The 72089-nt window shown below is 47.6% G+C and overlaps 1 protein-coding gene across 1 annotated transcript; it reads right to left on the reverse strand.

The window, feature by feature from the left end:
• Positions 1-13333: 13333 nt before the first annotated feature.
• Positions 13334-59845, reverse strand: SHBG (sex hormone binding globulin). The gene is made up of 8 exons (XM_063915622.1): positions 59691-59845; positions 53760-53869; positions 48083-48272; positions 39146-39313; positions 38573-38738; positions 35113-35255; positions 34780-35005; positions 13334-14348 (listed from the first exon to the last, which is right to left on the reverse strand). The coding sequence occupies exons 1-8, from the start codon at positions 59799-59801 to the stop codon at positions 14218-14220; spliced, it is 1245 nt and encodes a 414-aa protein (XP_063771692.1). The 5' UTR covers positions 59802-59845; the 3' UTR covers positions 13334-14217.
• Positions 59846-72089: the final 12244 nt, after the last annotated feature.

The following is a 72089-nucleotide window of genomic DNA, read 5'->3' on the forward strand; positions in this document are numbered from 1 at the left end:
ACACTACTGAGCCTCATTTTGACTTGTTTTAAGGACATTACATCAAAGTTGGATCAGCCTGTAGTGTGTTTTTCCACTTTCATTTTGAGTGTGACTCCAAATCCAGACCTCCATGGGTTAATAAATGTGATTTCTCTAACGTCCTAAGTGGATGCTGGGGACTCCGTAAGGACCATGGGGAATAGCGGCTCCGCAGGAGACTGGGCACATCTAAAGAAAGCTTTAGGACTAACTGGTGTGCACTGGCTCCTCCCCCTATGACCCTCCTCCAAGCCTCAGTTAGATTTCTGTGCCCGACGAGAAGGGTGCACACTAGGGGCTCTCCTGAGCTTCTTAGTGAAAGTTTTAGTTTAGGTTTGTTATTTTCAGTGAGACCTGCTGGCAACAGGCTCACTGCATCGAGGGACTAAGGGGAGAAGAAGCGAACTCACCTGCGTGCAGAGTGGATTGGGCTTCTTGGCTACTGGACATTAGCTCCAGAGGGACGATCACAGGCCCAGCCTGGATGGGTCCCGGAGCCGCGCCGCCGGCCCCCTTACAGAGCCAGAAGAGCGAAGAGGTCCGGAAAAATCGGCGGCAGAAGACGTTCCTGTCTTCAATAAGGTAGCGCACAGCACTGCCGCTGTGCGCCATTGCTCTCAGCACACTTCATACTCCGGTCACTGAGGGTGCAGGGCGCTGGGGGGGGCGCCCTGAGACGCAATAAAACATGATAAAAATACCTTACATGGCAAAAAATACATCACATATAGCTCCTGGGCTATATGGATGCATTTAACCCCTGCCAGAATATACAGAAAAACGGGAGATAAGGCCGCCGAAAAGGGGGCGGAGCCTATCTCCTCAGCACACTGGCGCCATTTTCCTTCACAGCTCAGTTGGAGGGAAGCTCCCTGGCTCTTCCCTGCAGTCACTACACTACAGAAAGGGTTAAAAAAAGAGAGGGGGGCACTAATTAGGCGCAGTATTAAAACATACAGCAGCTATAAGGGGAAAAACACTTATATAAGGTTATCCCTGTATATATATATATATAGCGCTCTGGTGTGTGCTGGCATACTCTCCCTCTGTCTCCCCAAAGGGCTAGTGGGGTCCTGTCCTCTATCAGAGCATTCCCTGTGTGTGTGCTGTGTGTCGGTACGTTTGTGTCGACATGTATGAGGAGAAAAATGATGTGGAGACGGAGCAGAGTGTCTGTAACAGTGATGTCACCACCTAGGGGGTCGACACCTGAGTGGATGTACTGTTGAAAATTACGTGACAGTGTCAGCTCTGTATAAAAAAACAGTGGTTGACATGAGACAGCCGGCTACTCAGCTTGTGCCTGTCCAGACGTCTCATAGGCCGTCATGGGCTCTAAAGCGCCCGTTACCTCAGATGGCAGATACAGACGCCGACACGGATACTGACTCCTGTGTCGACGGTGAAGAGACAACCGTGATTTCCAGTAGGGCCACACGTTACATGATTGAGACAATGGAAAATGTTTTATACATTTCTGAGAATACGAGTACCACCAAAAAGGGGTATTATGTTCGGTGAGGGAAAAACTACCTGTAGTTTTCCTGAATCTGAGAAATAAAATGAGGTGTGTGATGATGCGTGGGTTTCCCCCCGATAACAATTGATAATTTCTTAAAAAGTATTGGTGTATACCCTTTCCCGCCAGAGGTTAGGGTGCGTTGGGAAACACCCCCTAGGGGGGATAAGGCGCTCACACGCTTGTAAGAACAAGGGCTCTACCCTCTCATGAGATGGCCGCCCTTAAGGATCCTGCTGATAGAAAGCAGGAGGGTATCCAAAAATGTATTCACACACATACTGGTGTTATACTGCGACCAGCAATCGCCTCAGCCTGGAGGTGCAGTGCTGGGTTGGCATGGTCGGATTCCCTGACTGGAAATATTGATATCCTAGATAAGGATAGTATATTATTGCCTATAGAGCATTTAAAAGATGCATTTCTATATATGCATGATGCACAGCGGAATATTTGCCGACTGGCATCAAGTATAAGTGCGTTGTCCAATTCTACCAGTAAAATGGTCAGGTGATGCGGATTCCAAACGGCATTTGGAAGTATTGCCTTTAAAAAGGGACATTTGGGGTCGGTCTTTTAGACCTGGTGGCCACGGCAACAACTGGGAAATCCACGTTTGTACCCCAGGTCACCTCTCAAAATAAGACGCCGTATTATCAGGCGCAGTCCTTTGTTGGCAAGCGGACAAAAGGTTCCTCTTTTCTGCTCGTGACAGAGGGAGAGGAAAAAGGCTGAAGAGATTAGCCAGTTCCCAGGAACAGAAACCCTTTCCCGCCTCTGCCAAGCCCTCAGTATGACGCTAGGGCCTTACAAGCTCAGGCACGGTGGGGGCCCGTTCTCAATGAATTTCAGTGCGCAGTGGGCTCACTCGCAAGTAGACCCCTGGATCCTTCAGGTAATATCTCAAGGGTACATATTGGAATTCGAGACGTCTCCCCCTCGCCGTTTCCAAAAGTCGGCTTTACCGACGTCTCCCTCTGACAGGGAGGCAGTTTTGGAAGCCATTCACAAGCTGTATTCCCAGCAGGTGATAATCAAGGTACCCCTCCTGCAACAGGGAACGGGGTATTATTCCACACTATTGTGGTACCGAAGCCAGACGGCTCGGTGAGACCGATTCTAAATCTAAATCTAAAATCTAAAATCTTTGAACACTTACATACAGAGGTTCAAATTCAAGATTGAGTCACTCAGAGCAGTGATTGCGAACCTGGAAGAAGGGGACTACATGATGTCTCGGGACATCAAGGATGCTTACCTTCATGTCAAAATTTACCCTTCTCACCAAGGGTACCTCAGGTTATGGTACAAAACTGTCACTATCAGTTCAGACGCTGCCGTAGGGATGGTCCACGGCACCCCGGGTCTTTACCAAGGTAATGGCCGAAATGATATCCCTTCGAAGGAAGGGAATTTTAGTTATCCCTTACTTGGACGATTCCCTGATAAGGGTAAGATCCAGGGAACAGTTGGAAGTCGGTGTAGCACTATCTCAGGTAGTGTTGCGGCAGCACGATTGGATTCTCAATATTCCAAAATCGCAGCTGGTTCCGACGACTTGTCTTCTGTTTCCTAGGGATGTTCCTGGACACAGTCCAGAAAAAAGGTGTTTCTCCCGGAAGAGAAAGCCAGGGAGTTATCCGAGCTAGTCAGGAACCTCCTAAAACCGAACCAAGTCTCAGTGCATCAATGCACAAGGGTTCTGGGTAAAAATGGTGGCTTCCTACGAAGCAATCCCATTCGTTAGATTCCACGCAAGAACTTTCCAGTGGAACCTACTGGACAAATGGTCCGGGTCGCATTTTCAGATGCATCAGCGGATAACCCTGTCACCAAGGACAAGGGTATCCATCCTGTGGTGGTTGCAGAGTGCTCATCTTCTAGAGTGCCGCAGATTCGGCATTCAGGACTGGGTCCTGGTGACCACGGATGCCAGCCTGCGAGGCTGGGGAGCAGTCACACAGGGAAGGAATATCCAGGGCTTAGGGTCAAGCCTGGATACATCACTTCACATAAATATCCTGAAGCTAAGGGCCATTTACAATGCTCTAAGCTTAGCAAGACCTCTGCTTCAAGGTCAGCCGGTGTTGATCCAGTCGGACAACATCATGGCAGTCACCCACGTAAACAGACAGGGTGGCACAAGAAGCAGGAGGGCAATGGCAGAAGCTGCAGGGATTCTTCGCTGGGCGGAAAATCATGTGATAGCACTGTCAACAGTATTCATTCCGGGAGTGGACAACTGGGAAGCAGACTTCCTCAGCACGACCTCCACCCGGGAGAGTGGGGACTTCACCCAGAAGTCGTCCACATGATTAAAAAACTCGACAGGTATTGCGCCAGGTCAAGAGACCCTCAGGCAATAGTTGTAGACGCTCTGGTAACACCGTGGGTGTACCAGTCAGTGTATGTGTTCCCTCCTCTGCCTCTCATACCCAAGGTACTGAGATTGATAAGATGGAGAGGAGAAAGCACTATATTCGTGGCTCCGGATTGGCCAAGAAGGACTTGGTAACCGGAACTTCAAGAGATGCTCACGGAGGATCCGTGGCCTCTACCTCTAAGAAGGGACCTGCTCCAGCAAGGACCCTGTCTGTTCCAAGACTTACCGCGGCTGCGTTTGACGGCATGCCGGTTGAACACCGGATCCTGAAGGAAAAAAGGCATTCCGGATGAAGTCATCCATATCCTGATCTAAAGCCAGGAAGGATGTAACCGCAAAAACATTATCACCGCAATTGGCGAAAATATGTTGCGTAGTGCGAGGCCAGTAAGACCCGACGGAGGAAATTCAACTGGGTCGATTCCTACATTTCCTGCAAACAGGAGTGTCTATGGGCCTGAAATTGGGGTCCATTAAGGTTCAGATTTCGGCCCTGTCAATTTTCTTCCAAAAAAGAACTAGCTTCAGTCCCTGAAGTTTAGACGTTTGTAAAAGGGGTACTGCATATACAGCCTCCTTTTGTGCCTCCAGTGGCAATTTGGGATCTCAATGTAGTTTGGGTTCCAAAAGTCACATTGGTTTGAACCACTTAAATCTGTGGAGTTAAAATATCTCACATGGAAAGTGGTCATGCTGTTGGCCCTGGCCTGGGCCAGGCGCGTGTCAGAATTGGCGGCTTTATCCTGTAAAAGCCCTTATCTGATTTTCCATTCGGACAGGGCGGAATTGAGGACTCGTCCTCAGTTTCTCCCTAAGGTGGTTCCAGCGTTTTCACCTGAACCAACCTATTGTGGTGCCTGCGGCTACTAGGGACTTGGAGGAATCCAAGTTGCTGGATGTTGTCAGGGCCCTGAAAATATTTCCAGGACGGCTGGAGTCAGGAAAATTGACTCGCTGTTTATCCTGTATGCACCCAACAAGCTGGGTGCTCCTGCTTCTAAGCAGACTATTGCTCGTTGGATTTGTAGTACAATTCAGCTTGCACATTCTGTGGCAGGCCTGCCACAGCTAAAATCTGTAAAAGCCCGTTCCACAAGGAAAGTGGGCTCATCTTGGGCGGCTGCCCGAGGGGTCTCGGCTTTACAACTTTGCCGAGCAGCTACTTGGTCAGGGGCAAACACGTTTGCTAAAATTCTACAAATTTGATACCCTGGCTGAGGAGGACCCGGAGTTCTCTCATTCGGTGCTGCAGAGTCATCCGCACTCTCCCGCCCGTTTGGGAGCTTTGGTATAATCCCCATGGTCCTTACGGAGTCCCCAGCATCCACTTAGGACGTTAGAGAAAATAAGAATTTACTTACCGATAATTCTATTTCTCATAGTCCGTAGTGGATGCTGTGCGCCCATCCCAAGTGCGGATTGTCTGCAATACTTGTACATAGTTATTGTTACAAAAATCGGGTTATTATTGTTGGGAGCCATCTTTTCAGAGGCTCCTCTGTTATCATACTGTTAACTGGGTTCAGATCACAAGTTATACGGTGTGATTGGTGTGGCTGGTATGAGTCTTACCCGGGATTCAAAATCCTTCCTTATTGTGTACGCTCGTCCGGGCACAGTATCCTAACTGAGGCTTGGAGGAGGGTCATAGGGGGAGGAGCCAGTGCACACCAGTTAGTCCTAAAGCTTTCTTTAGATGTGCCCAGTCTCCTGCGGAGCCGCTATTCCCCATGGTCCTTACGGAGTCCCCAGCATCCACTACGGACTATGAGAAATAGAATTATCGGTAAGTAAATTCTTATTTTCCATTGATAAATTTTGTGTGATTTTTTTGTCAGCACATTCAACTATGTAAAGAACAAAGTATTTCATAAGAATATTTCATTCATTCAGATCTAGGATGTGTTATTTTAGTGTTCCCTTTATTTTTTTGAGCAGTGTAGTTACTAATAGGCGCCAGGTCATCTCTTTGCTATTATTTATACATTATGCTAAAAGCCCACAGCCAAAAGGACGGGGGTGTCATGACCACCCACTTTTCACTGGCAGGTATCATCTTGGTGTCGATTTTATAGAACTGAACCTGTGAATGAACCATCCATGCTTATCTGGGGCACTGCCCCTCTAATAGAGTAACAATGTATAATTTAAGTACACAGTCTGGAACCTGACCTCTAGAGGAGGGTATGTCCCTCAGGCAATGTTGCCTACTGCAGATTTCCCCTGTACTTCTGAATGCCAGCCCGACTCTGCCTTTCTCTAAATCCAATGTCCTTATGAACCATATTGGAGGATGCCATTCTCCTTGGCAGCAACTGAGATCATTCAACAAAACACTTATGGCCTAATTCAGAGTCACATACTATGACAATATTCACACGAACGCCCAATGTGTTTTCTACGGCACATGTGTTTGAGTCACACAGCACATCCGTCCCGATTGTTAGCGCATGGGAACGCAGAACAGATTTGGACGTAGGATCTGTGGATTTCAGGAGGCGTTCCTGTGAGGTAACAGAGGGTGGATAAGGAGAAGTGGGCGTGTCACGAGTGTGTTGTTATTAGCAACTGCAACACATTGCCAATGACACAGGAGGCCATACTCAAAGAAACTGCACCTGCTATAGGGCTGGTGCAAGTTTTTATGGTGCGACTGATGGTGTGTGTTATGGTGGATTTATAGTGCAACCAATGTGTCTAAAAAGACACAGAGACAGAAATGCAGAGTTGTAAGATTCTACAAGGAGCAGTAAGAGAATCAGTCGATGATACGCAGTCACAGGTGCGGCAAAAGGCACCATCACCTCTGCGTGCAACTCTAAATCAGTCCCTTCATGTTGTACTGGTCACTTTGTTGACAGTGACAACATTGGTAGCAAAACACAGTATCAGGATTCCGACAAGCGGGCATTATAACACTAAATACGCCTTGAAAACAGCATGTTTACAGTTACAGGGCCTGATTCAGAGATGTATGGTAACCCGGTGGTTAGCGCACATCCCCGATGGTGGGAGGACTGTGCATGCACATGATGTGTTCTGTGCAAGTGCTGCCCTCCATCTGTGAGTCCACTCGCAGTGTCTCCCAGCCGCAGCATGATTGACAAGCAGCAGCATTTGGGAGGCAGAGAGGGAGCGTTTCTGGCCAGTGTTTCCAAGAGGGACGACACCAGGGTCTGCATGGCTGCACACGCTAGCCTTGCAAGCTGCCAGGAACCCGCCAGACTAGCGTGGCCAAACCTGCAACCATCTCGATCGATGGTCGCGATGGTGATCCGAAGAAGCATCTATGGATGCTGCACTTGGATCGCACATGCAATGCAGGAGGTGACTATTTCATAGAGACACCTCCTGCTGCATTTGCATTTTGATGGACGTAATTGCAAAGCAGCTTGTGTGCGGCTCAGCAATTCCGTCCATCTCTGAATCAGGCCCATAATCCCCACATGGTAAAAATAAGATTTTACTTACCGATAAATCTATTTCTCATAGTCCGTAGTGGATGCTGGGGACTCCGTCAGGACCATGGGGATTAGCGGCTCCGCAGGAGACAGGGCACAAAAAGTAAGCTTTTAGGATCACATGGTGTGTACTGGCTCCTCCCCCTATGACCCTCCTCCAAGCCTCAGTTAGGTACTGTGCCCGGACGAGCGTACACAATAAGGAAGGATCTTGAATCCCGGGTAAGACTCATACCAGCCACACCAATCACACCGTACAACCTGTGATTTGAACCCAGTTAACAGTATGATAACAACGAAGGAGCCTCTGAAAAGATGGCTCACAACAATAATAACCCGATTTTTGTAACAATAATTATGTACAAGTAATGCAGACAATCCGCACTTGGGATGGGCGCCCAGCATCCACTACGGACTATGAGAAATAGATTTATCGGTAAGTAAAATCTTATTTTCTCTAACGTCCTAGTGGATGCTGGGGACTCCGTCAGGACCATGGGGATTATACCAAAGCTCCCAAACGGGCGGGAGAGTGCGGATGACTCTGCAGCACCGAATGAGAGAACTCCAGGTCCTCCTCAGCCAGGGTATCAAATTTGTAGAATTTTACAAACGTGTTCCCGCCTGACCACGTAGCTGCTCGGCAAAGTTGTAAAGCCGAGACCCCTCGGGCAGCCGCCCAAGATGAGCCCACCTTCCTTGTGGAATGGGCATTTACAGATTTTGGCTGTGGCAGGCCTGCCACAGAATGTGCAAGTTGAATTGTACTACAAATCCAACGAGCAATAGTCTGCTTAGAAGCAGGAGCACCCAGCTTTTTGGGTGCATACAATATAAACAGCAAGTCAGACTTTCTGACTCCAGCCGTCCTGGAATTATATATATATATATATATAATATATATATATATATTTTCAGGGCCCTGACAACGTCTAGCAACTTGGAATCCTCCAAGTCCCTAGTAGCCGCAGGCCCACAATAGGTTGTTTCAGGTGAAACGCTGACACCACCTTAGGAAGAAACTGGGGACGAGTCCCAGTTCTGCCCCGTCCGAATGGAAAATCAAATATGGGCTTTTGTAAGACAAAGCCGCCAATTCTGACAATCGCCTGGCCGAGGCCAGGGCCAACAGCATGGTCACTTTCCATGTGAGATATTTCAAATCCACAGATTTGAGCGGTTCAAACCAATATGATTTGAGGAATCCCAACACTACTTTGAGATCCCACGGTGCCACTGGAGGCACAAAAGGGGCTGTATATGCAATACTCCCTTGACAAATGTCTGGACTTCAGGAACTGAAGCCAATTCTTTCTGGAAGAAAATCTACAGGGCCGAAACTTGAACCTTAATGGACCCCAATTTGAGGCTCATAGACACTCCTGTTTTCAGGAAGTGCAGAAATCGACCTAGTTGAAATTTCTTCGTGGGGCCTTCCTGGCCTCACCCACGCAACATATTTTCACCACATGTGGTGATAACGTTGTGCGGTCACCTCCTTCCTGGCTTTGACCAGGGTAGGTATGACCTCTTCCGGAATGCCTTTTCCCTTAGAATCCGGCGTTCTACCGCCATGCCGTCAAACGCAGCCACGGTAAGTCTTGGAACAGACATGGTACTTGCTGAAGCAAGTCCCTTCTTAGCTCCTGAGGCCATTAGTCCTCTGTGAGCATCTCTTGAAGTTCCGGGTACCAAGTCCCTCTTGGCCAATCCGGAGCCACGAGTATAGTTCTTACTCCTCTACGTCTTATAATTCTCAATACCTTGGTTATGAGAAGCAGAGGAGGGAACACATACACCGACTGTTACACCCACGGTGTTACCAGGACATCCACAGCTATCGCCTGAAGGTCTCGTGACCTGGCGCAATACTTGTCCCGTTTTTTGTTCGGGCGGGACGCCATCATGTCCACCTTTGGTCTTTCCCAACGGTTCACAATCATGCGGAAAACTTCCCTATGAAGTTCCCACTCTCCCGGGTGGAGGTCGTGCCTGCTGAGGAAGTCTGCTTCCCAGTCGTCCACTCCCGGAATGAACACTGCTGACAGTGTTATCACATGATTTTCCGCCTAGCGAAAAATCCTTGCAGTTTTGCCACTGCCCTCCTGCTTCTTGTGCCGCCCTTTCTGTTTACGTGGGCGACTGCCGTGATGTTATCCCACTGGATCAATACCGGCTGACCTTGAAGCAGAGGTCTTGCTAAGTTTAGAGCATTATAAATTTGCTCTTAGCTCCAGTATATTTATGTGGAGAGAATTCTCCAGACTTGATCACACTCCCTGGAAATTTTTTCCCTGTGTGACTGCTCCCCAGCCTCTCAGGCTGGCCTCCGTGGTCACCAGCATCCAATCCTGAATGCCGAATCTACGGCCCTCTAGAAGATGAGCACTCTGTAATCACCACAGGAGAGACACCCTTGTCCTTGGATATAGGGTTATCCGCTGATGCATCTGAAGATGCGATCCGGACCATTTGTCCAGCAGATCCCACTGAAGAGTTCTTGCGTGAAATCTGCCGAATGGAATCGCTTCGTAATAAGCCACCATTTTTACCAGGACTCTTGTGCAATGATGCACTGACACTTTTCCTGGTTTTAGGAGGATCCCGATTAGCTCGGATAACTCCCTGGCTTTCTCCTCTGGGAGAAACACCTTTTTCTGGACTGTGTCCAGAATCATCCCTAGGACCAGCAGACGTGTCGTCGGAACAACTGCGGTTTTGGAATATTTAGAATCCACCCATGTTGTCGTAGAACTACTTGAGATAGTGCTACTCCGACCTCCAACTGTTCTCTGGACCTTGTTCTTATCAGGAGGTCGTCCATTTTCTTTGAAGACGAATCCTCATTTCGGTCATTACCTTGGTAAGGACCCGGGGTGCCTTGGACAATCCAACGGCATCGTCTGAAACTGATAGTGACAGTTCTGTACCACGAACCTGAGATACCCTTGGTGAGAAAGGCAAATTTTGGGACATGGAGGTAAGCATCCCTGATGTCCCGGGACACCATATAGTCCCCTTCTTCCCGGTTCGCTATCACTGCTCTGAGTGACTCCATCTGGATTTGAACCTTTGTAAGTGTTCAAATATTTCAGATTTAGAATAGGTCTCACCTAGCCTTCTGGCTTCAGTACCACAATATAGTGTGGAATAATACCCCTTTCCCTGTTGTAGGAGGGGTAATTTTATTATCACCTGCTGGGAATACAGCTTGTGAATTGTTTTCAATACTGCCTCCCTGTCGGAGGGAGACATTGGTACAGCAGACTACAGGAACCTGCGAGGGGGAAACGTCTCGACATTCCAATCTGTACCCCTTGGATACTACTTGTAGGATCCAGGGGTCCTGTACGGTCCTAGCGTCATGCTGAGAACTTGGTAGAAGCGGTGGAGGGCTTCTGTTCCTGGGAATGGGCTGCCTGCTGCAGTCTTCTTCCCTTTCCTCTATCCCTGGGCAGATATGACTCTTATAGGGACGAAAGGACTGAGGCTGAAAAGACGGTGTCTTTTTCTGCAGATATGTGACTTAGGGTAAAAAACGGTGGATTTTCCAGCAGTTGCCGTGGCCACCAGGTCCCATGGACCGACCCCAAATAACTCCTCCCCTTTATACGGCAATACATCTTTGTGCCGTTTGGAATCTGCATCACCTGACCACTGTCGTGTCCATAAACATCTTCTTGCAGATATGGACATCGCATTTACTCTTGATGCCAGAGTGCAAATATCCCTCTGCGCATCTCGCATATATAGAAATGCATCCTTTAAATGCTCTATAGTCAATAAAATACTGTCCCTGTCAAGGGTATCAATATTTTTAGTCAGGGAATCCGACCAAGCCACCTCAGCTCTGCACATCCAGGCTGAGGCGATCGCTGGTCGCAGTATAACACCAGCATGTGTGTGTATACTTTTTAGGATATTTTCCAGCCTCCTATCAGCTGGCTCCTTAAGTACGGCCCTATCTGTAGATGGTACCGCCACTTGTTCTGATAAGCATGTGAGCGCCTTATCCACCCTAAGGGGTGTTTCCCAACGCGCCCTAACTTCTGGCGGGAAAGGGTATACCGCCAATAATTTTCTATCGGGGGAAACCCACGCATCATCACACACTTCATTTAATTTATCTGATTCAGGAAAAACTACAGGTAGTTTTTTCACATCCCACATAATACCCTTTTTTGTGGTACTTGTAGTATCAGAAATATGTAACACCTCCTTCATTGCCCTTAACGTGTGGCCCTAAAGGAAAATACATTTGTTTCTTCACCGTCGACACTGAAATCAGTGTCCGTGTCTGGGTCTGTGTCGACCGACTGAGGTAAATGGGCGTTTTACAGCCCCTGACGGTGTTTGAGACGCCTGGACAGGTACTAATTTGATCGCCGGCCGTCTCATGTCGTCAACCGGCTTGCAGCGTGTTGACATTATCACGTAATTCCATAAATAAGCCATCCATTCCGGTGTCGACTCCCTAGAGAGTGACATCACCATTACAGGAAATTTGCTCCGCCTCCTCACCAACATTTTCCTCATACATGTCGACACACACGTACCGACATACAGCACACACATAGGGAATGCTCTGATAGAGGACAGGACCCACTAGCCCTTTGGGGAGACAGAGGGAGAGTTTGCCAGCACACACCAAAACGCTATAATTATACAGGGACAACCTTTATATAAGTGTTCCTCCCTTATAGCATTTAATATATATTCATATCGCCAAATCAGTGCCCCCCCTCTCTGTTTTAACCCTGTTTCTGTAGTGCAGTGCAGGGGAGAGCATGGGAGCCTTCCCACCAGCATTTCTGTGAGGGAAAATGGCGCTGTGTGCTGAGGAGAATAGGCCCCGCCCCCTTTTCGGCGGGCTTCTTCTCCGGAGTTTGTGATATCTGGCAGGGGTTAAATACATCCATATAGCCTCAAGGGCTATATGTGATGTATTTTTCGCCATACAGGTATTATACATTGCTGCCCAGGGCGCCCCCCCCCCCCGCGCCCTGCACCCTCCGTGACCGCTGTGTGAAGTGTGCTGACAACAATGGCGCACAGCTGCAGTGCTGTGCGCTACCTGATGAAGACTGAAAGTCTTCTGCCGCCTGGTTCCGGACCTCTTCAATCTTCAGCATCTGCAAGGGGGGTCGGCGGCGCGGCTCCGGGACGAACCCCAGGGCGAGACCTGTGTTCCGACTCCCTCTGGAGCTAATGGTGTCCAGTAGCCTAAGAAGCCAATCCATCCTGCACGCAGGTGAGTTCACTTCTCTCCCCTAAGTCCCTCGTAGCAGTGAGCCTGTTGCCAGCAGGACTCACTGAAAATAAAGAACCTAAAAACTTTTTCTAAGCAACTCTTTAAGAGAGCCACCTAGATTGCACCCTGCTCGGACGGGCACAAAAACCTAACTGAGGCTTGGAGGAGGGTCATAGGGGGAGGAGCCAGTACACACCATGTGATCCTAAAAGCTTACTTTTTGTGCCCTGTCTCCTGCGGAGCCGCTAATCCCCATGGTCCTGACGGAGTCCCCAGCATCCACTAGGACGTTAGAGAAATTGCTGTAACACAAAGTGACCTTCGATCTCATGTATGCATTCCAGCAAGGCTACAGTAATGTGGCTTATACATCTAAGGGCTGATACCTAATGCGGATCCAATCGGCAATCTGATCAGCGATCCGATTTGCCGAACGCGGACTACAATGTTCGCCGATTTGATGGGATCTGTAAAATACAGCATGTTAAATGTTAAAAATCCAATTTCCAGTTTTTCTTGTCAGAATCATCAAATCGATGATTTCCAATATGTTGGATTTTGCGGATCCCTGACCCAGACATTTGGAGAACAGCGAATAGGCCGAATACAAGCCTGATGTATGGACCCCTTTGTGAGTAGGGGACTGTGCCCAGGAAGCAGCTGCAGAGAATTATCAGTAAAATAAACACATTACTCTGTTGGAAACAAAATGTACAGTATTTATTATTCCTCTATAATGCCACATTAATGGAAAACACCAATATTCTGCTTTAATGTCTCATGGGGTAAATATATTAGAGTGCCAGAAGCCAGAGGTGTGGGAGGTTGTCCAGGAATGTCTGTATTTTTAAAGCTTTAATCATTTACAATACAAAGCCAGGGTGGTTTTGCCCTCTAAATGATAGTCGCTTTAAAAATACGGCCCTTCTAGGACAAACTCCCACATCTCCGGCTTCTCCCACCTATTACATTTACCCCTATGTCTCTGACATACAGCCTGACAATGCTGTGAATATACAGCAGGATGCTATGCCAAGAATTCCAAAAAATTGTATATTTGAAGACATTAATCATTCATTTGATGTATAGTATATACTGTAGAAACAGATTAAACAGTAACACCCATCAACCCAAACCACTGTGTATTGTGGTCCTAATACATTCTTCTGCTTGTTTTTCATTTGGACCTGAAGCGTTCGTGTGCCACTGTTCTGGGGCCCCAAACGAGGTGCATTACATAATAACTGTACATTTGACAACCAGGGGGCCACTGAAATAGATTTAGGAAACCTCACAGAAGTCCATGAATTACACCCCTGCCTTACATTAGCAAATGTTACATCTAATGGCTGTCTAGGGTTGTGCATTACTAGTGGGCTGTTAGTAGGTTAGCTATGAACAGTATTGATGCTCAAGCAAAAATAAAGCCTTAATAAAAGTGTCTGAAAGCTCATGTGCTTTCCGAGGACACTCCCAATACCTGAACATTTAGACTCGGGTCACTATATAAAGACTAGCAATGGAACCAAAGCTCTAGTAAATGTAACATGACGTTCTCCAATGCCAGGTTTCAGGTTCTTAGCTATATAGCCAAAGGGCAACTGTGTCTGCGAACACTGGGGTGTATGTACTGGGCTGTATCCAGCTCTACAGCGGCGCCTTGCAGAATTATCTTCAGACAACCTGAGAATCGTACTCCAAGTTCAGCTTGTTCTGCATGAGAAGAGAAGAAGGGAATTTAGTGTTACATATACAGGTACGTAGCATGAATTATTATTACACTGCATTGTTTTAACTCAGTGATCGCAACCTGATGCAGTTATGGGGCCCTCTAACCTTTAAAGGGGCCACACATTACTCAATCTCAGTAGCACTTCAAATTTGTACATTTAATCAATGAAAGAGACACTTATCTATAATATCATATCAGTAGGCCTTTTATAAAAGCATTATACTGTAAGTTATAACAAACAATTATGACATCAGAGTAGGAATGAGCTGGAGCCTGCTAGTGAAGGGTCCCAGGTCCGCCTGTTGCCCATCACTGCTATAACTGTTGAATCTCATAATATTACATGTTACCTACAGATGTGGACAAATTTGTACTGTAGGTACCCTTCCACAAAAAAAAAAAAATGAAGACCACATATTTTTCTCTGAAATAACTGACAAAAGTAATCGGCATCCGGCATTTTACATTGCATATTTAACAAAGGACACAGTTAATTTTCCGAACTATGGAATCCCAGCGGTCGAAACACCGACACCAGAATCCTGACAGCAGGGGAAATACCGGTGGTCGTAATTTCCAACTCAGCAATAGAATAGTGTGGCGAGCCAAGCACCATGAGCCAGCGAAGGGACTCACTGCCTCTATGTCGGGATTCTGGCGTCTGTCTCCTGAACGCCGGGATCCCATCCTTCAGGATTTCATACCAGACCCTGTACCAGAAATCTGACTTTGTATTTTATTTTTAATTCAACAGAATATTTGAAATAATAAAACAAATTAACATAACATGGAGAAAAATGTTTGGACCTTTAACCTAATAATTTTGCTGCAAAACTTTTACAGGCCGTCACTGCAATCAAGCAATTTCTGTAGCTCTCAATAAAGGGCCCTACAGACTGGGCTACCCGCCGCCGAGCTGCCCGACCGCCGATACGGCAGAAGGGCGACCCGGCGGCGGGGGGAGGTGACGGGGCGAGTGAAGTTTCTTCACTCCCCCGTCACCGGGCGCCATAGCAATGCATGGTAATATGGACAATCTCGTCCATATTGGCCTGCATGCATAAGCGACGGGGCACCAACGATGAACGAGCGCGGGGCCGAGCATCGTTCATCATTGGTGCCTACAGACTGCACGATATGAACGAGTTCTCATTCATTAATGAACGAGAATGTTCATATCGTGCAGTGTTATCTGCCAGTGTGTAGGGCCCAAGTCTCCTGTGCCTGTCAACAGGCGGTTTGGCACACTCTTCCTGAGCAAACACCTTCAGCTGTCTTTCTCCAGATTGCATGTTTCAGCTCTTTCCATAGATATTTGCTAGGATTCAGAGCAGGGCCCATAGAAGGTTACTTCAGAAGAGTCCACTGTTTTATTTTATCCATTCTTAGGTGCTTTTAGAAGTGTGTTTTGGGCAGGGGCATTTCTAGAGAGGAGGAGGCCTGTGTGCAGGCTCCAGCTAGGCCCCCTCCTCTCTAGCCGGCAGCACTGTGTAGACTCTGGGCACTAGGGTCCCTAGGGAGCCCTAGCGCTGTCCCAGAGTCTACAGCGCATGCGCTGGATCTCCAGGAAAATGGCGCTGCGGACATTTTCCCAGTGATTTTCCTACTGCGCATGCGTGAATCACCGGGAAAATGGTGCCTCGCCATTTTCCCGGTGATTTCGGCAGCACTGCTGATGCACCGCGGACTCCGGAGGGTAAGTATTTCAATTAATGGGTGCAGGGTGCTCGGGGGCCTGTGTGCACTGCACCCCTTAAATATTCCAGTGGTTATGGGTCATTATCTTGTTGTAGGACCCATGACCTGAGACTGAGACAGAGCTTTTTGACACTAGCCAGTAGGTTTTGCCCCAGAATGCTTTGATAGTCTTGAGATTTCATTGTGCCGTGTAGAAATGCCAGTCGCAGCAAAGCAGCCATAAAACATAACAGAGCCTCCTCTATTGTATAAATCACAGTAGGTATGGTGTCTGGAACAAACCATGTTGCAATGCAAGAGAAAAAATATGTATATTTTCTTCTGTGCAGGGTAAATACTGTCTGCTTTTGCATGTAGCCCACATGTTAGCTTTATTTTTACACTGCAAATTAGAATTCAGTTTGGATACACCCCACCCAAATCTAAATCTCTCTGCATGTTACATCTGCCCCACCTGCAGTGCAACATGGGTTTGCCCAAGTGCACAGTTTCTTGCTTTTTTTTTTTAGCTTTACTTTCAAATCAGAATAAGGCCCATAGAGCTGTTATGATTTGCCAAAAAGCTCCAGTTTTGTCTCATATGTTCAGGCATTCTCCCAGAAGCATTGTGGCTTGTCAGTATGCATTTTAGAAAATTTGAATCTGGCTTTTTAATGTTCTTTTTCTCTGGCTGGGTCCACAGGATTATCCACAGGATAACATTGGGATATTGTCGAGCGACAGCGAAAATGGCACCAACACGGTCACAAGCTTTCTGACCTCCCAGGATGCATCAGGGCCTTCACTATATAGTCCCGCCCACCGACTCAGTCAAATCAGTTTTTTGCTTGGTGCGGCAGGAAGCCGCATGGCCGCAGGGCTGCTGTGGAAGCAGCCTCAAGCTTTTTGTTATTTTATTTTTATAGACTTACTATATTGTTTTTTTTGAGCGACTGCTCTTAACAGCGTCTTAAACGCATACCAGAAAGAGTCACTCCAACAACTCCCCAGCGGGTCGCAACAACGCTTACCTTCGGGTATTAGTGCTGTCTGGACGGGCGTCTGTGTCGGATGTTTTAGCAGGTCCAGCAGACGTAACCAGGCTGTGGCCGGAGCATGGGGAGACGGTGAGTCTATGGACTTCCTCTTACTAGAGGGGTCAGGACACAGCTACACTGATTTGGTGGAGACTACAAACAGTGTGTTGATGCGCTGAACATCTAGAGTGCGACAGCGCTACGCTCCGGGGATCATAGGTGCCAGGACTAGGTAGAGGCCGCGATCCTGGGAGTTTAAGTCAACAGGGGATTCAGACGCTCTCCTGGCCGCCCCTCCTCCGAGTTCATGGCCAGTTCCCACGTGTTTCTCGTTTCATGAACTGTATGACCTCACTTCCAGCTCAGACGCTACCACGAGGGTACTCGTCGCAGCTTAGACGCTGCGGTTGTGTACACTGGAGATAAACCCGCCCAGACCGAGTCGCAGGCCTTAGCGTCTGCATACACGTGGAAGTCGCTAAGCGTCCGTGTCCGTTGGTGAGCGTCCGTGTACGTTATCAAGAGCGGCAGTGTACACCAGTAGCGTCTGAATCCACTCAGCGTCTTACAAGCGTATTTGCTTGGATATGGAAGTGTGGTGAGTCTCCCTGTATCCCGCTCTCCGGAGGCAGGGTATACAGTACTAAAAATTCCTTCTACTTGTTAGTATGAATTGTTAATTTTTAGTACCTATTGCATATGAGACCTGTATATTACTGTGTTTTCTGCATGTTATGTGGGAAAAAAGAACCAGTTAAAAAACAGAAGTACAATTTTCCTACTTATGTATAAGTTGTTATGGAGGTTGTATTCTCATATGGCAATGTCTAATGCTTTAACATGTGACTGACTGCTAGTATGTGTGCTGACTTTTCTGTGTAATGTCAGTCCTGTTCTGACCCTCAAATCAGGTGCACTGTGGTCAGATTGATTTCACCTCTATATACTGATTATAGGGTGTGGTTCAGTCACAAAATTGTGTAGTCAATAACAGATTAATACCATGTCTGTGAGCGGCAAAAGTGATGAGGAGAATTTATCAAGCACTCCTATAGCCCTAACATGCGTATCTTGTAAGTCAGGGGTAATTGATATGAATCAATTGGTCACTTATGAGGGTTTGTGTGCAAATTGTTTCGCTTTTCAGCGAAGTAAAAAACAGGAGTTGGTTCAACCACCAGCAGAGCCACCATGGAATATGTTCGCATAGACTCTATCTTCAATAGAGGACAGGTTAACTCTGGTAGCACCACCTCAAGGGTTAGGTTACACTATGAACCCATATATGCAGCTCCCTTCCTATGGTTTGGTTTCAGGGTATCTGTTCAGATGGTCGACCATGTTATGGTCGACAGTCATTAGGCCGACCACTACTGGTCGACATTGACATGGTTGACATGGACACATGGTCGACACATGAAAATGGTCGACACATGTAAAGGCCGACATGAGTTTTTTAACTTTTTTTCTTTTGGGGAACTTTTCCATACTTTACAATCCACGTGGACTACGATTGGAACGGTAATCTGTGCCGAGCGCAGCGGTAGCGGAGCGAGGCACCTTGCCCGAAGCATGGAAAGCGAAGCGTGCCATGCGAGGGGACGCGGTGCACTAATTGGGGTTCCCAGTCACTTTACGCAAAAAACGACAGCAAAAAAATAAAAAAACACCTGTCGACCTTTTCATGTGTCGACCTTTCATGTGTCGACCATTTCCATGTGTCGACCATGTGCCCATGTCGACCATGTCAATGGCGACAAATAGTGGTCGACCTAATGACTGTCGACCATAACATTGTCGACCATTCATACCGGAACCTGGTTCCAGTAGCCTCTACAAGCAACCAAGGGACAGGTAAGACTAAGACAGATACGTCTGTGTGGCAGACTACACAAGATGATACATCGGATGATGATACAATAGAGTCGAATACTCCGTATGATGATCAGTCGCAGAGCTTTAGTTCAGAAGATGTAGCTGAACTTATTAATGCTGTGAAGGCTGTTCTCTCATTGGAAGAGCCAGCCAAGACAGTGTTAAAAGCTAAAGCACCTGTATTTAAACGAACAAAATCAGTGAAAGCTGAATTCCCAGCGTCAGATGAGCTGACGGAAATGATGGATGAGTCTTGGGCAGCGCCAGTAAAAAGTATAAGATTCCTAAAAGTGGGGATTCTTATTATCCATTTCCAGCTGTGGATTGTTCGAAAAGAGAAGTTCCTCCAAAAGTAGATGCACATGTTCTGCGACTCGTGCATAAATCTGCTTTACCACTGTCATCTACCTCGCTAAATGATGTCACAGACAGAAGGGTAGAGAGCCTTTTGAAAAATATATTTTCTCTAGTAGGAGCAGTGGTAAGACCTGCTATGGCTTCGGCCTGGGTAGCAAAGGCCATGGGCGAATGGATAGAGGAACTAGAGAATGACATACCTTCTCCTACTAGGGCGCAAGAAGATTGTTTTTGCCGTTTAAGACAATCTGCCCAGTATTTGGAAGAAGCAGCAATTGATGTAGGTACAGTTGCTTCTAAAGCTTCAGCCTTGACAGTAGTCGCTCGCAGAGCAGTTTGGCTACGTACCTGGAAGGCAGATGCGGAATCCAAGAAAGAATTGGAAGCATTGCCTTTTGTCTGTAATATATTATTTAGAAAACCTTTATCGGATATCCTAGAATCAGAGGCTGAATCGAAAGGCCAGATTTCCGGCTACCTATAACCCTAAGTCCAAGGGTTTAAAATTTCACTCTTTTCGTTGGCAAAGCAAAGCGAAAGCTAAAGAGGAGCCTAAGCAACCCCAGTTTAAATCCAGGGGTAGGAAGCAGTGGGCTAGCAAAAAGCCAGCTTCCAAACCTGAACAGAAACCATCAGCCTGAAGAGACGGCCCTCCGCCTGGAGGATTCCAGGGTTGGGGCCGACTCCTTCATTTTGCACACATATGGCAACAGTCAACAGCAGATGCTTGGGTGCAGAAGGTAGTATCTCAGGGGTATGGGTTCCCATTCAGGAGGCAGCCTCCTCAAAGATTTTTTTGCACCAGCCTGTCTCGTATAGAGTCGAGGGCCAATGCCCTACAAGAAGCAGTCCAAAAATTACTGCAGTCAGGTGTGATTGTCCCAGTACCTCCATCACAAAGGGGACAGGGGTTTTACTCCAATCTATTTCTAATCCAGAAACCAAATGGGTCATATCGACCAATTCTAAATCTGAAAATGTTGAACAAATACATATGGATCCTGAAGTTCCACATGGAGACGTTACGCTCCATAAAGTTGGCTATGGAACCGGGAGATTGCATGGTATCTCTGGATGTACGGGATGCTTACCTACATGTGCCTATAGCACTGTCGCATCAGTGTTACCTCAGGTTTGCCATCCTCCAAGAACATTTTCAGTTCCAAGCTCTGCCCTTCGGGCACAGAGTGTTTTCCAAGATCATGGTGGATATGGCAGCTTGTCTTCGCAAACAGGGCATAAGAATATTCCCATACCTAGACGACCTGTTAATCTTAGCACAGTCGCAAGATTTACTGTTGAGCCATCTTCAACAGACGATAGTTTGTTTACAGAGACACGGGTGGCTCATAAATTGGGAAAAGTCGTCCCTGAATCCGTCACAGTGGATGGTTCATTTGGGGGCCATATTGGATTCAGACCTACAGAAAGTTATCCTACCAGAGAAAAAGATAGTAAAAGTGCAGGTCATGGCTCAGGAAGCGTTGCACGCTCAGACAATGTCAGTCCATGCAGCAATGCGACTGTTGGGTCTGATGGTATCAACCTTCGACATGGTGGAATATGCGCAATTCCATTCCAGATCATTGCAGCACCTTATTCTGACCAAATGGAACGGAGATCATCAAACGATAAAAAAGCAGATGATAAAGTTTCCAGTAAGCGTAAAAAGGTCTCTAGCGTGGTGGCTACAGACAGACCATTTAAACAAGGGGAGACCCTTTCGGATAAAAGAGTGGCAAGTCCTGACAACAGATGCCAGCCTGCAGGGCTCAGGGGCGGTACTCGGAAGCCTATGGTTCCAGGGAAAGTGGACCGCAAGGGAAAGTCGCCTGCCAATAAATCTGTTAGAAATAAATTTACTTGGCTCTAGTTCAGGCAAAGGACAGTCTGCAAGGAAGACCAGTCCAGATTCGCTCAGACAATGCGACGGCAGTAGCATACCTCAATCATCAGGGAGGTACTCACAGCAAGACACTGATGGAGGAAGTAACTCCCATTCTAAGATGGGCAGAACATCTCCCAGCATTGTCAGCAGTATTTGTCCCGGGTGTACTAAACTGGGAAGCGGATTTTCTCAGTCGGCACACCATTCAGGAAACCGAATGGGCACTACACCCAGAAGTGTTTCAGACACTAGTGAACAGATGGGATCTACCAGAGATAGACCTTATGGCGTCTCGTCTAAACAACAAAGTTCCAAGGTACGGATCGAGAACGAAGGATCCCGGTGCGGTCCTTGTAGACGCACTGTCAGTAGAATGGAGGTTTCAGCTGGCGTATCTGTTCCCTCCAATATCTCTGTTACCCAGAGTAGTGAGAAAGATAAAACAAGCAAAGGGAGCAATGATTTTAATAGCTCCAGCTTGGCCAAGAAGGCATTGGTACACAGATCTGTTGAGAATGTCCGTGGAAGCGCCGATACTGCACCCTCAACGTCCAGATCTGCTAATGCAGGGTCCTTGTTGCCACAGTCATCTGGATCGCCTGTCTTTGACGGCGTGGCTGTTGAAACCTCTATCTTAGAGGCTAAAGGATTTTCGAAACAAGTAATCCAAACTATGCTTAGAGCAAGAAAGCCTTCTTCGGCCCGAGTGTATCATAGAATTTGGCAAGCCTATATTCATTGGTGTACTGGAAAAAATGTAAATCCGAGATCCTTTAAACTGTCCAGGATTTTGGATTTCTTTCAAGCAGCATTGGATAAAGGTTTGAAAGCTGCTACCTTGAGGGTTCAAGTATCAGCGTTAACTGTATGGTTTTAGCGAAAGATTGCTGATTTACAGGATGTACGTACGTTTTTCCAAGGAGTAGTATATATACAACCTCCATTTGTTCCTCCTGCAGCTCCCTGGGATTTGAATTTAGTTCTTAAATTTCTCCAGGGTCCTCTGTTCGAACCACTTAAGAGAGCAGATCTTAAGTGGTTAACGGCTAAAGTTCTTTTTTTACTGGCAATAGCGTCAGCCAGAAGAGTGTCAGATTTAGGAGCATTATCGTGTAAGTCTCCTTTCCTAAGTTTTTTTTCCAGACAGAGCAGTTCTCAGAACGAGATCTAGTTATCTTCCAAAGGTGGTATCAAAGTTTCACCTGAATGAAGAGATTGTAGTCCCAGCTTTTCAGGTATCGGGACTTTCTGCGGGAGAAGCGTCACTGGACGTGGTCCGGGCTTTAAGAATCTACATAGATCGTACTAGTGCCATCAGAAAAACAGATTCTCTCTTCATCCTCTACGGATTTCATAGAAGAGGATGGCCTGCTAGTAAACAGACACTGGCGAGATGGCTCCGAATGGTAATATCAGAAGCTTATTCTCATGCAGATCTCCCGGCTAATGTCTCTGCACACTCTACACGTAAGGTAGGTCCTTCTTGGGCAGCACAACAGGGTGCTTCAGCAGAACACATATGTAGGGCAGCCACATGGTCTTCCATAAACACATTCATTAGACATTATGCCTTGGATACTTTTGCCTCTCATGACACAGACTTCGGGCGAAAGGTCCTCCTGTGCAATCAGGAGCGTCCCCACCACTAAAATGGCTTTGGGAATCCCAATGTTATCCTGTGGATAATCCTGTGGACCCAGCCAGAGAAATATACGTTATGGTAAGAACTTATCGTTGATAACGTGATTTCTCTTATGTCCACAGGTATCCACAGGGATCCCACCCTGATTCATCGGATTTGGTGAGCTAGACAATCACTAAAACCTCTTCCTTCTTGTATGGAAGGGTGTGCATGTGTGTTCTTATCGTCTAAACAGGTGAGGTTCCTGCCTAAAATCGCTGTGGAAAGAACTGATTTGACTGAGTCGGTGGGCGGGACTATATGGTGAAGGCCCCAATGCATCCTGGGAGGCCAGAAAGCTTGTGACCGTGTTGGTGCCATTTTCGCTGTCGCTCGACAATATCCCAATGTTATCCTGTGGATACCTGTGGACATAAGAGAAATCACGTTATCAACGGTAAGTTCTTACCATAACGTATATTTTTCAAAAGTGGAATTCTTCTTCCATGGAACTGATTGTAGCTCAAAAATGCGTCAGATGGTGTGATCAGACACTGACATACATTGACCTTGGAGATCAGCTTGGTTCTCTTTAGAAGTTTTCCTTTGCTCTTTATTTACCACTCTCAATATTCTTTGGTCAATTTTCCTCTTGAGGCCACATCCTGGGAGGTTGGCTGCAGTCCCATGGACTTTAAACTTTTCAATAATATTTGCAACTGTAAACATGGGGACAGATGTATTAACCTGGAGAAGGCATAAGGAAGTGATAAACCAGTGATAAATGCACCAATGCCTGCCGCAAGTGCTGGAAGTCATTTCCAGGTGCCGTTCAAGAACTCGCGCTCATGGTGCCCTCCTCCATCACGACAATGCACCTGCTCACAAATCCAGGAAAGGGGTGGATTTTCTGTCCCATAAACGCATCCAGGAGCTTGGTCATCCACTGTACAGACCAGACCAGGAACCCTGCGACTTCTTTGTGTTCCCACTGTTAGGCGCCGTGGTCCGCGATGTCCTCGCGGCCCGGCGCCTAGCAACTAGGGACGCAGAGCGTGCTAGCCGCCGGGTCCCTAGCAACGCTGGGACGCCGTGCGCGCTGAGCCGCCGGCTCCCTAGCAACGCTGGGACGCCGGGCGCGCTGAGCCGCCTGGACCCTAGCAACGGGGACGCCACGGGCGGACCGCGCTCCCCGTTGCAGGGTCAATTAAGTTAACCACACATACACTTGTTTTCTGGTCGTGCAGCAAGACAGCTGCACGGCATTTATGCTAATCAGGCTCTGAACATCTGATTGGAGGACTCCCTGCTAAATACCTTCTCAGTGCTTCACACAGACGCCAGTAATAGCTTCCTGCATGCTGCTTAGGTTTGCTGAACGTCTGTTCCAGTCCTGCTGTGTCCGGTCATTCCTGTCCTCAGAGTTCCTGAATCTTGGAGTTGTCATCTCATCCCAAGGAGTCTTCTGGTCCTCAATTGCCCGCAATAGTCGCCAGAGGATCTCGTGTGGTTTTCGTGAGTTGCGGCTCTGCCGCGTGCTGCGGCCTAGCCCGCTTCATTATGTATTCTGTTTCGGAGCATTTGCGGAGGTTTCCGCTTCCACAAGTCCTCTCCGGAACTCGGCGGTGCCGGGTAGGAGAGTGGACAAGTGGGTATTTTGGTTGTCCTTTTCCCTGGCGGTTTTTCCGCACATATTCTAGTTTTAGGTTAGTTTGTAGCCCCTGGCTTTGTTGCTTAGTTAGAGGGCCCCTTGTTATCACCCTGTCTCGGATTTCTCTTTGTCTCCCATTAAGACCTGAGGGGGCATCGGAGTTGGGCAGACGTAATCCGCCCTTCAAACGCGGCTGCCATGGGCTCAAGCAACCATAGTCTCGCAAGAGATTTCTGACAGCACGGGCGAGACAACGGAGTTAGGGCGCCAAGGGCTATTCCCGTTCCCGCTCCCTTTCCCAGCATTACGTTCCAGTGCTCAGGTCCTTGCTATAAGATCTCCCCAGACCAGAGTGCTGGAATCATAACATTATTACCGGCCATACCAAAATTTAAAATTAAACGGGGTTTAAGTTTTTCTCATTCTGTTTTTGTGAGAGTTTGTCGGCCTCATGAATCCGACAGGTTTAGGGCCAAATCCCGGTCAGCTCTTAGTCAACCAGATTCAAGAACTTACTCAGATGGTTCAGGATCTTTCTCTTCGGGTGAGATCGCAGAAAGATCTTTTGCGAGCCTCCCCGAAGGTAGTCCCTGAACCAAAGATGCATTTGCCCGACCGTTTTTCCGGTGACAGAAAAGATTTTTTTAATTTTAAAGAAGCCTGTAAGCTTTATTTTCGTTTAAGACCTACATCCTCTGGTACCGAATCTCAGCGGGTTGGGATTATTATTTCTTTACTCCAGGGGGATCCTCAGACCTGGGCATTTGGTTTAAAAGCTGAGGATCCTGCGTTGTTATCTGTAGACGCCTTTTTTAAGTCATTAGGGCTCTTGTATGATGACCCAGATAGAGAGGCGTCCGCTGAGAGTCATCTGCGCGCTCTCAAACAAGGTAGAAATCCAGTGGAGGTTTATTGTACCGAGTTTCGCCGTTGGTCGAACGACTGTGGCTGGAATGACCCGGCGCTGCGCAGTCAGTTTCGCCTCGGTTTATCTGAATTTATTAAAGACAGTCTCCTCCAGTACCCCGCTCCTGAGACTCTCGATAAACTCATGGAGCTTGCTATAAAGATTGATCGTCATCTCCGAGAGCGGAGGACTGAAAGAGGAACAACTGTAAGGTCTAGTCCTTGTGTTTATACCTTCCCAGAGGACGTCGAGGAGCCCATGCAGATAGGTCTCTCCCAGCTGTCTCCTGAGGAAAGAACCAGAAGACAAAAATCCGGTCTTTGTTTGTACTGTGGGGATAAGGGACATTTTGCTCGTAACTGCCCGAACAAGTCGGGAAACGCTCTGACCAGGTGAATGGTGAGGGGGTTCACTTAGGTCTGCAGCTTATCTCCTCAAACAACTCTCTATTAGTCCCTGTTAAGGTTTCCTTTGGCAGCCTCAGTTCTTTGGTGTCGGCTTTTGTCGACAGTGGAGCTGCAGGAAACTTTATGGATTTAACTTGGGCTAAGGCCTTAGGCATTCCACATTTACCGTTAGATAGATGTATCACCATGCACGGCTTAGATGGGGGTCCGCTTTCCAATGGGGTAATTACTCACCGTACACCTCCAGTAGTACTTACAGTAGGAGCCTTACATTCTGAAGATATTGAATTCTACCTTACACATTGCCCGGCAGTTCCTGTTGTTTTGGGTCACCCTTGGCTTGCCTTTCATAATCCCACCATTGATTGGCGGTCCGGGGAGATTTCCCAATGGGGTACTTTGTGTGTTAAAGAATGTATTTCGTATCCAGTCAGAGTTGCAGCAGTCGTCCCAGAGCTCATTCCTGTGGAATACCAGGAGTTTGCCGATGTCTTCTCCAAAGGCAATGCGGACATTCTGCCTCCCCATCGGCCCTATGATTGTGCAATTGAACTAGTTCCAGGTGCCACTTTGCCTAAGGGGAGATTATATGCCTTGTCCGGGCCAGAAACCACGGCCATGAATAATTATATTCAGGGAAGCCTAAAGAAGGGATTTATTAGACCATCGAAATCTCCTTTAAGTGCTGGTTTTTTCTTTGTGGAGAAAAAAGATGGCTCGCTTAGACCATGCATTGATTTTAGGGCTCTGAATAAGATCTCCGTTAAAAACACCTATCCTTTGCCGTTAATTTCTGTGCTTTTTGATCAGGTACGTTCCGCCGTGATTTTTTCTAAAATTGACCTTATGGGAGTTTACAACCTCATCCAAATTAAATCTGGGGATGAGTGGAAGACGGCTTTCAGCACTCAGTCGGGTCACTATGAATACCTGGTGATGCCGTTCGGCCTGTCAAATGCTCCGGCAGTTTTTCAAGACCTCATTAACGATGTTCTCCGTGACTTCCTAGGGAAATTCGTGGTCGTTTATTTAGACGACATCTTGATTTTTTCTGAATCGATGGAACAACATGTTACCCAGGTGCGTCTGGTTCTTCAAAAGTTACGTGAGAATCATTTATATGCCAAGCTGGAGAAGTATGATTTTCACATCACAGAAGTATCTTTTTTAGGGTACATAATTTCTCCCAAGGGATTTTCCATGGAACCGAAGAAGCTCCAGGCCATCCTTAATTGGGCGCAACCCACTAATTTAAAAGCAATTCAGCGCTTTTTAGGGTTTGCAAATTATTATAGGCGGTTCATTCATTCTTTTTCTGACCTGGTTGCTCCCATAGTAGCTCTGACTAAAAAAGGATCGGATCCTTCCAATTGGTCACATGAAGCTGAGTTGTCTTTCCAGGCCTTGAAACAAGCCTTTGTCTCGGCTCCTGTCCTCAGACATCCTAATCCGGAATTGCCCTTTATTGTGGAGGTTGATGCCTCAGAGGTTGGAGTGGGGGCTGTCCTTTCTCAAGAAGATCCGGAGTCTCTGGAGTTACATCCTTGTGCCTTTATGTCCAGTAAATTCTCCTCCGCTGAATCCAACTATGACGTTGGTAATCGGGAGTTACTTGCAGTAAAATGGGCTTTCGAGGAATGGAGGCATTGGCTGGAGGGAGCTAGACATACTATTTCGGTTTTAACTGACCATAAGAACCTGCAATATATTGAATCCGCTAAACGGCTTAATGCTGAGCAGGCACGTTGGGCATTATTTTTTACTCGTTTCAGGTTTATCATCACTTTCAGGCCTGGTTCCAAGAATACGAAAGCTGATGCCCTGTCACGTAGCTTTCTTCCGGTTCACAATAGCAATCCTGTTGTTACCCCCATAGTTCCATCTTCGGTCATCCGGGCAGGCCTCACACAGGATTTATTTACCCAGTTAAACCAGCTTCAACACCAAGCTCCTAGACTTACTCCTGCTGGTCGTCTTTATGTCCCTGAATTTTTGAGAGCCACTGTTTTAACTGAGTTTCATGACAACAAAGTCTCAGGGCATCCGGGTATCACTAAGACCTTGGAGTTAGTCTCTCGCTCAGTGTGGTGGCCTAGTCTTTCTAAAGACGTTAAGGAATTCGTCCATTCCTGTCAGGTTTGTGCACAGCATAAGGTTCCTCGTTCGTTGCCTATCGGGCAACTCATGTTCATGTTTAACTGTTCCTCTCAGGCCATGGTCTCATATCTCCATGGATTTCGTGGTTGACCTTCCCCTTTCAGCCGGATTCCGAGTCATTTGGGTGGTAGTGGACCGTTTTAGTAAAATGGCTCATTTTATTGCTCTTCCCCGATTGCCTTCTGCTCAAGGGTTGGCAGTTTTGTTCCTCCGTCATGTGTTCAGGCTTCATGGTTTGCCCACTGACATTGTTTCTGATCGGGGTCCACAATTCATTGCACAATTCTGGAAACATTTTTGTGCCTCATTGAAGATGAAACTGTCTTTAACATCTGGTTATCACCCACAGTCTAACGGGCAAACCGAACGAGTCAACCAGTCATTAAAACAATATTTACGTTTGTATTCAGCCAAACTCCAGAATGATTGGTCCGAGTTTCTCCCTTTGGCTGAATTTGCTTATAATAACTCTTGTCATTCCTCCACCAAAGAGTCTCCATTCTTTTCAGTTTTTGGTTTTCACCCCAGAGCCAATTCTTTTTTTCATCATTCTCCAGTCTCCTCGCTGACCTTAACCTCCCATCTCAGGGCAATTTGGAGAAAAGTGCACCTTGCTCTCAGAAAAGCGGCCTTCCGAGAGAAGAAATTTTCTGACAGGCTCCGACGTCCTTGCACTTTTCAGGTGGGAGATAAGGTGTGGTTGTCTACTCGCAACATCAAGCTTCGACAATCCTCGGCTAGACTGGGACCCAAATTTATTGGACCGTTTCTTATTATTAAGAAGGTCAACCCAGTTGCCTTTCAGCTACGTTTACCAAGATCTCTCAGAATTGGAAATACTTTTCACTGTTCCCTGTTGAAACAATATGTTTCTTCCAGTAGATTTCCTCGGAGGATCTCTCAGGGTAGATCTCCAGTGGATGTGCAGGGACAACAGGAGTTCTTGGTAGAGAAAGTTCTTGATTCTAGAATGTCCCGGGGTCGGCTTTATTTTTTGGTTCATTGGAAAGGCTATGGTCCGGAGGAAAGGTCTTGGGTCCTGGATAAGGATCTTCATGCCCCTAAACTCAAGAGAGCATTTTTTCTGGAATTTCCTCAGAAACCTGGCTTTAGGGGTTCGTTGACCCCTCCTCAAGGGGGGGGTACTGTTAGGCGCTGTGGTCCGCGATGTCCTCGCGGCCCGGCGCCTAGCAACTAGGGACGCCGAGCGTGCTAGCCGCCGGGTCCCTAGCAACGCTGGGACGCCGGGCGCGCTGAGCCGCCTGGACCCTAGCAACGGGGATGCCACGGGCGGACCGCGCTCCCCGTTGCAGGGTCAATCAAGTTAACCACACATACACTTGTCTTCTGGTCGTGCAGCAAGGCAGCTGCACGGCATTTATGCTAATCAGGCTCTGAACATCTGATTGGAGGACTCCCTGCTAAATACCTTCTCAGTGCTTCACACAGACGCCGGTAATAGCTTCCTGCATGCTGCTTAGGTTTGCTGAACGTCTGTTCCAGTCCTGCTGTGTCCGGTCATTCCTGTCCTCAGAGTTCCTGAATCTTGGAGTTGTCATCTCATCCCAAGGAGTCTTCTGGTCCTCAATTGCCCGCAATGGTCGCCAGAGGATCTCGTGTGGTTTTCGTGAGTTGCGGCTCTGCCGCGTGCTGCGGCCTAGCCCGCTTCATTTTGTATTCTGTTTCGGAGCATTTGCGGAGGTTTCCGCTTCCACAAGTCCTCTCCGGAACTCGGCGGTGCCGGGTAGGAGAGTGGACAAGTGGGTATTTTGGTTGTCCTTTTCCCTGGCGGTTTTTCCGCACATATTCTAGTTTTAGGTTAGTTTGTAGCCCCTGGCTTTGTTGCTTAGTTAGAGGACCCCTTGTTATCACCCTGTCTCGGATTTCTCTTTGTCTCCCATTAAGACCTGAGGGGGCATCGGAGTTGGGCAGACGTAATCCGCCCTTCAAACGCGGCTGCCATGGGCTCAAGCAACCATAGTCTCGCAAGAGATTTCTGACAGCACGGGCGAGACAACGGAGTTAGGGCGCCAGGGGCTATTCCCGTTCCCTTTCCCAGCATTACGTTCCAGTGCTCAGGTCCTTGCTATAAGATCTCCCCAGACCAGAGTGCTGGAATCATAACACCCACAAATCAAGCACAAGATGCGTGGGATTCATTTTGAGTCTTTTGTGCTTCCAGAAGCTTATTGCACACCCATTGTAAATGAGACAATAGCTGTTAATTTCATTACTTTTCAGGAGGAATGAAACATAGGTTCAATGAGCTGGAAGGGTACCAACAAATGTGTCCACATTTGTGCATTTGATTAGCTTTGTGGCTTGAATACATAAATGAAAGAAATAAACACAACACATACAATTAGTAATAGAAGATTATAGGGAAGCAAGTGGCATCCAAAATCCACAAGAGCTGCCAGAAAGACACTGTGGCGTAGAGTCTGGGGGCTAAATTTACCAAGAATTGTGTCTGACTATTAAATGAATCGATGGACATCGTCAGAACATATTAGACTTAAAATCACAAATTTACTAAAGAGCTGTTTTGAGCGTCTATTTTGAACCAATGGTGATACTCATCGGTTTGTGTCTTGTGCGATTTCAGTCAGATTCTGCCATCACAATAGAATCCGCTGATAGTCTGCTGTGAATGCAAAGCACTGCACAGATCAGTATGACCTGCGCAAGCTTTGGTGTACGATACTGTAAATTAAGGGTTTTACAAAAAAAAAAAAAAAAAAGACTTAACTCGCCCCTGACCTCTAAGCCCAGTCTGGCACTGAAAAACCGGCGTGGGTTTCCCCCATTTTTTCAGTAACCAGCACCGGACTAAACCATTCAGGGGGCTTACACCATAGCAGGGAGATGCACATTATGAGGTCCACCTGCCGTCACCTAAACACCCCCCAAACTGGTCAGCCCAGGCTTGGAATTCCTTGAAAAATGGATGCCCCCCTCGCCCCGCAATAAAAGGTCCGCCCCAGGAGCCCCCCAGGCCTGGTGGCGGTGGATGCGGGTTAATGGGGTCAAAAATAGAATAGTTTTTCTTACAGAGGAACTACAGGCCTCAGTATGCCTGCTCTGGCATGATGGCACTTTTAGAACCACAAGCGCCAGCATGCCCAGATATAAAGGGCACATAGGCACTGGTAGTCCCACTGTAAACAAAATATTAAAATAATGACAGTACATACACCCAATGCTTTAACCCTTTATTAAACACACTCACAGTTCATACTTCCCTAATCCTTATTTGTGCTCACACCTTGTCCATGTAGAAGTCCAGGGTCTTGATAAAACTGAAGAAAAAAAAACCCTCAGTCACCCGATCCACATCGGACATGCTGTACAGCGCAGGACCCGAAAAGACATTTTCCACCGTGGTTCCTTGCACTACAGAATGGCTGAGAGCCTCTGACAATTCTTAGTAAATCCGAGATTTGTATTTGTATCCATGTAAAGGATGCAATGTTCAGTCCAATGGTGTGAATTGTCGTGTTTCACCTGAGATTTTGCCTTTAGTAACTAAGTCTCCTCATATTAGTTCAAGGGGGTAATTTATACCACTTTTACACCAAACACTCAGGTTCGACGCAGGTTTACTTTCCGGACACAGTTCCAACCAGGGTCAGACCCTGTTTACACTGCACCTTGGATCCAGGTTAACATATTGCCGGGTCGACATGGGTCGCAGTGTGGTGTGAAAGGGGCCTTGGTCGAATTCCCGGGTCACCTGACCCGGTAATTCAACCCGGGAATAAAGCAGCGTTATTCCCGGGTTGAATGCCGGGTCAGTGGCAGTGTGAACGGGTTCCCAGGTCGATGCGACCCGGGACCTGTTCACTACACAGGGAGAGGAGGTGAGGAGATGAGCTCATCTCCCAGCGCCACCTCCGGACCCGCCCCTGCTGCTGTCTCCGCCCCCCCCCCCCCCTCCCGCCACTATGGCAACCTGAACGGCATATTGCGGGGTCGGGAAGCCAGCTGCTAGGGTCCAATACCGGATCCCACCCGGGAAGGACCCATTTCCAATTCCCGTGTAGGATCCAGCATTGGCAATGTGAAAGGGTTATTACACTGAACCTGAGTCTGCCATCAAGGGGGTGCTACGGGTACAGCAGTCCCGGGCCCCGGACACTGTGACAGTAAAGGGGGGCCCCAGACCGATCCTATCGCCTGCAATTGCCGCAACTTGCACAATGTCATCCGCCTGCCCGCCAGTCGCCCTGCCCGAGCAGCAAAGTAATGGACTGCCGCGGTCCTACCGGCCACTGGCCACCGCCATTGCTTGCTGCCATTGCACAATACAGTATATATATATATATATATATATATATATTTATTTATTTATTTTTTCATTGCTGCACACTAGGTAGCTGTAACACCCTGAGAAGATCTTCTCTGCTCGGTAGTTGTGTTTTCAGTGGGAAGTTCAATTATACCCCTTTCACACCGCACAAATAACCCGGTATCGACCCGGCATATTGCCGGGTCGGCGTGCGGTGTGAAAGGGGCATAGCCGAAATCACGGGTCGCCTGACCCAGCAATTCAACCCGGGAATAAACAAAGCAGTGTTATACCCGGGTTGAATACTGGGTCAGTGGCTGCGTAAACGGGCTCCCGGGTTGATGCATCCTGGGACCCGTTTATTACAGCAGGGAGAGGCAGTGCGGAGATGATCTTATCTACCAGCGCCACCTACGCCCCTGCCGCCGGCTCCGCCCGGCATATTGCAGGGTTGGCGAAGCCTGCAGCAGCGGCCAATGCCGGATCCCACCCGGGAAGGACCCGTTTCCAATTCCCGGGTGGGATCCGGCATTGGCAGTGTGAAAGGGGTATAATGCACATTGTGATGTCTCTGTTACTGTAGCCCTAGCACTGCATGTTTTCCTGTGCATCTATGGATGTTAGGAAACCTTGATGTACTGTAGTTCAATGCATTTGGCTGGCCTGAAATGGCAAATAATGTTTGCTGAGAATGGAGTCCCAATCCCAAAGACACCCCCCCCACCCCCACCACCCCCACAAGAGTCCTAACAATGGAAAGATTGACTTAACAATCCTACTAGAACGTGAAGAACACCTGTTCCATACCTGTACATGTGTCTCTCCTGTCTAGACTGTTGCTTTGATGAAACATATTGCCCTTCTCCACCCTACGTTATTGGTTCCAGTATTAGGTAAGCATAAGTGGATCGTGATTCAGTGTATGAACCTTTTAGGAAAGCAGACATCTCATTTATACCTAATGCAATAGTGAGGGAGATGTAAGAAGAGGGTGGCACAGAACGTGTAATGGTTAGCATTACTGCCTCACAGCACTGAGGTCATGGGTTCAATTCCCATGATGGCCCTAACTGTGTGGAGTTTGTATATTCTCCTTGTGCCTGTGTAGGTTTCCTCCGGGTGCTCTGCTTTCCTCCCACATCCCAAAATATACCAGTAGGCTAATTGGCTCCTGACAAAATTAACCCTAGTGTTTCTTGTACATGGGCAGGCTAGATGTGCCAAGTGGTTCTTATCTGCCGTCACATTCTATGTTCTAGTTAGAAGGGGGCTAAACAAGAGTGTGTGGCTGCAGAGTGAGTGTCCATGGCTTAGAAGTGTCAGATGCATATAGTGGACATCAACTTGCACCTACACCATCACGTGCAGACAGATTGAGGGGGCAGTGTAAGCACAGCGCTTTGATTTTAGCCAGCAACTTCACTAACCAATAATGTGTTTACCCAAAACTGCCTATATGCTGCCACGTGGTATGTATTACATGGGGCCCTGCCTATTTTGTCAGTCCCGGGCCCCACAATTTCTGATGGCAGCCCTGCCTGCATGTCACTCAGAGACACTCCCTTGAGGCGGACCTCAGAATACACAGCCAAGGATAACCCGGGTCGAGCTGTTTACAACTGCATTGTTACCTGGTTCCAACTCTGGTAGCTACCAGGGTCAGATTCCCTGGTCACTCAACCTGGGTTATTTTTCAATGACCCCTTTACACCAAGCTGTGACCTTGTTAGGCCCAGCAATAACACAGGTCAAGTAAAATGTAACATTCAATGATATTATTTTGTTACTGTTTATATATAATAAAGGATACAAAACTAATCAGAGTGGTATTTTAAAAAGTAATTATAAAATGGCTTGGAACAACTTCATTAGGAGATGGTCTGAATACTTGTATACACACAAGAGTAGGTACATAGGCCCTCATTCCGAGTTGTTCGCTCGGTATTTTTCATCGCATCGCAGTGAAAATCCGCTTAGTACGCATGCGCAATGTTCGCACTGCGACTGCGCCAAGTAACTTTACTATGAAGAAAGTATTTTTACTCACGGCTTTTTCTTCGCTCCGGCGAACGTAATGTGATTGACAGGAAATGGGTGTTACTGGGCGGAAACACGGCGTTTCAGGGGCGTGTGGCTGAAAACGCTACCGTTTCCGGAAAAAACGCAGGAGTGGCCGGGGAAACGGTGGGAGTGCCTGGGCGAACGCTGGGTGTGTTTGTGACGTCAACCAGGAACGACAAGCACTGAAATGATCGCACAGGCAGAGTAAGTCTGGAGCTACTCTGAAACTGCTAAGTAGTTAGTAATCGCATTATTGCGAATACATCGGTCGCAATTTTATGAAGCTAAGATTCACTCCCAGTAGGCGGCGGCTTAGCGTGTGTAACTCTGCTAAAATCGCCTTGCGACCGATCAACTCGGAATGAGGGCCATAGTATGAAAGAATCCAACTGTAGGGTTTTTAGGTAAATGTTTAGCATCGTAAGGGGGCACACTGTAAAACAAAAGTTAAGAAACCCTGGTGCGGGCAAAACCATGCTAATTTACCTCCAATGCCACCAACAGAAATGAGTGCATCAGGATGTAGCCACATGTCTTCCAGGGCCTCAAAGTCTGCAGGAAGAATGCCAGAGGAAGATGCTAACTCCGCCATGCTTAGAACAAGCTGATGTGACTGGATCATAAGATCCACAGTATGCCAGGTTCCAAGACATATACCAGGTGGTAACTTCAGAGAATGTTCCAGTTTGCCCAATAGAGAGACTGTTAGAACCTGGGAACAAGCACAGAACAGTAGAAATACATCTTGGAATGACTAGAAACTGAAGCGAATGACAGTGAGAATGACTATATAAATGAAATAGCAGTGGTGTCTTCTACCTGCTTCTCCCAGTCCAAGGTTATGGTCAGTGTGGTGACATTCTTTGCTCCATAGAAGCCCAGCAGAATCCCGCCATCCTCTAGTACTCGGAATGAGAGCTGAACGGATAGACCCCAGGGCTTACTGTCCTTTGATGGGAACACTACAGGTGACAGGTAAACAAGAACTAATGAAAGAGTCACATTCTTCTGCAGTGTTTGGGAAAGTAACTATTACAAGATCATAGGTAGAAATTCAATTTACCAGAGGTTCACAAACGCGGTCCTCAGGGTACCCCAACAGTGCAGGTTTTAAGTATATCTATGCTTGGCCACAGGTGACTTAGGGGGTCATTCCGACCTGATCGTAGCTGTGCTAAATTTAGCACAGCTACGATCACTTACACTGACAAGCGGGGGGACGCCCTGCACAGGGCTAGTCCGCCCCGCATGTCAGGCCGGTCCCCCCGCACGAGTACAAAAGCATCGCACAGCGGCGAGGCTTTTGTACTTGAAGAGTAACTCCCAGCAAGCACAGCTCCTGTGGCTGGCCGGGAGTTACTCGCCGCTGCCCTGGGTTCCAGCAGCTGCAAGTGACGTCACGCAGCTGCTGCGGCCCGCTCCCCGCACGGTCTGGCCACGCCTGTGTTGGCAGGACCGTGCCCACAAAAACGGCGGCCAAATGCCGCCCCCTCCCGCCCTGCGGCCACCTCTTCCTGTCAATCAGGCAGAGATGATCGCTAGGCAACGACAGCCGTCGGCTGTCAGGCATGCGCAGTTCTGATCCGATCGCTGAGCTGCGATAAACTGCAGCGAGCGATCAGCTCAGAATGACCCCCTTAATAAGTACCTCAGTTAATTTCATTTAACCTTCTGTGCTAAGCCATGGATATACGTAAAGCCTGGACCGCTAGGGTGCCCTGAGGACTGTGTATGGGAAGCTCTGCAATAAACACATGAAGGAAAATATAACATAAATAAAAGAGTGCTAAATCTAGAATATAAATTGTTCCAGAGAAGAGAATCCGTGTATTCAAATACGGGGCCTGATTCTGACACAGATGCATCCACGGGGCTTTTTCATTTGACCATGGCAGCCTATTTACTTCGGGTGGTCTTCAGTATGCCAGCTGTTGGGATCCCGGCGCTCAGTATATCGGCGCCGGAATCCCGACACCCAGCATACCGACAACTATTCTCCCTCTTTAGGGGGTCCATGACCCCCCTGGAGGGAGAATAAATACGTAAGGGGCTCATTTGCGATTGCCCAGCTGCCGGCAGTCAGGATCCCGGCGCCGGTATAACATACTACACCCTTTACTTCCATTTGTTAACATGGGGATCCGCCTGCATATGCTGCATACAAAAGCCTATCCCACCCACTGCTTTTACACCCGCAGCTGTCATCATTAGTATTTGAACTTGTACTCACCCCATGCTGGGTGCAAAAGTCAGAAACAGACGTTCCATATACCGATTGGACACAGAAGTCGGCCATGACACTTTCATGACATGCATAGGAGACAGTTCCAGTGCATCTGCATGTTACCGCCTCCACTTCACTAAAAGGGTGATCTGTTGACAGACAAATCAATCCATATGCACTGCGATCTCTGCCTGTGTGCACAAGTCTGATACAGCACTTCAGTGCATGCGCTATATGCAGCTATCAGCAAAATCCGCCCACATTACCACTTGCGTCTGACTCTGATTCAGGCCCATTGTATGAAAACCTGATCATCTAGCTGCAACGTAAGTTATTTGAAACTAGTGATTTACATGGTATTTTGCAGGGGTATCACAAGTAGCTCTTGGCCATACAAAGGTGATATAAATAACCTTTGCAGAGAAGCATCTAACCACATTATCAGATAACAGAGATCATATTGAGGGCCCTATTTTTTTTAAGAAGCGATGATAACATAGATTTACCATCACCGCTTATTGCAGCAATAGAAAATCAGTTATTGCTGCGATATAACAAGAAAATATTTGCAAGTAGCTATAGGACACTGGACCTGATTCAGAGGTGGACACAAAGCGATGTTTGTGCGGTTGGCCGATGTCTGTGCTACTGCACATGCATCTGAGTCGCACTCCGCATGTGCTGCAATGGACTTGCAGCGGCGCTCATAGTCTGGATTAGGATGCAGAGCGGCCTGCTCAGGGGTCCGATTGTTCCTCCGATGCTAAGGGGGACATTTACTAAGCAGTGATAAGAGTAGAGAAGAGAGCCAGTGGAGAAATTGCCAATGACAACCAATCAGCACTGAAGTAACATCTATAATTTGCATACTGTAGAATTATACAGAGATTGGTTGATGGGCAACTTCTCCACTGGCTCACTTCTCCGCTCTTATCACTGCTTAGGAAATGTTCCCCTGAGTCTTTGTACGCAAGCGGTGGATCTGAGAACTAATTGGATGCTTTATCATTTATTGAAGTCTGGGGAGTGCCACCCATCACTGGTGATGTATTAAACAATAATTTTTTTCTTGACGGGCACTCAGGCATTGTATATGATGGAAGGTGGGGTGCCGACCACAACACTGTGTAAATATACATATACAGGGGCAGATTTACTAAGCCTTGGAGAGAGAGAAAGTGGAGATAGATAAACTACCAACAAATTAGCTCCTGTCATTTTTCAAACACATCCTGTAACATGGCAGTTAGGAAGCTGATTGGCTGGTACATTGGACCAGATGTACTAAGCGTTGAAAAGTGATAAAGTGGAAACAGATAAAGTACTAGCCAATCAGCTCCTAACTGCCATGTTACAGGCTGTATTTGAAAAATGTCAGTTAAAAGCTGTTTGGTTGGTAGTTTATCACTCTCCAATTTATCACTTTCAAGGCTTAGTACATATGACCCTTTAACTCTCTTTATCAGTCCCCATTTTAATCACTTTTTAAGGCTTAATACATTTGGGTCACGGTCTGTAACAAGGCAGTTATGAGCTAAAAGGCTACTACTTTATCTCTCTCTCTCTTTTTTATCATTCTGCAAGCCTTAAGGGGGGTACTCACGGAGTGATCGCTGCTTAAAATCTAAGCAATCTGACTAGCTCGCCGCGCTACACGCGCCAAGCTATTTTATTCTCCCTCCAGGGGGGTCGTGGACCCCCACGAGGGAGAAAAAGTGTTGGTATGCCGGCTGTCGGGATTCCGGCGCCGGTATACTGTGCGCCGGGATCCCGACAGTTGACATACTGAAGACCACCCCTGAGGCCATGTGCTGCTCTCTGTAGCATCGGAATTACTAGCCGGGGATGGGTATATGACGCTAGAAAGGAATAACCACTTTTTCAGGTCTCTATGGGTTTAGTGACTGAAGAGATTTCCCTCTGCATTAGCCACCTTGTTTTTACTAAAGAACATTTGCGAGAGTCATGACAAATAAATACCACCAAGTACAGGACCATATGACGTTCGACACATTTACTACCAAATACAGGCTGAAACACAGAGTCACAACTTACAGGCCGGTCTGAAGATGGCATAGCCGTGGGCAGGAAAGAAAGCACCTGGCTCCTCGTTTGTAAAGCATCTTCGGTTCTCATCCATCTCCATTGCATTATCTAGAGCTTGTGTGTTCTTTTTCACCCAGGCCCAGTTACGCATACACCCATCCAAAGCAGGAAGCAACTGGGCAGAGACAGCACAGAGCTGGGGTCACTTACACAGCCGTGGAGTTTTGTGTGTTACTCCCAAAGAGAGTCATTTATAAACATAGATATATATACATGCACTCTTTCGGATTACAACCAATCATATGCCTGCTTGCAATAGCCTAAATATCCTACTGTAAAAAGGCTTTGATTGGTCAAAGATCATTGTGGATTAATTGATTGAGTCACAATTCCAACAACTGTTATTATTGAACGGATTACAGAGGGTTTAAAAGGTGACTAGTAAAAAATTACAGGAAAGGTAAAATTGTTCATTCATTAATATTGTTAATCAGAAAGTATTAAATCTGTGAGTGTTAGTATTATTATAGCACAGGGCTGCTAGTGGCATGACAGTGAAATTATCATGTGGTGACGCAGTACCGGCCTGAGAAGCTGCACACTGATGTCCCCTGGAAGAGCACCCAGGATGATGCGGAGTCTTGAGTCGACCTGAGTCACAAGTTCATTATTCACGTGATGCGTCAACATCACCACGACCTCCCCATCCACTCTCACATCGATAGTGTTAATAGAACTGTCTACAGTCACCTGAAAGACAGCCAAGCAGCATAAAGGAGGCTACAGTGGTTATATTCATAACATGGTCTTCTGCTACAGAAACAATACATGTTCTACGTATCGTGAGGCATGTAATAGAATGCAAATTTACAGATATTTTACCGGAATTTTTGACCTCCAAATTTGGAGTGTGAGAATGGAGCTGACACTGGGGGAGATCAAAGGGGAAGGGGGAGGGGGGGGGCATGGACTGCACATCTTAATTTGAACATGAGACTTGTAGTGCCATGTGGGAGATCACACAGGTGGTCAAATGTTTGTAACGCTGACAGATCAGTTTTCCAAATATTAATACTTTTGAGGGATTCATAAACATCCTAGTGATATTTGGTGGACCCCTTTCTTTGAAAGTAAAGCATTCATAACCTAGAACCAGAAATAACGACACGGAGACTTGAATTTTGGCAGAAAATTGCTAGCTATTTATTTGTCCCTATCCATTAGCAAACCTGTAATAAAGAAATTAATTTAATATGCCGCTCCAGCCGGCATATGGTGGCGGCCCAAAAGAACGGCTCAATTAACCTAAATTAACCTTAAATAACTAATCCTATAAATTTACTAAAACTTATCATAAACCGGTAATAGGTGACAACTCAACCCCCACAGTGACTACCCACCGCTCCTGGGTGCCCTGCCGCTGCCTTCCCGGACGGGTGGTCAAGCGGCCATAAGTCGATGGAGGTGAGTGCACCTAAACCACAACAAACTGTAAAACACTACAGTTTTCCCTACAATACAAAACTGCCGTTCTTTTCCGCCAATAAATAGCCAACGATACACCAGCCAACAACTTAACGCCAAAGCACCACGTGCCAGAAACTCTTAGTACCAGGGCGGGAGGGTGGGAAAGCAAATCCACCAAGAGAACTAAGATGGCCTCACCTTCCCTATATATATCAAACCCTCCCCCTAAAAGGCTGTACTTTCCTAACAGCTAGGTCCACCCCTCCCAAGATGTTTAACTCTTTCCTTTCCTATGCAGTCAATTCTCTCTCCTCAACATCCTAGTGATATTTGGTGGACCCCTTTCTTTGAAAGTAAAGCATTCATAACCTAGAACCAGAAATAACGACACGGAGACTTGAATTTTGGCAGAAAATTGCTAGCTATTTATTTGTCCCTATCCATTAGCAAACCTGTAATAAAGAAATTAATTTAATATGCCGCTCCAGCCGGCATATGGTGGCGGCCCAAAAGAACGGCTCAATTAACCTAAATTAACCTTAAATAACTAATCCTATAAATTTACTAAAACTTATCATAAACCGGTAATAGGTGACAACTCAACCCCCACAGTGACTACCCACCGCTCCTGGGTGCCCTGCCGCTGCCTTCCCGGACGGGTGGAGGTGAGTGCACCTAAACCACAACAAACTGTAAAACACTACAGTTTTCCCTACAATACAAAACTGCCGTTCTTTTCCGCCAACAGCGAAAGACTCATCCCCAAAGTCTTTCGCACCGCCACCATAAACCTACCCTAACTCCTGCAAAGCGAAACCTAGATCCTCCAGAAAAAACATCATCCCCTCATTGGATAGATGTACTCCATCATGCCGGAAAAGGTGGCTGTCTCTGAATCGAATCCTCGGGTGGCGAACCACCCTCCCTCCGTGGGACAGCACCCACTTTGCCACCGCCCCGTTCACCTTTTTCCGGGCCTCGTCAATCTGGCGCCCATCCGCCACACCCCTCCAACACAATCTTGGCACCATCATTGAAAAAACCAACACACAATTGGTCCATGTTGCGGCCACACTTGCCAGATCATGTATCATGGCCCACCGCAGATCCAAGGATGTCCTCTTCCCCAGGTCGTTGCCACCTAGATGGACAACCAAGACCCTAGGGACTCCATGCTTGCTGGCCTGACTCACTAACCTACTCCTCAGCTCACCCCACATCATTCCTCGCCAGCCAAGCCATCTGACACCCTGTGCTCCAAGCAATGCCTGAGCCCCCTCCGAGGCCACAAACCTGGCCGCCCAGTAAATGTAAGAGTGGCCAACCACCCAAATGGCCAAATTGTCGTCAAACCATCCTGAAGGGGAAAAGAGGGGTAAAATTGATTACTAAGAGGCTTATTAATTGTTTACACCAGGCCTGGCCAACCTGTGGCTCTCCAGATGTTGTGAAACTACACATCCCAGCATGCCCTGCCACAGTTTTACCATTCCTTAATAGCAAAACTGTGGTAAAGCATGATGGGACTTGTAGTTTTGCAACAGCTGGAGAGCCACAGGTTGGCCAGGCCTGGTTTACACTGAAGGATCTGCCAAAAAGAAAAAACTTTAGATCTCGCTATTGCAGCAGTCACGGCCTAGCCGAACTGCACCATGCTTCGTTGCCAATTTAAAGCGCAATTAAAGACACAAAGGGGAAAGATCAAATAAAACAAATGAAATAAAACAGGCAGGGGGGGGGGGTATAAAATGGGAAACACATGTAATAACTCAGCTGGAGGTGAAAGCGTAAAGACCTGCTGAGGGACTCTGATTAGACCAGATTAGCCGAATTGTAGATTAGAATTCAGTCCGTCAAGTCAGGCAAAAAATCGCAAAAGAACTCCAGACCCCCGCTGCCGACTCATGCCAGCAACGGCGAGTAGCTAATCCCTGAGTAGGATAACAAAAGGGGAAAACACCAACAGACGCACAACACCATAACTCACAGAACTGGAACAACATAATACATTGCAAATAAAACAAAGCACTAAGCGCAATCCGACCTCTCATGCAACGGGGCGAATATATCGCCTGTAACTTGACGACTTCCCTCGCCCCACCGCCTGGATTTCAGATCTGGAGAAACCCGCCGCAGCAGCCGACGTCGCCGCGCCTATTCGAAAGGAATGGGTACCGAACGCAGCGGGTGGGAGGCCCAAGCTCGCTAAACAACGACTCAGCATCCAACGGAACTGGTATTTCGTCACTGGCAGCCCGTCATAATGCAATAGCCATGACCCCTCCCTAACGGGTCGCACCGCCACATATTGCATCGCCAGACCTACTGGGCAAACGCTCTCCTCTTGCGCTGGAACCATAGTGACCCAGCGACCTCTCCCCACTTGGTCCGTCTTAGAGCGCCTTAATCTGCACAGCAAGGACCTCTCACACACTACTACGTCTCCGACCAGCATGCGCGACTTTGCTCTCTTGGAAGGCGCTACCAACTCCGAAACCCTAAAGGCCCCGTGGTAAGCCAATGAGAACGCCAAACTGCACAAAAGTGTCTCAAACCTGGACGACGCGACTCGCCCCACCGCCGCGATGACAGCCGGCAACAAAGCCGCATCGATGGGCCGCCTCCTATCCGGTGGCGTCGGCGCCACTCGCGTCCACCCTTTCATTGCCTTCCGCAGAACATCGCTTTTTGTCACATCGGGGACGCCCTGCAGCTTGCAGAAAACCAGACCCCAGCCAAGTACCGGGATACCACCGCTCGGGACCTACCCGAAACATACAGCTGCCAAATAAAAGAAAGCATCAGCCGATGCCTGCTCTTACCTTGTTGCTGACGACCTTGGACAAACTCCTCCCACTCATTCCAAGCATGTCCGTAAGCCTTGAGCATGGCTGGCACGACTGACCGCAACGCTATACCCTCCAGTCCGGCCCGATCACCTGCCAAACCTAACCGGGACAATGAAAACCTTGCTCGTTGGCCTCAGGTGCCAACAACCAACACCTCTCCCACTGTCCTCGCGACAAAGCGTCGACAATCCCATTCTCCAAACCGGGCACATGTTGCGCGCGGAACCACAGGTTCCTACGCAAGCATGTCAAAAGCAATTGCCCTAGCACCCGCATAACCACCAACGACTTTGCCCTCTGGTTATTAATCGCATGCACCACGCCCAGATAATCGCATCTAAACAAAATGCTGCGATTAGCCAGCCGATCGCCCCAGACCTCCAACGCCACCATAATGGGAAAAACTCCAGAAGCAAAAGGTCCTTCGTGAAACCCCCGCGATGCCATTCTGCCGGCCACGAGGCCGCGCACCAAGATCCCTCCAGATGGCAACCGAATCCAGAGGCGCCCGCTGCGTCGGTGAACAGCTGCAACCTAGCGCTGTCCGCCATTGGGGCCTGCCATATACACACCCCGTTGAAGTCCTCGAGGAACGAGGCCCATATTGCCAACTCCCTCTTAATCTCTGAGGACAAACGCACGAAATGGTGCGTTCTGGCACACCCCGCAGTCGCCCTTCACAGCTTCCGGCAGTACACACCTAAAAGCGAACTCAAATGAGCCGGAAGGCGCCTGGAGCCTTCTTAGGAACCACCCCCACTGGAGAGATGACCAAGTCATCCCCCGAAGGAACACGCCGCGTTGTTAAACGCGAAACATTTTCCTTTTGTGGTGGCACGCCCCTCTGCGCGGACTGCCGACCTACCTGACTTGGCCAATCCGCCGTCCGCGCCGAACCCCTGGGAGGACGACCCTGCGTGGTGCCCGTCCGCCCCCGGCTTCCGGGGCTCCTCCGCCTGTAGCGAAGCCCGGGTGACCTTGAGCCCAACCTCAACGTCCTTGAACCCGAAGTCCATGACCTGCAAACCTTCCTGTTGTTCCCTGAATTCCTGATCGTACCTGCGCCACTCCGATCCCGAAGACGTGCGCTGCATGTCATGTACGAGATGCAGGTACCTAATTATATTCGTGTGCTCTGCCGGCCTGTCCTCCAGGTAAGATGCCGCGAAGACCCAGAACCCGGCCAGGCAATTATCGAAGGTACGGAATGCCTCAGCCCCGATGCCCTTCTTTGCGCCGCCACCTTATACTCTTTCTTTGCGACCTTCGTCAATACGAACACGTCCACGAAGTCCCCCCTCCAAATCTTCTTGCGGCAGCTATCTCACAGCCCCCGCAGTACAGCAGTATAGACGAATCGCACGACACCGGGCAAATTGCGAGCTTCTTGGCCCTACGCGCTTCCTCGCTAAGCCGCTTGCGCCTGTTCCGCTGGCCCGCTGCCCTCTTGGCGAATTTAGTTGCCCGCTTCTTTGCCCTAGTTGTGCTACTGACTTCGGACGCCTGTGACGACATTGAAGATGAAGAGGAGGAAGAGGAAGAACTACGCGAACTAGAGCTCGTGGAGGAACCCGAATACCGACTGCACCACCTTACCTGATGCCGCCGACTGCCCCGACATGGAATCTTCCGGCGCGTCCAAATCGTTGCCTTCCTCCTCGAAATCTGCCATCGCCTCATCCCCGAGCTCCCTTGAAAAAGAGGAAGAAGCGGAGGACCCCTCCAGCACTCGCGGCACATGCCGCGGCCTCCGTGCTGGGGGCGTTGCGGCCGTGAGCTCCCCCGCGTCCTGCCCTGGACCCTGTTGTAATTCTGCGGCGACCGTCCCGAGCTCACGGCAGGCGCGTGCCACCCGCTGCGCCGCCATAGCCCGCAGCCCGCCGGAACGAACAGCCGTTCTAGGGGAGGCAGCCGCGGCTAGCGGCCCTAACACCTTCACCGCTGTGGCCAGGGCCGAGCCAGCGCTCCGGAGGGGTCGTGACTGCCCCAAAACGCGGTCCTGGGTCCTTCGCCGGGGCCCGCGTGCGACCACGCGCTCGCCGCCCGACATGCGTGTGCCGGGCATCCGACGCACGCTGCCCTTGCGGGAAAGCGGAGGCACCGCTGTCGGCGCCCGCACTGCCCTTGCCTCCGAATTTGTCCCCTCTTCCCGTGTATCGGAACTATCCGATGCCGCAGAGGGGGGGGGGGGGTCCGCCGCGAGCTCCTGCGGCGCGTGCAGCAGCCCCGCGGCCACTAACCCATTCCCTGTCCCCCCTCCTCCCCCGCAGGCCGCTAGATTCCGGCCCCGGGGGAGTGATCTGAAAAGACCGGGAACCCCGCGGCGCAGCAGAGCGCGCGCGCACAGCTCCGCTTGCAGTGGCCTCTTGCTGCCGCACCCCTTCTCCTTCTCCTTGGTATCACACTGCCCTGCCAGTGATCATAATTGCCCTGTCTCCCCTCTCCCCCCGGCTCCCGCCGGACTCCGGCTGCCTGGGAGATAGCAGGGGAGACAGCAGGGCCGGCGGCGCTGCTGCGCACACACGTGCGCGGCTAGCGGCGCCAGAGGCGAGCGTGGGCGCGCGCGCACCTCGGGCGCGCGCCCCACTGCTCTCTGTCACCACAAGGCCTCTTGTCTGGGCTCCTGCATTAAGAGCCCCATTAGCTTAACCTGGTTGATCACTGCCTCTCCCCCTCCCTCCCCGCTCCACACCGTGTTCCGGCTGCGGGGGAGAGGGCTGAGGAGACAAGGAGGAAAGCGGCGCCGCTGCGCGCACACGTGCGCGAGCGGCCCACCGCTTCCGGTCCGTGCTCTCTCAGCCGAAGCGTTTGGTGATGACGCCGTGCGAGGCCCTGCGACAGGCCTCGCTCGGCTGGCCACGTCCCCCGCCCAGTGCCCTCCCCCCGCCTGGAACCACTAGCCGGCCCCGGCAAGGGGGAAGAGCTGGGCATCGAACTCAGTCTCCGGTCCCTGGATGAGCGCCCGGCGCGGCGCGCTCCCGCGGGCACCCGGCACTGGGGCTTCCCCGGCCATGCCCGGAGGCAAGGGCTGCTGCCCGCCCACCTCCGGGCGGCCTGACTCCCTCTCTGATCCTCCTCGTCGGCCGCTCCCGCCAGTCACAGCCGGCCCGGCTTCCGCCAGATACCTCGAGGAGGCCCTAGGGGACGGGACGCCATCCCCAGGGCCAGCCAGCTCGCCCCCGGAACCAGCCCCCACCGCCAGATGAGCGGTAACGGGCTGGGGTCCCGGCGGACCGTCGTGGGCGAGTGGCAGCCAGAGCACTGATGTGTGACCTAAATGCAGGGGGCTGACAATAGAGATGTCTACTGACTCTCTGTCTCAACACAGTGACTGGAATCATCAGGAAGTGTGAATGACTCGAGTCACTCACTGTTTCATGAGTCGAGACAGCAGCAGCAGCAGCTTCTCTCAGACAGAGGGAGGAAACTCTGTGTCCTGTGTCCTTCAGTCAGTGTGTTCTGCTGTCTTTAGCTGTGATTGGCCAGAGGCTATACCAGGTGACACCCAGTGGGAGGGGGGAGGGAGCAGTCACGACTCACCAGTCAGTGAGTGCTGTGCTGCTGTGCCCGATCCATGTCATGAATCATGATTCATCCTGAGTCTGTCAGTGAGTTGAGACAGTTGTACACTGTGTAGACTCAGTGACTCAGTGGATGGATCTGATTCATGCAGCATAAGCCTGCAGGAGGTGGAGCCCCTGTGGTACAGGGCTCTCAGCTCAGTGCTCACTGTTCCTGCTCAGTGTGATTGTGGGTGGCAAACTCCCTGGAGGCTAGATAGTGTATAATATAATAAATCCAAGGCCACCTAAAATCATCCAATTAGCAAAGTATGCAAAATAAAAAAAAAATGTTTTTATTTGGTTTAGTTACAGACTGAATGATGTGTTTCATGGCTGTTAAGCTTTCTCTCCTCAGCCAAAAGTAATGTCATATTCTATAACTAGTATGCAATAAGTGGTTATTAATAATATATCAACATAACACTGAATCTATGTTAATATATTATTAACAATCAGGGCATAAGCAGCTGCCTTCCCCAGATACACTGTACAATCACTGCAGCTGAATAACTCCATGAGTCCAGCACTGATCCTCCAGCACTGGCAACTCACTGATTCATGTGCAGTCTCTGCAACACATTCCATTACAGATGAGTCATAACTCATGTGCCGAGACACTGACTCCAGACACTTCACTGAACTGAGTCATGTGTCTCAGCTCAGTTCAGTGAATCACTTTGCCCATGACTAGCTGACAAAACACTGAAATGTATAAATCCGAAAAATTAAATGGGGGGATTCTGCAAAGCAGCACTCACCCCAAAGCAAATCCACCAAGAGAACTAAGATGGCCTCACCTTCCCTATATATATCAAACCCTCCCCCTAAAAGGCTGTACTTTCCTAACAGCTAGGTCCACCCCTCCCAAGATGTTTAACTCTTTCCTTTCCTATGCAGTCAATTCTCTCTCCGTGTGATATGGAAGGGATGCCGGTGGTCAGAATCCCAACAGCGGCATCCCGACAGACCCTCCAAAAGTACCCTAACCCTCCCCTGCCCCCTACCCTAACCCTCCCTTGTGGGTGCCTAACCCTAACCCCACCCTGCTTGGTGCCCAACCCTAACCTCCTCCCCCCCACACACACACACACACCTCCCCGGTACCTAGCCATAACCTTCCCATCCTTGCATCCTAACCCCTCCTTCTAATGCCTAAACCTAACCCCCCCCCCCCCCCCAGCGCACGCGTGGCAGGATGCGAGTGTGTCTCACTGGAAGAACGGTCGGGATTCCGGCCATCTGTATTTTGACTCCTGCATCCTAACTTCCACTGGGATTTTTAGACCAGTTTTATGTCGTCGTTCGGGATTCCAGCATCGGTATTTACAAAGTCACACTGGCTTCCTGGGGTATTGTCGGGATCCGATGCCAGTCCACGTATGCTGGGACAATGTGTAGAGGCACTTGCTTCTCTGCACTCACACAACCAGCATTGCTAACTGATGGTTATATCAGGAGAACGGGTGTGGAGAGCCAGGCGCCACTAAACATTGTCCCGGCATATATAGACTGGCACCGGATCCCGGCAATACCTCAGTGAGCAATTTAACATTTTCATCAATACCAATCATTTGCCCTTTTTTACAAGTATCAGAGAACGCATCATTGGGAATTGGTTTCTGCACGCAATCCCATCTTACCTTCCTCCATTTACCATCGCTCACATTTGGCCCCCACTTTGAGAGAACCATTTGTCCATGTCCGTTACTCATCTGTACCTCCAGGCGCTGCTCCCGGACTGCCAGTACAAACCAGTTATCTTTCCCAACATCTCCATAGAAAATTATGCCTTCTGAATCGAAAGTCCGGAAATCAAAGGAGGAAAGATTACTGTAGAGTAAAGGCCAGATATTACAGGAGGGGAGTGGCCAATGGACAGTAACATACATCCAGGCTTGCTACAAATATAATAATAATAATAATAATAAATACAACTACGGTTTCCTCCCACAGTTCATCAACATACTGGTATATTACTTGTATTCTGCCAAAATTAACGCTAATGCAGTATACCAGCAGGACGCTTGCGGCTCAGCTGAACTTATCTTGCTTGGCTATCATTTCAGTTATTTCCCATTTAATTGTATTTTGAACCACTGCGGCAGTGCGGCTTTCCATGCTGCTGATAGGACCCCACATGACGGCCAGTAGCGGATCTTGCCACGGGCAAGCAGGACTTTTGCCTGGGGTGCTGCCTTCCGGAGGGCGTCGGCGCCATTCGGAAGGCGCCGCACCATGGCAAGATACGCTACTGCTGTGCCCCCCCCCGCTGCCCGCTGTGTCCCCCGCCGCCCCGCTGGTTCCCTGCTGTGAAGGGTTCCCTTCATGGAGAGGACCTTTGCTGTATGGTGTACGATGACGTCATCGCGCACAGCATTGTGGGACTGACACAGACGCTAGGGGACATAATTGACCTCTAGTGTCTGTCTATGCCAGATCTGAGGAGAGGAGCGGCGCCGGCGGAGGTCTGCAGTGGTTGGGAGCGGGGATAGTAAGTATTAATTTTTTTCTTTTTTTTTCTCTTTCAGCGGCGTTACTCTACTGTACAGGGGGCGTAACTGACCTCGCCCCCTGTATGAAGCCACGGCCATATTTCCCGCCCGGGGCGCCAAAAGGGCAAGAACCGGCCCTGATGACGGCCTACTAGATAATACGCCTTGCCAGGCAGTGCGCTCCTAACTCTGGGGCAGATGTATTAACCTGGAGAAAGCATAAGGAAGTGATAAACCAGTGACATGTGCAAGGTGATAAAGGTACCAGCCAATCGGCTCCAATATGTAAATGAACAGTTAGGATCTGATTGGCTGGTGCCTTTATCACCTTGCACATATCACTGGTTTATCACTTCCTTATGCCTTCTCCAGGTTAATACATCTGCCCCACTGTCTCTAACTACACTCTTTGCTCTTGCAGTTGGGTACCAGGTGAGACTGTTCTACCTCTAGGTTCTGATTTGGCATCTACAAGGAGGACTGAGAATGTGATAAATAAATACAACACTGTGCAATCAGCAGTACTTAATTGTAAAAGGAGCATAAAACCGTAGATATGATAAAAATTATAATTTATTACATAAACTAAAACACATTAAATATATTAGTGAATTAATGACCTAATAGCATTCTGAATACCCTGACAAATTCATATAAGAACATAGGCTGAACATTAAACTAACTGAAGCTCAATAGTTGGACCCAAAAAGGAGGTGATGTTTATGTCTCATACATGTTGTGTATTCATATTGCCTTTAGCATGCTGCTATTAATAAGAATGGGTGTGGTATTGAAAGTCGACAGTAGCTAGGTCGACAATGTCTAGGTCGACCACTATTGGTCGACAGTAACTAGGTCGATAGGGTGTCTAGGTAGACAGGGTCTTTAGGTCGACATGTTCTAGGTCGACAGGTCAAAAGGTCGACATGAGTTTTTAATGTTATTTTGGTGTCGTTTTCTTCGTAGAGTGACCGGGAACCCCAATTAGTGCACCGCGTTCGCTCGCCATGCTTCGGGCATGGTGCCTTCGCTCCGCTACCGCTTCGCTCGGCACAGATTACCGTTCCAATCGTAGTCCACGTGGATCGGTAAGTATGAAAAGGTTCAAAAAAAGAAAAAAATTGTGAAAAACTCATGTCGACCTTTTGACCTGTCGAACTAGAACATGTCGACCTAAAGACCCTGTCGACCTAGACACCCAGTCGACCTAGTTACTGTCGACCAATAGTGGTCGACCTAGACATTGTCGACCTAGTTACTGTCGACTTTCAGTCCGGATCCCAATAAGAATATTACTAAATATTATCCTTTATTTATATGGCGCCACAAGAGATCTGCAACACCCAATTACAGAGTACATAAACAAAATAAGCAAAAACAGGAAAACAGTGACACACTGAGCGATGTTGACTATGAACGATTTTGACTACGCAATTTACCTTGAACTGGCAGTAGGAGATTTTGACTATCTTTACCAGCGATTTTGACTAATTGTGCAAGCGATTTTGGCTAAGGGTGATTTTGACTAACTCATTTAAATAGGGGGATGCTTTTACTTTTCCAGCGACATAGCGGAAATTGACCTGCCTGCACAGTCTATTTTTTCCCAGCGATAGCGACCTGGCAGGGACGCGCATCGCTATCGCTCGCTGTGTACACACAGAGCGATATGCACTAACTTTCTTAGCGATTTTGACTATATAGTCAACATCGCTGAGCCATATCGCTCCGTGTGCACACACCTTTACAGTTGACGACAATATAGGACAAGTACAGGGTAAATACACATAGTTACTGAAACAAGTATCAATAAGTATCAAAACCGCTGGATTTGGTGCAGTCGAAGATGGTTAAAGTAAGAAAAAGATAAGCACAGAGCTTACATTCTCAAAGGGATATTTTATATATATATATATATATATATATATATATATATTTATATATATATACACACACACATACTGTATGTATATTTATATACAGAGAGACAGATTTAGAAATGCATACACACACAGCACTGAGGTATAATAATTAATCAGTATATCAAACTAGAAGTCCAGAAACAGATAAAAGCTCTGAGAAATGACTATACTATAAAGTCACAGATCTGATGGCATTAATCAGAATAATTACCACGTTTCAGACTGAACAGAAGCTAAGATCCTGTGCAAAATAGTGTAATAGTGTTCCTAATCATCAATGGTTTAAGGCAGATATCAAATGGTTTTGCCATCAATAGGAGAGAACCAGATGGTTCTCCCCCCCCCCCCCCCCCCATCGATGGCTTAGCATCAACTTTTTTTTTTGCAAGGTGCTGGGACGCAGAGCTTAGCTCCGCCCCCAACACTCCAGAAGCATCGCCCCTGGGCTGTGATTGGCCCACGGGTCATTCACTGTAATAACAGGGATGACCATCAATGGATGAAATCATCGATGGTCACTCACAGCATAGTTGGTAACCAACGCTGGTCACTCACAGTTTCACCATCAATGGCAACCATTGATGGCAAACACACCGATGGCCTTCCCTAGTCCTCATGGGTTTTATTCCAAAATGTTGTACTACACATGTATTGTTCACTGCTAATGGAACAATGCTTAAAGACAGAGTGCAGATCTCTCCCTGTGATGGCCTCAGTTATAGTAATTAAATTAATGACATTATTTTATATTTGTAAATATGTTTTTAATTATTCGCTCAACCAGATCCCGGCCGTCGGCTTTCCCTAATGAACCCGAACAGAGGGGTCAATAATTGGAATCATTTGGAATAATTATGCACTTTGACCATACCTCTCGGGAATAAGGACGGGTAGGGGGGAGGGGGACATAGACGGGCAGAGACGGCTGGCATGGGGGGCTCTCAGTCAGCGGGACAGTGTCAGCCGCGTGACGCTGCTACTGCAGATATGCTTCCGGACTAGCGAGATGAGGACATCATTATCTCTCCAACAAGTGGTTCTGGGTATACATTGAGGGGGTCTGTAGTCTGCAGCCCTCCCCCCCTCCTACCAGGAACTAATCTGCCGGGCGCCAAATCTGGCGTGTGGCTCTACTAATAACAAAAAGTAAACAAAAGGTTAAAAGAAAAATTGTAACTTCTAAACGGTGCAGTGGGATTGCAGTGGCAAACCAAGGGGGGGGGGTCCGAGCACCCAGAAACCCCACTCCACCAAAACCCCCCCCTTTTTTTTTTCTTTCTTTTTTAAATTGGAGCATGAGTATTATTAATGGCCGTCTAGCGTCCTCTGCAGCCTGCTGTCTTCCTGGTGGCACTTGAAAGTGCTTAATCAAAGTTTACTTTATTTTAATTATAGTACATATACAGTATATCCATGTGCATACATAGATACACATGTATATACTGTACATATAAACACACACACACACACAGATATGTGTATATATACGTGTACTGTATGTATATATATATATGTTTAATATGCTATGTATATGTGTATATGTATGTATATATATGTGTATATATACGGTATACATATGTGTAGATATATATATATATATATATATATACATATACACACACACACACACACACACACACAGACACACTAGTTTTACGGACCCAGCATATACCGGGTCACCTCAGTCCCCACCCCCGTGATTGGCTCCACCCAGTTCTGGAAACCCCCCCATGCAAATCCTGCGTTTGCCACTCGATTGCTTGCTAACCCTTCAGTCCCCCCAGGCGGCCGGGTCCCATAGCAGTTGCATCCCCTGTACCCTCTATAGCAGACATGGGAAACCTTTGGACCTCCAGCTGTTGTTGTACTACATATCCAAGCATGCCCTGCAATGGTTTTAGCATGGCCAAATATTAAAACTGCAGCAGGGAATGCTTGTATGTGTAGTTCAACAACAGCTGGGGGGCCAAAGTTTCTTCACCTCTGCTCTATAGTAATGCACCATCTACTAGAAATTATTATAAGGATATCAGTAGCCACTGAGGAATTCTATGACCATATGATAGTAGAATGAAGCTGTAGGCTAAGTGCTTTTGGGCCAGATGTACTAAGCTTGAAAAGTGATAAATATCACTGTGATAAAGCACCAGCCAATCGGCTCCTAACTGTCATTTTTCAAACACAGCCTGTGACATGGCAGTTAGGAGCCGATTGGCTGGTGCTTTATCACAGTGATATTTATCACTTTTCAGGCTTAGTACATCTCCCCCTTTATACTAGTTGGCGTAGCATTACTCCTTACATTTCACAAGATTGCTGCATAAACACTGATCACTGTTTCATGTAAATTTTAGTTATATGTATTTATAATTATATGTAATACCATTATTATATACAGTGTCGGACTGGGGCATGAAGGGCGCACCGGGAAAGATGCTGTGGTAGGGGCCCATACTTAAGGGTGTGGCCAGGCTCTACTGGGGCGTGGCCAGCCACCACAGAGGTTTGACTAACCATTACAGAATACATGTTCTGTTCCCCTTGGTAAATAAATATACAAGTACACTAGGATAGAGTCTGGAACCTGATCCCTAGAGGAGGAGGAGGGCCCAGAGGCAGTGGGGCCCACTGGTGGTTTCCCCTGTTCCCCTGTGGGCCAGTCCGACCCTGATTATATATAATACATAATATAATGCGGCTTCCAGAGAGGTGTACAATATGTCCCTCTTATACTATGCAGACTCCAGAGTCAGGGTCAGGTTTCATCTCTCTAGTCCAGCATGTTTGCTGTTGGAGTTGGACGCCAATTCCTGACCAGGTCACATACTCTCTCCACCGCAGACCACAGTCTATCCACACGGCAAATCCCAGATGGTTAATGAGCATAATGAGATTTTTGATACCTCGTTAAGTCGGAGAGTTGGAATTCCAGGAGCAGAACATTCTGTGCATCTCCATTCCCCAGGTACAGGCTGTCTGTGGATCTCACCGGCTTTCCAGCTAAACAGGTGACCTGCAAGACACATGCTCCAGTAACTACTTGCCTGCCGGAGGCTTGCTTATGCCTGACAAAGATTAGTGAGTTAGGGGTCTATTTACTAAGCCTTGGATGGAGATAAAGTTTCTGGAGATAAAGTGCCAGCCAATCGGCTCCTAACTGTCATTTTTCAAACCCAGCCTGTGACATGGTAGTTATGAGCTGATTGGCCGGTCATTTATCTCCATCCACTTTATCTCCATCCAAGGCTTAGTAAATAGACCCCATAGATACTGGAATAAATTGCTACTAGGAAAGATACTCAATATTAAATGCCGTCAAAACTCAACTTGTGGACGTTTTTATGAAAAGGTGATTTCAACACGGAACGTCTAAAAATCATCCTCGGATCGACATATGGCTTGATTCAGAATTGTACGCTAATCCAGCAGCGACTGCATTTTTGTACAGAGACACCGCATGGGTCGCAGATCAGTTGATTAGAAGCCTTGTGAGTAACTCTATGGCGCCAGTGAATGTGCGTACAAAAACACCACACATTTTTCTAACCACTCCCTGGTTACCAACCAAACACGTGTCCTAACTGTCAATCAATCTGCATTCTAATCAGTGGCGGCTGCAGTCCGACCGCACATTGCATGGGAGGGGTTAACACATATAAACATACATGTAATGTTTCATGTAGTATATGTGCTGGCAGCGCTGTGCATTTCACAGGAGTTTGGGGGCGGGCTTACAAGGTTACATGTTCTAAATGCCCCCCCTCCCCCCAATGCAGTCTGTGTGGTCGGTGCAGCAGTTACCACTGCATACCCTCCAACTGTACCTTTCTGTCCGCTGCCATTTTTTTATGGACTGTACCGGCCAAGAAGGGCTTTGTACAGATTTTTTACTCACTACATCTCCATAGAAAGTATAGGAAAGGGGCATGGCCACACCCCCTTTATCCATGACCACGCCCCCTTTCCTAATTTGTACCGGTTTTCGAGGGTACAAAGGCCCTCATTCCGAGTTGTTCGCTCGCTAGCTGCTTTTAGCAGCCATGCAAACGCTAAGCCGCCGCCCTCTAGGAGTGTATCTTAGCTTAGCAGAAGTGCGAACGAAAGGATCGCAGCGCGACTACAAAAAAAGATTGTGCAGTTTCTGAGCAGCTCCAGACCTACTCCTAGCTTGCGATCACTGCAGACTATTTAGTTCCTGTTTTGACGTCACAAACACGCCCTGCGTTCGGCCATCCACGCCCGCGTTTCCCCAGGCACGCCTGCGTTTTTCCACATACTCCCCGAAAATGGTCAGTTACCTCCCAGAAACACCCACTTCCTGTCAATCACTCTGCTGCCAGCAGTGCGATTGAAAAGCGTCGCTAGACCTTGTGTGAAACTGCATCGGCTTTTGTGATAGTACATCGCGCGCGCGCATTGAGCCGCATACGCATGCGCAGAAGTGCCGATTTTTAGCCTGATCGCTGCGCTGCGAACAACAGCAGCTAGCTATCAACTTGGAATGACCCCCAATGTTGGAGGGTATGACACTGATCCTAATCCTCCCTGCAAGTGACATCGCAGAAGCATTGGTATGCCTACACCATATGACTCAGACCCATGCGCAGTAATAAAAAGTCAGCCAACTGATCGGAACAGCGTACAACTCTCAAAGAGGCCCATAAACTGCAATTCTACAACATTTAACTGCCCATTACAGCTGTGGTTCAGTAACGTTGTTGTTATTAATAATATTCCTGGCATAAACCACGCTTGTCTATTGTTATTGTTTGTGCCTATGTACTCAGTTTCCATTCCTGTTTTTTATTAAATTTGACTGCATTTAAAGGAATTCTTTTTTCTAATACAAGTTTTTCAAAATATACTTATTTGTTGACTAAAGTTTTCCATTAACAGCAATGGCTAGCAGAAAAACACTGCATAATAAATACACTTGAATATGCTAAAGTTAATTCCAATTCCCTTTTGAATTTTTATATAATATCTAGTCATGTGTGTTGTCATTAAAGTCATTTTTAGCCTAATCAACAATTAGAACCAAGCCTATGGACATAAGCCAGAGACACTGTGAAGCGGATGTCTAGCACTCAGGAAATATTATGACATGTACAAAAAAATGGGATAAACGAAAAACAGTATTTATGAATAAACATGAATGTCCACACTCTGGTGATCGCTGAAAGTACCATAGGACCACTGGACACTGGTGTGTTTGTTACCGTGATCTAAAATACAAAAAAATTGCTGATGCCTGATTATAGGTCAGCGGTTCTCAAACTCAGTTCTCCGGACCCCAAACAGGTCACATTTCCCAAGTCACCTAGCAGCTGCACAGGTGTAGCCATTACTCACAGACACATTTTAAAAGATCCACAGGTGGAGCTAATTATTTCAGTTGCGATTCTGTGAGGTGACCTGGAAAACATGAACTGTTTGGGGTTCTAAGGACAGAGTTTGAGAACTACTGTGATATGTCAAACAAGCATTTTGTCACTGTGATGTAAAAACTATGAAAGTTCAGCAACTGGAATATAATGAAGCTTTTACTAGCAAAAATGCATACAGCATATGCAGGTAATATTATTAATGTACCAGGATGACTTAAAAAAATCTTACATCAGTTATTAACAATAAAAAATAAATAATCTATGTGCTTGTCTAACTCAGTAGAATTTAGGAAAGCCTACATACATACATACGGGATGCGGTCATGTGACCAACGCTTGGGATCCTGGCGGTCACCATGCCGATGCCGGGATCCCGAGCGCTCAACATGGCGGCAGTTGGAATGCCAACCCACAGGCTCTATTCCCACTCGTGGGTGTCCACGACACCCATAGAGTGGGAATAGAACTTGTAGCGAGCCTGCAAGGGGCTTCGTTGCGCTCGCCCTCACGCCGGCATTCTGCTGCCGGGATTGGTATGCTGACCTCCAGGATCCCAAACACCAGATCAGCCCCAACCCATACATACATACATACATCCATCAGTGGCTATCATTGCACAATGTATATCTGTCACTGAAGTACTAATACGAATTTTCTTCCTTGTGCATTACTGTATATCACTGCCAGTAGAGTCCGGTATGGAGAAGCCCTGGCATTAGTATAATATTCCATTTTTCTATATACACACTACAGACCATTATAAAGCAAATTAACAATACAAATGTAAAAGCAGTTTTATCCCCAACCATAACAAAAAGCCTATTGCGAGTAAGCCTAGTTATTAAGATCGAGGGGGAGATGTACGAAGACTTGAAAAGTGATCAATTTCACAGTGATAAATTATCAGCCAATCAGCTGCTAACTGCCATGCTACAGGCTGGGTTTGAAAAATGACAGTTATGAGCTGATTGGCTGGTATTTTACCTCTGTCCACTTTATCTCCATCAAAGCTTAGTAAATAGACCCCCTAGTTCTATACTATACTAGAACCCAATACATTTGGCGGGATGCACTGCAAGAAAAATGCGATAAAAACTCAGTTTTCAGAGTTTCTACCGCATATCCATATGCACTAAGGCCTGAGTAAATGCCAGCTTTTGCTGGCGTTATCCCATAGAAGCCTATGGGCTTATAGAAGCCTATGTGGCTGACGCGTCACTCTGCGCATGCGCAGATGGACTCATGGGTCAGATACCCGGAATTCCAATGACGGGTGGCACATCGCAAAGGACAGCTCTTATCGGAAGAGCTGTCCTTTGCAGTACTAATTGAATATGTTAGTGCATATGCAATTCGTACCACTGCGATGTCAGTACGAAGTCTGGAGAAATGTATTCAGTCTTCTTCATGCATCCCGCCCATTATTACTCAGTGATGTGCAGTGAGGTGAGGCAGGTGAGGCGGAGCCATTTCTGTCATACTTCAGTATACGTCAGAGTTTTGACTTATAGAAAGTATATGAAAAATACAAAGAATATATTATAAATATAATAGTCAAAACTCTGGAGTAAAAAGTCTATGGCAGGTAAGGAAAGGCCTATCTTTTCTGCACACCACTGATCAACACTCATCAAATTTCCAGCAGTATATACTGCTCCTGTGTATAATGCCCACATGTATATACTTCTGCACCTGTGTATAATCCTACATGTATATACTGCTGCACCTGTGCATAATGCCCACATGAATCCTTGGGCTCATATATTGCCCATAAATCTGTCTCTAGTACTAGTCAGTGCCTCCCGAGCCATTTACTTCACCACACGTCCCTGCACATTACATAATTATATGATGATGGTGATACTTGCCAATACGCAGATTATGATTGAATCTGACATGAAATCAGTTGTATTTTAGTAGAAATATGATATTAATCCACCACTGCCCAAGAGAACGTTTTACACTGAGCAACATAGAATAGGGGCATCTCCTAAAATAATACTTCAAACATCAGCACAGTGCTCTAAAACTAACTCTGAAATAGCATACAATAATATTCTTAAACAAAGACAATAATATTTAGAAGCTTTTGAAAGTGTATAAAACTAAACTATAAGTAAGCAACAAAATCAATACTTGTAAATCAAAAATACTAAAGTGGAGCAAAATGGACAATATAGGGAACATTAACATCGTTACCATAAATATGTATCTCTCATATATTTCTCATATTACATGAAACATTTGCAAGTGCACCAGTCACATATCAGACAAGGCAAGTCCAAGAGAAGATTTCTTTAGGTGTGTACACACAGTGATATATTACCTTGCGATAGTGACGATATAGTCAAAATCACAAGGAAAGTTAGTGCAAATCGCAAGGTGTTAGCCACCTTAGGATCCAGATGCGTGGTCCTGCAGCGTCGGTATCGCAAGGTTAGATCGACTGTGCAGGCAAGTCAATTTTGACTATCTAGCACTAAAGTATAGTAAAAATTGGCACTTAGGGGGTAATTCTTCTGAGTTGATCGCAGAAGCAAGTTTGTTAGCAATTGGGCAAAACCATGTGCACTGCAGGGGAGGCAGATATAACATGTGCAGGGAGAGTTAGATTTGGGTGGGTTATATTGTTTCTGTGCGGGGTAAATACTGGCTGCTTTATTTTTACACTGCAATTTAGATTTCAGTTTGAACACACCCCAACCAAATATAACTCTCTCTGCACATGTTATATCTGCCTCCCCTGCAGTGCACATGGTTTTGCCCAATTGCTAACAAAATTGATGCTGCGATCAACTTGGAATTACCCCCTTAGTCAAAATCGCACATAGCCAATATTACAAGCACGCAGTCAATATTGCATAGTCCATATCGCATAGTCAAAATCGAAGATAGCCAAAATCTCACCGTGTGTAAGCACCTTAAAGCTGTGTACACACGGCGCGATGCACCGCACAGCACGACATTGATTCGCCGACGGGGCCGGGCCACTATAGTCAGTGTTGGGTTGCCTGCACAGTCTATTTTTCCTTGCGATGCCGATCCCGCGGGACCGTGCATTGGCATCGCAAGGACTATACACACGGTGCGATATGCACTATATTTTCTTACGATTTTGACTATATAGTCAAAATCGTAAGAAATATGGCACCGCTGGTACACACCTTAACAGTCATGAGAAAATGCAACAGTGGGGATATTTATATAAAAGGATACAGAAGTGTAGTAACCCACAGCAACCAATGTTAAATAAGCATTCATTTATCTTGTTCACATTAGAACAAGTTATCAATGAGATGTTGGTTGCTATGGTTTATTGCACATTTGTAGCTTGTTATAAAATCCCCCATTGATTCTCTGTGACTTTCTAAGAGACCCTTTTGGTTTTGTTTTTTTTAGTATTGTGACGTAAAACATCATTTAATGGAACTTGTACCAAAGTGTTACCTGTCCTGTGTGATCCTGGTTGGGGTGAGATAATGGATTTCCTGCTGTAAAATCTCCATGGCATAGCAAGAATAGGATGACAGGAATGAGCACACAGCTGAGAAGTCTCATTGTAGAGATGTTGTGAGTGTGAATGTCTGTCACATGCTCACGGTCTCTTATATAGTGATAGGAGGAGACTTGGGCTTATGTTCCTTTTTCACACCCCAACCTTGGTTACAACCATAACACGGTCCTAGAATCTGCCTGCTGCAGATGTTTTCCCAAGAATCCAACCCATGTGTAACTGTCTGCACTTGTATGTATTTACTACGGGACCTGAGTGCAAGCGTCTGAATATACTCTTATCTTTACAAAGAGATTAGAGCACTAGTTCTCAAACTCAGTGCTCAGGACTAGGGACACCAATTCCGCCCCATTTCTGTATTTTGGGATTGAAAAGATTTATTTGTATTTGGGATTGAATTCCATACCGGGAATCAGGATTCCTGGGATTGAATTGTACAAAAAATATATTATTAAAACTCACACATTGTTCCCCCTCAGGAAAAAAAAAAAAAACATATAACACAATCATTGCTGACTGTGTCACACAGCAATACTTGCAGGCTGCAGCAACTACACTTAACCTGCAGGGGAGCACTTACAGACAGTGGGAGAGAGGAGCCCCCAGTCCCTTCCCCACCCGCTGGCACGTGACTCTGCCTCAGTCAGTCACTAGTACAGCAGAGTGTGGCTGCGTAACCTATTACATCACTCCACTGCATTTCCCTTAGGAGGTCACGGCCCAGGTTTCACCTAAGCCACCAGAAAAGCCCAGCACTTCCCAAGGTAGAACAAGTTAACACTGCCCCTGGCTGTGCCCCTGCCGACCCACTGCAGTTTAACTGGCAGGAAGTGAGGATTTTTTGGCTTGCTGGAAGGTCCCTGTTACCCTGAAGTCTAGTTATGTTTGTGATGCTTAGTAAACACTTTCTGTCTCACTCCTGAAGTTGTCGCTCCAGTCCTTCTGCACCCACATCTGCTTCAGGAATGCTGCCTCCAGCCTTGGACTGGCCCACAGGGGTACAGGGGAAACCACCGGTGGGCCCCACTACCTGGGGTCCCACCTCCTGCTCTAAGGATCAGGTTCCAGACTGTGCACATGAATTATACATGTTACCTTATACAGGACTATGGTGTATTTTCTACAGTGCATTGCTGATAAGTAATCTGGTACATTATCATGCATGCAGCAGCTGTATTTGCTGTATATATTTATGAAAGGGCCCAGCCATTGCACTCTCTAATGGATAGTCAAACCAATAAGTTGGCAGGCCACACCCCCTCTGCGGAGTGGCCACAGCCCTAAACATGGGCACCTACCACTGCATCCCCCCGGTGGGCCCTACCAGTGGCGTGCGGTGAGGTCAGTGGCTGGTGAGGCACTACAGCCATAAAGTCTGCCGAATCCTGCCGATGGCCCCTACCGCCGCCGAGCCAATGCCCGCTACTTGCCCTGAGCCGCTGCCTGCTGCCACCACCAATGGCTTACAAACTCACCCACCATCAACTGACCCAGCCCTCCACCACTAATTTGCATCTCAGTCCGATGCCGCCAATGCCCGCTGCCTGCCTGCTCATCATACTTGTGATATATTGTACATTTTTATAGAAAAATAAAATAAAATTAGTGTTTGGGACTGGGAAGGGAGTGGGAGGAGGACATGAATGCAATTTTGTTGTCCAGGGCTTCCATTAACTTAATGGAAAAGGGTCTGAATGGGTTAAAAAAAAAATGCATGAGGTCCCCCCTCCGAAGTATAACCAGCCTCGGGCTCTTTGAGCCGGTCCTGGTTGTTTAAATACTGGGAAAAAATTGGACAGGGGTTCCCCGTATTTAAACAACCAGCACCGGGCTCTTTGTCCGGTCCTGGTTCCAAAAATACGGGGGACAAAAGATGTAGGGGTCCCCCGTATTTTTAAAACCAGCACCGGGCTCCACTAGCCAGGGACATAAAGCCACAGCCGGGGGACACATTTATGTAGGTCCCTGCGGCCGTGGCATTACCCCCCCAACTAGTCACCCCTGGCCGGGGTTCCCTGGAGGAGTTGGGACCCCTTAAATCAAGGGGTCCCCCCCTCCAGGCACCCAGGGGCCAGGGGTGAAGCCCGAGGCTGTCCCCCCATCCGTGGGCGGTGGATGGGAGGCTGATAGCCACGTGTGTAAAAAAAAGAATATTGTTTTTTGTTGTGGAACTACAAGGCCCAGCAAGCCTCCCCCGCTTGCTAGTACTTGGAGAACCTCAAGTACCAGCATGCAAGGAAATAATGGGCCCGCTGGTACCTGTAGTTCTACAACAACAAAAAATACCCAAATAAAAACACAACTCGCGCACAGTGAAAGTAAAAGTTTATTAAAAACACACTTACACACTCACACATACTTACCTACATCCCACGCCGGTCACGTCCACTTGTCCAGTAGAATCCAATAGGGGTACCTGTAAAAATGAGAGAGAGATTACTTACCTACATCCCACGCCGGTCACGTCCACTTGTCCAGTAGAATCCATTAGGGGTACCTGTAAAAATTAAAATTAGGCTTAAGGTGGGTACACACTAGAAAGATATATCTGCAGATCAATTGATCGGCAGATATATGTACGGACGGATCGGGCAGTGTGTTGAGCATACACACTGCCCGATCCGTCGGGGACTGACGTCATGAAATGGGCGGGCGTGTACACACGCCCAGCTAGTTCAGCTGTCAATCACCGCCGGCCGCCGCAGCATGTGTACGGGCGGTCGGCCGACCACCGTACACACACAGCGACGCGCCAATATATCGGTAGATATATTGGCCGTCGGCTGTGCTGCGGGGCCGACGCAATACGTCTGTGAACGACAGAGTTCACAGACGTATCGGCCGTACACACTGGCCGACGGACTAGCGATATATATCGGCCGTTCAAGAGAACAGCCGATATATCGGCCAGTGTGTACGGCCATAGTTCAATCCACAGGAGGGAGGGAGGGAGGGAGGGAGAGAGAGAGAGAGAGAGAGAGAGAGAGAGAGATGTGCTGTACTCACCACAGGCGCCTCAGGCTGTCCCTGCACTCCGGCCGCGGCTCCGCTGCAGACAGACACCCGATGCTGAGGCTGGAGGAGGCGAGCGCCGCCCGCCGCTGCTGAACTTTTAGCACTTGCCTTCCAGACGCGCCCTCTGCCGCCGCTGCACTTGTCTCATACACAGGGCCCCAGGCAGGGGCGATCGCCAGCAGCAGGTGACGGAGTAAGGGGGGGGGGATGAAGGGAGGGGAGCAGCTTACTATCCCGCCGCCTCGTATGGATGATTGGACCAGCGGATCCAGTGCTGGATCCGCTGTCCAATCCTTTCTGCCTTGCTGTTAGTGATGTCAGCGAGGCACTTCTAGAGATGCCGCTTTGCCTATGTTTTTCAATGGGCTTTTACAGCCCAGTTCTTGGCCCCGCCCCCCGCTCGATCCCCGTTTCCATTATCTACGGGAGGCACTGCTATCAGTGCCTCCCAAACCTATTTCAAGCCCTAAAATTATTAGAATAAAATAAAGAACATACTTATGACACAGAATATGTGTCATAAGTATGTTCTTTGTGTTATTTTAATAATTAATCACAGGGCCGGCACTGCCTCCCCTGACTGCACGTCCCTGGGCCCTACATGTCCCAGTCCGACACTGGCTGCCTCCAATCCTTTTTGAGGCTAAATCTCAGGATACTGAGGATTTGAGTTCCTGGGATTGGCTTCCCTACTCACGACCCTAAACAGTTATCTTTTTCCAGGTCACCTATCAGGTGCACTGTGAATCACCAACTGTCACATTCTAAAGATCCATAGATAACATAAACTGTGTGGGGTCCTGAGGACTGAGTATGAGAACCTGTGGTCTAGATTTTTTTTTACTGTTGTACAGTATGTGTTATTTGTCCCAGAATTTGCCTGGATTTTGATGGGGCATAACCAACAGGATTTACATCCCATTCATCCTGATGACATCTGTTGCTCATAAGGAATGTGGTCCCTGGCATGCAGCGGCGGATTGGCACGCCGGGACGTCGGACCAGATTCCGTTTGGTTGGTCCAGACGTCCCTCAGTGGCCGCCGTCATCCCCCGTTCTGGCCGGCTGCTGCGAGCGGAGCTTAGCTCCGATCGCGGCAGCATTAACTTCCAAGTACATTTAAGATGGCCACCGGGGGAGCTGCTGCGCATGTGCAGCCGTAGCAGCTCCCCCATAAGCCTTTGTAGGGCCGAGCCGTCAGTCACCACTGACGGCTCCGCCTCCAGGACCGCTTCTAGACATGAGGCTTCCTTTGTCCCCAAGCTGTTTCCCTCCAGCCAGCCAGGCAAGTCTACAGTAAAGTGATAGCTGCATCCTGTCCACACCATGATGATGTGCCAAATATATATATATATATATATATACACAGTGTATATATATATATATATGTATATACAGTGTATATACATATATATATATATATATATATTAGAGATGAGCGCCTGAAATTTTTCGGGTTTTGTGTTTTGGTTTTGGGTTCGGTTCCGCGGCCGTGTTTTGGGTTCGAACGCGTTTTGGCAAAACCTCACCGAATTATTTTTGTCGGATTCGGGTGTGTTTTGGATTCGGGTGTTTTTTTCAAAAAACCCTAAAAAACAGCTTAAATCATAGAATTTGGGGGTAATTTTGATCCCAAAGTATTATTAACCTCAAAAAACATAATTTACACTCATTTTCAGCCTATTCTGAACACATCACACCTCACAATATTATTTTTAGTCCTAAAATTTGCACCGAGGTCGCTGTGTGAGTAAGATAAGCGACCCTAGTGGCCGACACAAACACCGGGCCCATCTAGGAGTGGCACTGCAGTGTCACGCAGGATGTCCCTTCCAAAAAACCCTCCCCAAACAGCACATGACGCAAAGAAAAAAAGAGGCGCAATGAGGTAGCTGACTGTGTGAGAAAGATAAGCGACCCTAGTGGCCGACACAAACACCGGGCCCATCTAGGAGTGGCACTGCAGTGTCACGCAGGATGTCCCTTCCAAAAAACCCTCCCCAAACAGCACATGACGCAAAGAAAAAAAGAGGCGCAATGAGGTAGCTGTGTGAGAAAGATAAGCGACCCTAGTGGCCGACACAAACACCGGGCCCATCTAGGAGTGGCACTGCAGTGTCACGCAGGATGTCCCTTCCAAAAAACCCTCCCCAAACAGCACATGACGCAAAGAAAAAAAGAGGCGCAATGAGGTAGCTGTGTGAGTAAGATTAGCGACCCTAGTGGCCGACACAAACACCGGGCCCATCTAGGAGTGGCACTGCAGTGTCACGCAGGATGGCCCTTCCAAAAAACCCTCCCCAAACAGCACATGACGCAAAGAAAAAAAGAGGCGCAATGAGGTAGCTGACTGTGTGAGTAAGATTAGCGACCCTAGTGGCCGACACAAACACCGGGCACATCTAGGAGTGGCACTGCAGTGTCACGCAGGATGTCCCTTCCAAAAAACCCTCCCCAAACAGCACATGACGCAAAGAAAAAAAGAGGCGCAATGAGGTAGCTGACTGTGTGAGAAAGATAAGCGACCCTAGTGGCCGACACAAACACCGGGCCCATCTAGGAGTGGCACTGCAGTGTCACGCAGGATGTCCCTTCCAAAAAACCCTCCCCAATCAGCACATGATGCAAAGAAAAAGAAAAGAAAAAAGAGGTGCAAGATGGAATTATCCTTGGGCCCTCCCACCCACCCTTATGTTGTATAAACAAAACAGGACATGCACACTTTAACCAACCCATCATTTCAGTGACAGGGTCTGCCACACGACTGTGACTGATATGACGGGTTGGTTTGGACCCCCCCCAAAAAAGAAGCAATTAATCTCTCCTTGCACAAACTGGCTCTACAGAGGCAAGATGTCCACCTCATCTTCACCCTCCGATATATCACCGTGTACATCCCCCTCCTCACAGATTATCAATTCGTCCCCACTGGAATCCACCATCTCAGCTCCCTGTGTACTTTGTGGAGGCAATTGCTGCTGGTCAATGTCTCCGCGGAGGAATTGATTATAATTCATTTTAATGAACATCATCTCCACATTTTCTGGATGTAACCTCGTACGCCGATTGCTGACAAGGTGAGCGGCGGCACTAAACACTCTTTCGGAGTACACACTTGTGGGAGGGCAACTTAGGTAGAATAAAGCCAGTTTGTGCAAGGGCCTCCAAATTGCCTCTTTTTCCTGCCAGTATAAGTACGGACTGTGTGACGTGCCTACTTGGATGCGGTCACTCATATAATCCTCCACCATTCTGTCAATGTTGAGAGAATCATATGCAGTGACAGTAGACGACATGTCCGTAATCGTTGTCAGGTCCTTCAGTCCGGACCAGATGTCAGCATCAGCAGTCGCTCCAGACTGCCCTGCATCACCGCCAGCGGGTGGGCTCGGAATTCTGAGCCTTTTCCTCGCACCCCCAGTTGCGGGAGAATGTGAAGGAGGAGATGTTGACAGGTCGCGTTCCGCTTGACTTGACAATTTTCTCACCAGCAGGTCTTTCAACCCCAGCAGACCTGTGTCTGCCGGAAAGAGAGATCCAAGGTAGGCTTTAAATCTAGGATCGAGCACGGTGGCCAAAATGTAGTGCTCTGATTTCAACAGATTGACCACCCGTGAATCCTTGTTAAGCGAATTAAGGGCTGCATCCACAAGTCCCACATGCCTAGCAGAATCGCTCCGTGTTAGCTCCTTCTTCAATGCCTCCAGCTTCTTCTGCAAAAGCCTGATGAGGGGAATGACCTGACTCAGGCTGGCAGTGTCTGAACTGACTTCACGTGTGGCAAGTTCAAAGGGCATCAGAACCTTGCACAACGTTGAAATCATTCTCCACTGCACTTGAGACAGGTGCATTCCATCTCCTATATCGTGCTCAATTGTATAGGCTTGAATGGCCTTTTGCTGCTCCTCCAACCTCTGAAGCATATAGAGGGTTGAATTCCACCTCGTTACCACTTCTTGCTTCAGATGATGGCAGGGCAGGTTCAGTAGTTTTTGGTGGTGCTCCAGTCTTCTGTACGTGGTGCCTGTACGCCGAAAGTGTCCCGCAATTTTTCTGGCCACCGACAGCATCTCTTGCACGCCCCTGTCGTTTTTTAAAAAATTCTGCACCACCAAATTCAAGGTATGTGCAAAACATGGGACGTGCTGGAATTTGCCCATATTTAATGCACACACAATATTGCTGGCGTTGTCCGATGCCACAAATCCACAGGAGAGTCCAATTGGGGTAAGCCATTCCGCGATGATCTTCCTCAGTTGCCGTAAGAGGTTTTCAGCTGTGTGCGTATTCTGGAAAGCGGTGATACAAAGCGTAGCCTGCCTAGGAAAGAGTTGGCGTTTGCGAGATGCTGCTACTGGTGCCGCCGCTGCTGTTCTTGCGGCGGGAGTCCATACATCTACCCAGTGGGCTGTCACAGTCATATAGTCCTGACCCTGCCCTGCTCCACTTGTCCACATGTCCGTGGTTAAGTGGACATTGGGTACAACTGCATTTTTTAGGACACTGGTGAGTCTTTTTCTGACGTCCGTGTACATTCTCGGTATCGCCTGCCTAGAGAAGTGGAACCTAGATGGTATTTGGTAACGGGGGCACACTGCCTCAATAAATTGTCTAGTTCCCTGTGAACTAACGGCGGATACCGGACGCACGTCTAACACCAACATAGTTGTCAAGGACTCAGTTATCCGCTTTGCAGTAGGATGACTGCTGTGATATTTCATCTTCCTCGCAAAGGACTGTTGAACAGTCAATTGCTTACTGGAAGTAGTACAAGTGGGCTTAAGACTTCCCCTCTGGGATGACCATCGACTCCCAGCGGCAACAACAGCAGCGCCAGCAGCAGTAGGCGTTACACGCAAGGATGCATCGGAGGAATCCCAGGCAGGAGAGGACTCGTCAGACTTGCCAGTGACATGGCCTGCAGGACTATTGGCATTCCTGGGGAAGGAGGAAATTGACACTGAGGGAGTTGGTGGGGTGGTTTGCGTGAGCTTGGTTACAAGAGGAAGGGATTTACTGGTCAGTGGACTGCTTCCGCTGTCACCCAAAGTTTTTGAACTTGTCACTGACTTATTATGAATGCGCTGCAGGTGACGTATAAGGGAGGATGTTCCGAGGTGGTTAACGTCCTTACCCCTACTTATTACAGCTTGACAAAGGGAACACACGGCTTGACACCTGTTGTCCGCATTTCTGGTGAAATACCTCCACACCGAAGAGCTGATTTTTTTGGTATTTTCACCTGGCATGTCAACGGCCATATTCCTCCCACGGACAACAGGTGTCTCCCCGGGTGCCTGACTTAAACAAACCACCTCACCATCAGAATCCTCCTGGTCAATTTCCTCCCCAGCGCCAGCAACACCCATATCCTCCTCATCCTGGTGTACTTCAACACTGACATCTTCAATCTGACTATCAGGAACTGGACTGCGGGTGCTCCTTCCAGCACTTGCAGGGGGCATGCAAATAGTGGAAGGCGCATGCTCTTCACGTCCAGTGTTGGGAAGGTCAGGCATCGCAAACGACACAATTGGACTCTCCTTGTGGATTTGGGATTTCAAAGAACGCACAGTTCTTTGCGGTGCTTTTGCCAGCTTGAGTCTTTTCAGTTTTCTAGCGAGAGGCTGAGTGCTTCCATCCTCATGTGAAGCTGAACCACTAGCCATGAACATAGGCCAGGGCCTCAGCCGTTCCTTGCCACTCCGTGTGGTAAATGGCATATTGGCAAGTTTACGCTTCTCCTCCGACAATTTTATTTTAGGTTTTGGAGTCCTTTTTATTCTGATATTTGGTGTTTTGGATTTGACATGCTCTGTACTATGACATTGGGCATCGGCCTTGGCAGACGACGTTGCTGGCATTTCATCGTCTCGGCCATGACTAGTGGCAGCAGCTTCAGCACGAGGTGGAAGTGGATCTTGATCTTTCCCTAATTTTGGAACCTCAACTTTTTTGTTCTCCATATTTTATAGGCAGAACTAAAAGGCACCTCAGGTAAACAATGGAGATGGATGGATTGGATACTAGTATACAATTATGGACGGACTGCCACGGTTAGGTGGTATAAAAAAACCACGGTTAGGTGGTATATATTATAATAATAATACAATTATGGATGGACGGACTGCCTGCCGACTGCCGACACAGAGGTAGCCACAGCCGTGAACTACCGCACTGTACACTGGTTGATAAAGAGATAGTAGTATACTCGTAACAACTAGTATGACACTATGACGACGGTATAAAGAATGAAAAAAAAACCACGGTTAGGTGGTATATATTATAATAATAATACAATTATGGATGGACGGACTGCCTGCCGACTGCCGACACAGAGGTAGCCACAGCCGTGAACTACCGCACTGTACACTGGTTGATAAAGAGATAGTAGTATACTCGTAACAACTAGTATGACACTATGACGGTATAAAGAATGAAAAAAAAACCACGGTTAGGTGGTATATATTATAATAATAATACAATTATGGATGGACGGACTGCCTGCCGACTGCCGACACAGAGGTAGCCACAGCCGTGAACTACCGCACTGTACACTGGTTGATAAAGAGATAGTAGTATACTCGTAACAACTAGTATGACACTATGACGGTATAAAGAATGAAAAAAAAAACACGGTTAGGTGGTATATATTATAATAATAATACAATTATGGATGGACGGACTGCCTGCCGACTGCCGACACAGAGGTAGCCACAGCCGTGAACTACCGCACTGTACACTGGTTGATAAAGAGATAGTAGTATACTCGTAACAACTAGTATGACACTATGACGACGGTATAAAGAAAGAAAAAAAAATACCACAGTTAGGTGGTATATATTATAATAATAATACAATTATGGATGGACGGACTGCCTGCCGACTGCCGACACAGAGGTAGCCACAGCCGTGAACTACCGCACTGTACACTGGTTGATAAAGAGATAGTAGTATACTCGTAACAACTAGTATGACACTATGACGACGGTATAAAGAATGAAAAAAAAACCACGGTTAGGTGGTATATATTATAATAATAATACAATTATGGATGGACGGACTGCCTGCCGACTGCCGACACAGAGGTAGCCACAGCCGTGAACTACCGCACTGTACACTGGTTGATAAAGAGATAGTAGTATACTCGTAACAACTAGTATGACACTATGACGACGGTATAAAGAATGAAAAAAAAACCACGGTTAGGTGGTATATATTATAATAATAATACAATTATGGATGGACGGACTGCCTGCCGACTGCCGACACAGAGGTAGCCACAGCCGTGAACTACCGCACTGTACACTGGTTGATAAAGAGATAGTAGTATACTCGTAACAACTAGTATGACACTATGACGACGGTATAAAGAATGAAAAAAAAACCACGGTTAGGTGGTATATATTATAATAATAATACAATTATGGATGGACGGACTGCCTGCCGACTGCCGACACAGAGGTAGCCACAGCCGTGAACTACCGCACTGTACACTGGTTGATAAAGAGATAGTAGTATACTCGTAACAACTAGTATGACACTATGACGGTATAAAGAATGAAAAAAAAACCACGGTTAGGTGGTATATATTATAATAATAATACAATTATGGATGGACGGACTGCCTGCCGACTGCCGACACAGAGGTAGCCACAGCCGTGAACTACCGCACTGTACACTGGTTGATAAAGAGATAGTAGTATACTCGTAACAACTAGTATGACACTATGACGGTATAAAGAATGAAAAAAAAACCACGGTTAGGTGGTATATATTATAATAATAATACAATTATGGATGGACGGACTGCCTGCCGACTGCCGACACAGAGGTAGCCACAGCCGTGAACTACCGCACTGTACACTGGTTGATAAAGAGATAGTAGTATACTCGTAACAACTAGTATGACACTATGACGACGGTATAAAGAATGAAAAAAAAACCACGGTTAGGTGGTATATATTATAATAATAATACAATTATGGATGGACGGACTGCCTGCCGACTGCCGACACAGAGGTAGCCACAGCCGTGAACTACCGCACTGTACACTGGTTGATAAAGAGATAGTAGTATACTCGTAACAACTAGTATGACACTATGACGGTATAAAGAATGAAAAAAAAACCACGGTTAGGTGGTATATATTATAATAATAATACAATTATGGATGGACGGACTGCCTGCCGACTGCCGACACAGAGGTAGCCACAGCCGTGAACTACCGCACTGTACACTGGTTGATAAAGAGATAGTAGTATACTCGTAACAACTAGTATGACACTATGACGGTATAAAGAATGAAAAAAAAAACACGGTTAGGTGGTATATATTATAATAATAATACAATTATGGATGGACGGACTGCCTGCCGACTGCCGACACAGAGGTAGCCACAGCCGTGAACTACCGCACTGTACACTGGTTGATAAAGAGATAGTAGTATACTCGTAACAACTAGTATGACACTATGACGACGGTATAAAGAAAGAAAAAAAAATACCACAGTTAGGTGGTATATATTATAATAATAATACAATTATGGATGGACGGACTGCCTGCCGACTGCCGACACAGAGGTAGCCACAGCCGTGAACTACCGCACTGTACACTGGTTGATAAAGAGATAGTAGTATACTCGTAACAACTAGTATGACACTATGACGACGGTATAAAGAATGAAAAAAAAACCACGGTTAGGTGGTATATATTATAATAATAATACAATTATGGATGGACGGACTGCCTGCCGACTGCCGACACAGAGGTAGCCACAGCCGTGAACTACCGCACTGTACACTGGTTGATAAAGAGATAGTAGTATACTCGTAACAACTAGTATGACACTATGACGACGGTATAAAGAATGAAAAAAAAACCACGGTTAGGTGGTATATATTATAATAATAATACAATTATGGATGGACGGACTGCCTGCCGACTGCCGACACAGAGGTAGCCACAGCCGTGAACTACCGCACTGTACACTGGTTGATAAAGAGATAGTAGTATACTCGTAACAACTAGTATGACACTATGACGACGGTATAAAGAATGAAAAAAAAACCACGGTTAGGTGGTATATATTATAATAATAATACAATTATGGATGGACGGACTGCCTGCCGACTGCCGACACAGAGGTAGCCACAGCCGTGAACTACCGCACTGTACACTGGTTGATAAAGAGATAGTAGTATACTCGTAACAACTAGTATGACACTATGACGGTATAAAGAATGGAAAAAAAACCACGGTTAGGTGGTATATATTATAATAATAATACAATTATGGATGGACGGACTGCCTGCCGA

This window comes from Pseudophryne corroboree, chromosome 4 (assembly GCF_028390025.1).
Source record: "Pseudophryne corroboree isolate aPseCor3 chromosome 4, aPseCor3.hap2, whole genome shotgun sequence".
Lineage (NCBI taxonomy): Eukaryota > Metazoa > Chordata > Amphibia > Anura > Myobatrachidae > Pseudophryne > Pseudophryne corroboree.

Coding starts and splice junctions, on each gene's coding strand:
- SHBG (XM_063915622.1), bottom strand. CDS start 59,801: ATGAGACTTCTCAGCTGTGTGCTCATTCCTGTCATCCTATTCTTGCTA. Junction 48,273..53,759: donor CAACTCTCCGACTTAACGAG/GTATCAAAAATC, acceptor TTTACTCTACAG/TAATCTTTCCTCCTTTGATT. Junction 35,256..38,572: donor TGCCATCTTCAGACCGGCCT/GTAAGTTGTGAC, acceptor TGTCACCTGTAG/TGTTCCCATCAAAGGACAGT.